The sequence below is a fragment of the Vipera ursinii genome, assembly GCF_947247035.1.
Source record: "Vipera ursinii genome assembly, chromosome: 5".
In the NCBI taxonomy this organism is placed as follows: Eukaryota; Metazoa; Chordata; class Lepidosauria; order Squamata; family Viperidae; genus Vipera; species Vipera ursinii.
Window position 1 is genome coordinate 8,674,925 of NC_139518.1, and position 72,089 is coordinate 8,747,013.

The following is a 72,089-nucleotide window of genomic DNA, read 5'->3' on the forward strand; positions in this document are numbered from 1 at the left end:
AGGAGACAAGCAACCGAGAACTAAGGGAGACAACTTGCCTCCAGAAGTTGTGGGTGTTCCAACACTGGAGGTTTTTAAGAAGAGATTGAACAATGATTTGTCTGAAATGTTATAGAGTCTCCTGCTTGAGCAGGGGGCTGGATTAGAAGACCTCCAAGGTCCCCTCCATCTCTGTTATTCTGTTATTTTCTTTATTAATCCAGGAGAGTATTCATCTCTTGTTTCTATTTTTTTTACAAATTTTATTGATTTTCTAATATTACATTTACATATTTGAAAAGCAACATGGTGGCTGGGTAGTAGTAATTCAATTACATACAGATATCATTAGTACATATTTCAAATTGCTACCATAAACATTTCCTCTTTTTCCCTTCATATATACTGGCTGTTTGTAAATTTAAAGACAAGTATTATCTTATCAATCACATAGAAAATAACTTTCTTGCATATCTCCATAGTTTTTAGTTTACACATATTCTTATTGTTTAAACATACAATCTTTTAGACAATCAGTGACCTAATAGATTTTTCAATTTTAATTTTCACTAACATTTAGATTTAACATTTGATATTTATCATTCCCAAGATTTTTAGTTTACTCCCAATTCATCTATCACCATTCCTCAGAAAATCTAGTATTCAAAATACACATCCTGTTTACTTAACTTCTCACCCTCTATGTTAACAAATTAAGGATACAACATGATAGCCTTCCTTTTTGCTAATTTTCAGGGTTTTTTTAAGTAATCAAAATTTCTTTTTGTTTCAATATTTAATGCTTCCTCTCTTTCTCTTTGTATCTGCTATCTCTTGCTTAAACTGATCATTTTCATTTTTAATATTCCATTTAGACCTATTTATTACTTTCAACAATAAGTTTTTAGCTTATCTACATTATTCATCTTTACATGACCTTTATGCACAAATCAATATTCAAATTAACGCTCTCTACATGGGGCTTCCCTTGAAGACCACTCAGAGGCTCCAGCTGGTACAGAATGCAGCTGCGAGAGTTGTCTTGGGAGTTTCCTGGTACTCCCATGTTACACCTTTGCTCCGCGAGCTGCATTAGCTACCAGTTGTCTTCCGGGTGAGGTTCAAGGTTTTGGTAATGGTTTTCAAGGCCCTACATGGCATGGGTCCGGAGTACCTCGGGGATCACCTGCTGACGGCGTCAACTTCCCTCCACCCTGTGCGTTCCCACAGAGAGGGCCTCCTCAGGGTGCCACCGGTCAGAGAATGTCAGCTGGTGGCCCCCAGGGGGAGGTCCTTCTCTGTGGGCACCCCGGATTTATGGAATCAGCTGCCGGTTGAGCTCCGGATGGCACGTGACCTTCACTCCTTCCAACGCGGTCTGAAGACCTACCTATTTGAACAAGCTGGCCTGGCCTGATGGGGGATGTGCTGGGGTTTTTATTGTGGATTTTTATATTATTCTACTGTTTTAGCTCGGGCTCTTATTTAATTCTATTTTAATTTTTGTATTCTGTATTTTTATATGTGCCCTGTTCACTGCCCTGAGTCCTTCGGGAGAAGGGCGGTATACAAATATAATAAATGAAATGAAATGAAATGAAATTAGCTATTAGTATTTATACTGCTAAATTTTAATGGCAAAATGTTTTCTTTATCTCAGTTCATAACAATGTCTTGTGTTCAACATGCACATCTTATCTATTTAAGTACATTCTGTTTCAGATTTCAATAAGATGGTCAAAACTCCATTCTTCTTGATTCTTATTCTGTTCATCTCTGGTTTCTAATTTCACCTAGAATTCCTTGGCCTGGATTATTAGCAAAACCTCTTGATACAAATTCTTGTGGATGACATATAACCATGGATAGGAACATCCATGAGAATGGCAAAGAGGACAAAAGAAGAAATATTGTCGTGTCGCAACACAAAGCCCATCAATTTTGTTACATGTGTTTTGATATATGACAATCAATGTATAAATGGCGACGATCGTTTTCTGATGTCACCACGTGTATTCAATCTGACAAAACCTCCAGATTCTAGGCCCCTTGGGACTGCATATAGCAGTATTATCTGGTGTGCCTGTTTACATTTCCCAAGTTCACACAAGATATTACATAATAAATTAACTATATGGATCAGATTAGCTATAAAACCAACATTCAGCTTGGCTAGAGGGGTCTCCAAACTTGGCAACTTTAAGACTTGTGGACTTCAACCCCCCAAATTCCTCAGCCAGTGATGCTGGATGGGGAATTCTGGGAGTTGAAGTCCACAAGCCTTAAAATTGCTAAATTTGAGACTCCTGGCTTAGCTTGCTAGGACAACTATGAGTGTTGTAGTTTGAGCTTTCTTTCTTGTGCTGCACATTTTTGCAGAATAAGCACAAGCTCATCACACAATGGTGACCTAAGCCTCTCCCACTTGCATGTCTGGAATCTACAATACAACCTCTTGGGCACTAATTTTAAATTTGCTTTGTATATATTAATTGGGGTTATTTCTACAGTCTCCCAACTTTCAACTTCACATGATAGAAAGAATACTGGTGCATTTAAACTCTGGAGTTGGAGAAGACTAAGACTTGTGGACTTCAACTCCCAGAATTTCTCAGTCAGTCATGCTGGCTGAGGAATTCTGGGAATTGAAGTCCACAAGTCTTAAAGTTGCCAAAGTTGGACATCCCTGCTCTAGAGAATACTATGGGTAGCCAAGGAAACAAACAAATGGATCCATAATGCTAAAAAAGGTGGAAGGAATAAAGAGGATGGCCAGCAGCAAAATGAATGGACTTGATTTTAACTGCAATGGTTGCCATGTTGGATGGCCTACAGGACAAGACTGGGGACAGATCATCCTAGAAAAGATCTAAGTGATTGCTAAGAGTCAATGTCAATTGGATGGCACTTAATTTTTTTTATTTTTATTTTTTTTAATTCCATTTATATCCCGCCCTTCTCCGAAGACTCAGGGCGGCTTACAAGCTTAGCAGTAGCCTTCATTCTATTTATATGCCTGCTTATTAGGGCTTTCCCTAATCCTTATTAGTTAGGTCAAGAATGGAGCTGAGATTTGACAGAAAGCCTTCTATCTTTGTGCATAGTTGCTATATAATTTTGTATTCTTAAAATACCCTTTACTCCAGCGGTATCCTGGGATTAATATGACTGAGTGACTTGGAGAGTTGGTTTTCTCTTTTCGCACAATCTGCATTTTTCCCCTTATTTAGTCAAATTTTGACTAGATGTCCCCATATTTATTTTCCCTTTCATCTTGTTTGCAGGACTTTCTGCAAATATTGCATCTTCTGCAAATATTGCATCTTCCCAGGTAAGCAAAGGCAAGTGGCAGGTGGTGGGGGACAGTGACCAGAAACACTCCATAAAAAGGAGCACCTGAAGTTAGGTTCTCTGGAGTATTCCTTCCTTCCAACTAGTGCCTGGTACATTAACTCTGAACCCAGCCATGAATTCCCTGATAGCTCTCCTGCTCCTGGGTCAGATTATAGGATGTACGTTTAGCCATCACCTGCCATCGCATGGAGATTGCAATGGCGAAGATGCTAAAAAATGGGCACATTTGGCTGTGCACTACATCAACGAGCATACTCTACATGGATACAAACAAGACCTCAATATAATCAAGGATATCCATGTCCTTCCCAGGGTAAGTACAATGGGAGGAACATTTTCCTAGTTTCATTTACTAAGTAAATAACAGCCGTGTGATCTTTACTGATGTTATGCCAGACAATTTCTGTAGCCTTCCTGCTGAAATTGGGACAATCCATGGCCTCTTTCTAGTCAATGTTCTGTAATCTCATAGCTTCCATTTCATTGGAAGGCTTGTAAGGCTTTTAGTCTCCACCAAACCATTTATTTGCAGTTTTATGCACCACTGCCTTCTTCTTCAGTTCTCAACACCCTTTCTCTCCCCATCAACATTCATCCTGCATCTTCATAGTTTCTTTTTTTTAATCTATCCACAATACAGTTGTGGACTCTTAAAGTACCAAGGGACACAAAGCTAGAAGAAAGGAAAACTCACACAAAAGCTCTTTGGTTTGGACATAAATTCTTAAGTGTATGCAGGAACTGGGTTTTGGGAACCTGAGGTTAGGATTCTGAAGGAGGCAGATGCTAAAATTAGTGATAATACAGATAATCCTTGACTTATGACCACAATTGACCACAAAATTTACTCAACTGCTAAGCAAGACAATTGTTGGGTGAGTTTTGACGAATAGAAGATGAATAGAATATTTTTAATGTTTTGTAGCTATGTTTCTATTCTATTCTAAGTTGCCAGAGTCATCAGGATGGAATAGAATAGAATAGAATAGAATAGAATAGAATAGAATAGAATAGAATAGAATAGAATAGAATAGAATAGAATAGAATAGAATAGAATAGAATAGAATAGAATAAACTGGAAGGGACTTTGTAGGTCTTCTACTCCAGCCCTCTGCTCAAGCAGGAGAACCTATATAATCTCGGACAAATGACTGTCTAGCCTCTTCTTAAAAATCTCCAGTGATGGAGCGCCCACAGTTTCTGGGGGCAAGCTGTTCCACTGGTTAATTGTCCTCACTATCAGGAAGTTTCTCCTTAATTCCAGGTTGCTTCTCTCTTTGATGAGCTTCCAACCATTGTTTCTGGTGCTTTGGAGAAAGAGGAAGCTCTGTCATCTCCACTGTCCCAGTGTGAAGGAGTCCTCCTTGAACTAGAGATGTATTTTGCTTTGCAAGGATGGCAATTTGCATAGAAAACAAGACAGCAGAGGCTTTTACCTATGCTAATATTATTTGCAGTTATTTACAGCAGGTATTTACAACTGGAGTGATGTCTATGGAGATTCTCAATTATCCAGGTCATGTGTTTCAAAAGAGGTCCATTTTCAAAAAGCAACTGAACTTTCTTGAGTTTTTCCCCCCATTGAAAACATTTCATTTTTCATCCAAGAAGCTTCTTCAGCTTCCTGGATGAGAAGTGAAATGTTTTCAAGGGAAAAAAAAACAAGACAGTGCTGATGCCTTCTGGGAAAGAACCTTTGGGATTACAACTGGAGCATACAATGCAATCCCAGTGTTCACCTGGTGGCAGCTTTTCCTCTTCCCCTTTAGTTCTCCTGCTTCCTCTTCCTTTCACTCTATCTCCTTCCCTCACTTCTGAGCTTGTCCAGAGAGAGTGAAAAGAAAGGAATGGGCTGGATTTTAACAGTAGTGCACTCAGCACACTTTGACTTTCTCCTGGATCCGCTCAGCTGAACATCTACTGCTTCTCTACTGGGGGAGAACCTTTCTCAGGGGCCTTCTGCCCCATCCTTCCCCAAAGACTAAGGCTTTTCCAATGAACAACGATCCCCTCCATACCCTCTTGAGCAGACATGTCAAACACAAGGCCCGGGAGCCAGATCCGGCCCGCGAAGTGGTTTCTTGTGGCCCGCGAAGCCATCCTGGAAACAGGGAGGGAATGGCCCCCACTGCCTTGGCCCTGGCCCAGAGACCCTCCTCCTGCCAGAGACCCTCAGATCTGTCCCACTCCTGCCCAGGCCCCCATAGGCACCCTTGATGCGAACAATGTAGAGCTGGCCATGCCCACCTAGCAGACCATACGCACTGTAGCCACACCCACCCATCAGGCCATGCCCACCCTGGCCACACCCACCCGGCCCCTTGAGGGCAACCACAATGCTTATGCAGCTCTCAATGAAATTGAGTTTGACACCCCTGCTCTTGAGTATTGCATGACGATACTGTCTGCAGCCAGCTGGTCTCCTTCAATCTTGGGTGAAGATGTTCCTTCTCTAGGTCTTCACTTCCCTTCTTTCAGGAAAATTATCTCTGGCCTTTTTTTCTAGCAGAAGAGAATACAGGTAGATCAGCATTCAACTCTGAAATCCTTGGTGCACTGATGACCTTACCTAGGTCATTATCTTCATTCAGGTAATGAAACGTCTGCAAGGAAACCACCAAGCTCAAAGGATTCCACAACTTTTTTCTTCTCCTTCCCCTACCAGGAACTGACAACTGTTCTGTACACTGAACTTCTCTGTCCAACTTTCTTCTCCAGCCATTCTGTTTTGTACAGTCTCCTTTTTTCTTATCCTTCCCTCTCCAATTTCTAGTGAGACCAGCAGCAGCTGAGGGCTCCAATTTTCTATTTTGGTTATTTAAAAGGAAATATTTTTAGATTTCCATTTAAAAAACAAGTCTTAGGCCAGAGCTGGTACAGACATGACATAGCCATCCAGTTGTTTCTTCACCAGAGTCATCCACTGATTATAGTTTCTACTGTTCTTTCAGCAGCTCAGAATGGGGTGCCTGGTCAAGGATTGGCAGGGAACTGGATCCTTATGTTAAGCTAGGACCAAAAATTCCTTTTTGACAGTACTACAAGTTCCAACGTCTTTATAATAAACAGTTCTGACACTATTCAGATGCTGGATGGAGAGTCACAATGTAAGCCACATCCTTTTCTTGGTCACACAATGCATCACAAAAGAGGCAGGGTTTGCCTTCTGTTGCTCCTTCCACCACTTTGCTGATAGTGACACACAATGCCCCCATCCCAATGAATGCTTATACTTCTGACTGCTGCTTCTTCAGCTCTCAGGTCCTTAGAAAGAGAGGATGGTCAGCTTGGGATCTGCACCATACAGACAACCTGGTTAACCAGTTCAGAGAAGGTTTTTGTGATTGTATTTCATTATGCAGAATGTGGTGTGAGCACTGGTTAAATTTGGTGTGTCAGCCCAGCCCCTTGGGTTATTTTTTTTTAATCCCATTTATATCCCGCCCTTCTCCGAAGACTCAGGGCAGCTTACGATCTAAAGCACAAATCAATGTGCTTAACAATAGCCTTCATTCTATGTATATGCCTGCTTATTAGGGCTTTTGCCCCCGCCCCGCCCCAAGCGGCATTATTACAAAGTCAGCTTATTGCCCCCAACAATCTGGGTCCTCATTTTACCTACCTCGGAAGGATGGAAGGCTGAGTCAGCCTTGAGCCTGGTGGGACGCGAACCTGCACTAATTGCAGGCAGCTGGTGTTACTTAAGGAGGCATTAGCCCACTGCGCCACCAATGGTTCAGTGTGTAATGGAAATCCAGGAAATGGTTAATTCTGCAACTGGGTTAAGCGTTGTGTGAACATTCCGACTGAGAAAAATGTTAGCTCTCTTCCAACCATCCACTCCTCATTATACCCCTGTCACAAACGTTTGTCCTACGTATCTCTAGGTAGACAGGCCAGGACTAACTGATGCCATTTTTTGGAGCCAAAATACTGCTGGTTGAAGGGACAATATGCACATACGTGAACCATGCAATGTCAGAAAGAGGCAATTTCTTCCACCCTGACCTGGCCAAAACCAACAATAGGGAAATTAACTCAGGTCTGCAAGGAAACCTCATATCACAGGCAGAGCAGATCAGATGTTCATGTTAGGAAATGTCAGTCTTGTCTGCTTTGCAACATCCAAAGGAACTGTGTCTAACTTAAGGCAGCACTGAAATTTCTTGTTGGGTGTATTTTCTTTGAAGCAGCTGATAACTGAGTAGCACACCAGGATGAGGTCGTTAACATAGGTGTCGATTCAAACATTTCCAAGGACAGCTGATGCAACAGAGACAGAAAAATGCAGTGAAAAAAGTCATTCTCATCCTATTTTTTATTTATTTTAGAGACCCCGTGGGAAAATAATCTTCCTTGAATTAGAACTTCTGGAGACAGTCTGTCACGTGTTAGATCCAACTCCTCTCGAGAATTGTACCGTAAGGCCACAACATTACCATGTAAGTGTCTGAGGGTTGTTGAAAATGTAAAATTTCAGGGGAGGACAGATGGCTTCTTACCAGTGTAAATTGAATTTCTGATATATTGGTGTAGAAAGGATTAATGAAACCTCAGGGGTTGCTAACGTTCCTTGGGCATTCATTTTGAGTTCACATTTCATAGCCAGATTTCATTTCAACTTTGAGCAAAGAATTAGTCAGGAATTAAGAAGTCAATTCTTCTCTCACGTTCATCCCCTGATGTCCAAAGCTGAGTTGTTCCCATCCCGGAATCCATGAAAAGTGCCTTATTGCTCCTCTGTTTAAAAGAGGAGGGATCCAACCTTAGCAACCTCAAGACCTGTGGACTTCATCTCCCAGAATTCCCCAGCCAGCTATGTCCAATATTCTTCATCCCAGGTTTATAGGTTACTGCCCAATTTTTGTCAATATTGAACTGGCCAAGTAGAAGTTCTCATATTACAACATGTGGAAATGTTTCTCCAAAGACACCAATTAGATGGTTTTGAAGGAAGTATGCATGTCAGGCTGAAAACCAAGAAAGGTCTGCTAAGTTACAGTAAAGCAATTTTCCCTTATTGTTCCTTACCTATAGACAGAAATCATGCCAAACTAAAGCAAACTGCGTCTGTCCTTAAATTTATACTCAGAACCTCTAGGGAGGAGCTGTCTTGATCTTGCTCCTCTGGAATGCAACCCCTCCCTCCTGGGAATCCAGACAGCATTCCACCACAGTGCATTAGCTACCCTAATGATAGCTGCCTCACAATTTAGTCTACCCAAGTCTACCCAAATGGATAGTGCTCATTTTAATAATCTCCTATCTGTTAAGAACATGAAATATATTGTAATGGACCATAATTAAACTTAGTGATGCTAAAAATTCCCCAGAAACACTAATTTTAAAACACCAATCTGAAATGTTTAGGTAAATTATTTTAAGTTAAAGTTTAACTTGATAAATTTGGTGCTTTTGTATCTCCAGGCTGTTGAAGGAGATTGTGATGTCAAAATAATCCATGATGAGGATGTTGACAAAGTGGTTTCTGCGAAATGCCACTCCAGTCCAGGTAATTCAACTTCGTGCCTCTTGGACTCTTAATGGGGCTGGGCTAAGAAACTAAGATGTCACTGAGCTAACCATTGGCTTATTCTCTTTTCCTATCCTTTTTTATTAACTTTTAATGACAGTGAGTTACCCACACAGCCTTTCTTCAAAATTCAGCAGCATCCTGAGATGTTTCATCTGAAGTATGCACTGCTTTAATTCACTTGTAAGGCAATTCAAGTCAGTCTAATGAGATGGAGTGGATTACTGAATTGGATGCTTCCAAACCATTTATTTTGCATCTACAAAACTGTTTTTTCTCAATCAGATTAGTAATACAAATTAAAATGCTGTTTTGCATCCATTGAAATGAGGGATTTGAATTGAATTGACAGTTCAAATCAGTTAGATGCTTGTGTATGGACTGGAGCCAGTTACACAACCTTAATAAAGCATTTGACATTCCTTCCTTCCTTCCTTCCTTCCTTCCTTCCTTCCTTCCTTCCTTCCTTCCTTCTTTCTTTCTTTCCTTCCTTCCTTCCTTCCTTCCTTCCTTCCTTCCTTCCTTCCTTCCTTCCTTCCTTCCTTCCTTCCTTGCTATAGAAAATTTTCAATTTATCTAAAACAAGGACAATCATTATTCAAATCAACCAGCAGAAACTACGGCTCAAAGTCTATTGAACATTAGAAAACATCAAAACATTTAAGTGCAAAATGAGTGGAAAGACAGGCAAAGCAAGGGGAAGAAACAAAGAGAGAAAGAGTTTGATCAACACCCATCCATCATCCATTATTTATGTATCTCTATATTTATATTTATATAAAGGGACGCGGTGGCTCAGTGGGTTAGGACGCTGAACTTGTCGATCAGAAGGTCGGCAGTTTGGCGGGTCGAATCCCGAGTGCCACATAACAGAGTGAGCGGCTGTTACTCGTCACAGCTTCTGCCAACCTAGCAGTTTGAATGCACGTAAAAATGCAAGTAGAAAAATAGGGACCACTACGGTGGGAAGGGAACAGCGTTCCATGCGCCTTTGGCGTCTAGTCATGCCGGCCACTTGACCACGGAGACGTCCTCGGACAAGCGCTGGCTCTTTGGCTTTGAAACGGAGATGAGCACCGCCCCCTAGAGTCGGAAACGACTAGCACGCATGTGCGGGGGAACCTTTACCTTTTTTATATTTATATATCAAAAGGGATTGACCTTCATAGAACCTCTGGAAATGATATTGTGGGTATTTAACACTGACATTTCAAAAGGGAGTGGCCTTTGATTATTCCACCTTGAGCCCTTTCAGGTACATAGCAGTAGCAGAATAGGGACAGAAAGTAGGACAATAGGTGATCCCTCTTCCTTTCTGTCCCATTAAAGAAACTATTTGATGGATCAGGACAATCTATCTGACAATAGTTTGGAATGCCTACCTAGACATAGCTAGCATCCTCAACTTAATGACCAGAATTGAGCCCAAACAATCTGTTCCTAAGCAGGACAGTTGCAAAGTAAATTTTGTTCCATTTTACAACCTTTCTCTTAACCTGCTGTCTGAAATTTCCTGACAGGATAATTAATCAGAAGTTGTGGGTGCTCCAACACTAGAAATGATCTGAAATGGTGTACGGTCTCCTACTTTTTTGCAGCATTTCTCAGCTAAGACTGCCATCTGTTTTAAACGCCCTTCTTGACATTTCTTTTTCTTTCCAGATTCTGTGGAAGATGTGCGGCAAAATTGTCCTAAATGTCCAATTCTGTTGCGTCTGAATGACCCTCACGTGGTAGACGCTATTGAATATGTGCTTAATAAACACAATGAAAAACTTTCCGGCCATGTTTATGAAGTTCTTGAGATTTCAAGAGGGCAGTACACAGTAAGTGTGCAGATGTTAAAAAGGAATTCTGATTATCTCTCCCAGTTTAATGTTTTGATACTTCATGTAACTGAGAGAAAAGAGGAGGAGAGAGGAGGAATTATGCTCTGGAAAAAGTCTAGGAAAAGAATCAGATACCTACAAAGGAGAATATTTGTTGCTCAGGATTGAAATGAAATGCTCTCTGAGCTTCATTGCTTTCTTGCAGACATTTTAGTAACCAAACTAGGTAACAACATCAATGTCTGCAGGAAAACAACCAAGCTCAGTGAGCACCAAGATCCCACAAAAAACCTGCAACCTTTTGAGAACCAGGGGCTGTAGCCGATTTTTTAAAATTTACGTTCCAAGCCTCTGACTATAATGAACAAATATTCACTGAAGTTTTATTTATAAAATATAATTACAGCCAAAACTCAGGAAAGTGAAACATAGAACAGCCACCAAGTAAAACAAAAGCAATGAAACAGTCACATAAAAACTAGGAAACCCTTATTTCTTAGGGGCTCTGGGGCTCACAAATTACCTCTCTTTCTGCCAAAGGAAGGTGGGAAATTTGAGTAGGAACAGGTGACCACAGGTGACCGTGGGATATGCAGCAGACAGAACTAAAATTCATTCTCCCAGCTCTTCAGTTTTACCATTTCTACCCACTACCCAGCTAAGACGTCTCTTGCTTTGCTTTCAGTTTGAGCCTGAAGGTTTCTATGTGGAGTTTGCTATTGTGGAGAGTAACTGCACTGCTCAGGAAGCCCAGGATGACCATCATCACTGCCATCCTAATACAGAAGGAGAAGATGTAAGTGCAAGGGTCAACTCCAATCCTCTCTGGGCAATTGCCATTTTTCTCTCTCTCTTTGCTATCCTTGCAAACCCCGACCACATTCCAATTGTGCAAGGCCAAATATTCCACAGAGAGAAATTGAGACTTACTTTAAAATTGATGTTTACTTTAAGAAATTGAGTTGTAACCTGACTGGATTCTTTCATTCAGTAGTAGCTTTATCTTCTCCCCTGCATAGCAGTCCTTTGACCATTTCAGGTTTGCTGATATGTGGGGGATTTATTTGGGTTCACGTGGAAATATCTTAGTTCTTTCTTCTCTCCCTCCTTCTCTCCAGCATATTGGATTCTGCAGAGCAAATGTTGTCAGGTCGCATGCTAGCCTGGAAAAACTTAAAGATGAACAGTTTGAGTCTGATTGTGTCATCTTTGATGTCAAGGTATGTACGTTAAATGCAATTTTGTTCATCCTTTCCCCATTCTCCACAACAGTGTTTGTCAACCTCATCAACTTTGAGATGTGTAGACTTCATCTCCCAGGGAGTTGAAGTCCACCTATCTCTTGGAGTTTTTTATCCATTCTGTCCATCCAAGCAGCTCAACATTAACTTCCTGTTCCATCTATCGATTCCCCTGCATCCCTTCACATGAATAGATGCTCTGATGTATAATAAAGTCTGATATGTAAACACTAGATTATTTCATTTATATACTTTCTTTTCTCTGAGATTATTATTTTACCCTCACCACTTTGGATTGTAGGTTGGGCTGAGAAAAAATAATTGGCTCAGAGCTACCCAGAAATTTATCTAGCCAGGAAGAGTATGAACCTAGATCACCCCAGTCCAACTCTGACCTCTTAATTGCCATGCTACTCATTCAACAAACTGTGGTTTTAAGACATTATGCCTCAGTGACGTGCCTTACAGTAACATAAAGAAGATGGCTTCCAAAGTCCCTTCCATTTGATTTCTATTCCAACATTCACCAACTGCCAAATTACAGCAAGTCCTCAATTTAAGACTACAACTCCATTTTTTATTGCTAAGTGAGACTGTTGTTCAGTGTGTTTTGTCCCATTTTAAACCCTTTTTTGCCACAGTTGTCAAGTGAATCATTGCAGTAGTTCAAATAGCAACAGGGCTGTTAAGTAAATCTGGCTTCCCCATTGACTTTGCTTGTCAGAAGGCTGCAAAAGAGGATCACAAGATCACACCAGGACATGGCAACCCTCATAAATAGATGCTGACTGCAAAGCACTTGAATTTTGATCATGTGACTATGGGGATGCTACAATGCTCATAAGTGTGAAAAATGGTCATAGGTTGCTTTTTTCAGGGCTGTTGTAATTTCTAAGGGTCACCAAACGAATGATTGTAAGTCAAGGACTACCTGTATTGAAAATATATAACAGCAGTTGGTTTTCTTGATTCACTTTTGTCAAGCTTGATTTTAATTTGTTGGAAAATTTAAAGCAGGATAAGCTTCAGGTTCAATGGCCAAGGAAGATTCATCAGTGCTTGCATGTTTTGTGTGTTTTTTTCCCCAGGAGGGACATTCCTACTCCCATTTGATTGAACATCATATTGGAAAATATAGTACTTCCCCAGGACACAACAATACTGTCCTCAACCTCGCCCATTCACACAATCATACAAGCGCCTCACACGAGTCTCATTCTCATGAACATGTGGTGGAAGTCCCAGTTGCTGTGGCCAAAAGAGAAATCCCAACAAATATACCACCTCATCACATTCACCCTGTGAATCTTTGTCCAGGAAAAGTACATCACTTCAAAGTGTAGGCCAGCCATGCTAGAGAACATAGAGAAACCACCCAGTTAGTGCAAAAACATTTTCCAAATCTGAACTCAAACTTGAAGCCAAAAAGGGTTTACCCTGACACATTACAGTCTTTTCCAAGTGGTGTGATCACCCATTGTTATTATAAGAAAGAGGCTTTGTATTTGTGCCTTTCTGCTTATAGAAATGTGGATTCTGATGATCACTGTTAACATCTTCCAATCCCTCTTTCTCTTCAACCAAGGAACGAGAAGAAAATTGAATAGAAGTTATATTAGTCCCAAAGTCAAAATTCTTCCTTTTTTTGTTTTAAAGAGAAAACAACATAGCATTTGACAACAATATCTCCAAAGTCCCATCACCTCTATTCTTTATGAAATTTGTTTTCCCCAGAATGTTTCACCAGGCTACATTATTTGACAGGGGCAATGTTGAACAAAGGCCAATAGAATGACAGAAAAAAACAGAGGGTACTTTCTAAATAAATTGTTCAGTTCTAAAAATGTCTTGTCCTTTGTTTTGATTTACGTTTGTGGCCAGATGGCCTTGATCACTCTGAATGGGAATCCTGGGAATTATAGTTCAGCACCTGTAGGAAAGGACATGGGGTCAACCTATTCTCCCAAGCACCTGAAGGCAGAACAAGAAGCAACTGTTGGAAACTAATCAAGGAGAGGACCAACCTAGAACTTAGGAGAAATTTCCTGACAGAACTGTTAGGCAATTGTTTGTGCAGAGGTCTCCTTGTGCTAGCAAGACGTTGCACAGACAGGAAAGAGTACTGAGAGCAGTAAGAGTCACACAGTAACCACAAGAGTACACTGAGTTGTGAAAACAAAAAGTATTTTACTTTGAGGTGGTGTAAAAACAAAAATGCACAGTCAAAAATAAACAGTCCAGGTCATACACAATAGCAACACTCCAAGGAGTATTCCAAATACAAAGTCTTCTTACCGGTCCAGAGGTTAATACACAGTTGTTCAGGTTTATCACAGTAGTAAACCAACAGTACAGCAAAACAGTAATAGTAGAGAGAGAAGTGAATTTAGAGAGAGAGAAGCTACATTCCTAGCTCCCTCTTATGGCCATGAGAACACTTACACACCCATTGGCCAATTAACATCTTAAAGACACAACATCATAGTTTATATATTTTCAACCCAACTATGTAGGCTATCACCATATGCCTAACAAGAACAATTAATCAATGGAATGGCTTGGCTGAGAAGTTGTGGGTGCTTCATCACTGGAGGTGTTAAGAAGAGGTTGGACAGTCATTTGTCCAGAATGGTATACAGTCTCCTGACTGAGCAGGGGGTTGAACTAGAAGACCTTCAAGGTCCCTTCCAAGTCTTTTATTCTGTTATTCTTCAGTCCAATCACAAAACCTAAAGGCTTAAACAACTGATGACCCCTCCCTAACACATTGAGTATATTTTGACTTATTTTGCCCATGTTATATATAGGGGTAAACTGATCTGTTCTTTGAACAAGATTCATTCCATTTTCTACTTCTCAGCTCCTCTAAGTAGACCAGATCAGCAAATCAACTCCACAGGAAGAATAGAGCTATACTTTATTGAGATAGGCTAGTGTTTCTCAACCTTGACTATTTTAAGAGTTGTGGACTCTTAACTTCCAGAATTCCACAGGAATAGGGATAGGCTATAATAACAGAAGTTTGCTGATCATATTATATATTCTCCCTTCCTTCTTTTTTTTATACAAGTTTTATTGATTTTTTGGTTTTACATCCAGATATTTATGAAGCAATATGGTGGTTGGGTAGTTAAAAGTAAACAATAGTAAATAACAAAGTCATTTGTACAGTAGATAGATCAAGTTACATCAACAAGAATTCCCTCTCCAGTTCCCTTAGTTATGATAGCACAGTCAAATTAATCAAATTCCCCATTTCATTACATAGTAATTAACCTGTCTAAAATACATATATTGTTCATTTCAGTGCATTCTTATGTTATACAGATTTATTCTATTTAACATCTTAATAGTTCACTAATTATTGAGAAAATATCTTTTGTTGTATCCTTCCAAATTCTGTAATATAAGTCAATTCTAATAACTAAGTTTTCTGTCCTTTAAAGGTCTAAAAGTTAAGTATAAAATCAATGTGCATCTTTTAAAGATTCACCTTAGTTCTATCATTACAACAAATATATTCTCTTTAACATCATAGTACTTCATCCATTTTTAATATCTTTTATTATATCATTGCAAATTCTATAATATAATTCAAAGTTATGTTCTGACAGCTAATCTATTTCATTATATAGTGATTATCATATCTGAAATACATGCATAGGCTATTTGTCATCCTTGCAATTTATCTATAGTTAAGAAAGTGTGTTTTGTTATTTGTAGCTAATTTTCATTCCCTTAAAAATCTCGATCCTAAATATAGACTCAGTTTATATCTTTTAACACTTGAGAGAAAAAATTAAGCTTTATTATTGCAAGTCCTAACACAACAGAAAAAGAAGAAAAATTCATTTAAATCTAATTCTACCTTTCTTTTTGTGCCAGGCAGGCTTCCATATTATTTATTGCCTTTAGCTTCTCAAATGTGTCTCCTTTTCTTCCTATGCACGTTGTTTGAATCCCGGGAGACCATCCAGTCATCAATTTTACATAGAGAGTTTACCCCTTTATAGTCATTAAATTTTCATTCCAGTAAATCCAATCTCCATGTTTGGTGTAGTGCAGTTGTTCTTAGTTCACTCTGATCTTCTTCTTCTTTCAAATCCGTCTGGCTTAGGTAAGAGCATGTCTGGTGTTGTAATTATTGTTCGGTTGGTTGAAGTCTTGGTGTACTGTATTTGAAGGCCTTTGGCATCCTCCATCTTAGTATTGCTTTCTTCAGCTTCTGTTGCTTGTTGGATTGTAGGTTTTATAGTTGAAATCCAAGTTTGGGCTTCAAGGCTCTCAGTAGATTGTACTTGTTGTACTTTAAGGTCCCCTGTTTTGTTGTTGAATTCCTCATCCTCTGTTCGTTTTTGTCAGTTCATCAATTGAAGTAAGAGTCTCGTTTAGTAAGTTTGTGACATCAGATTTGTCTTTAAGTCTGGCTTTTATTTCTGCAGTCATTGCCAAAATTGTATTAAGTATGAGTTTATAGTCAAGTGGTAGGATATATTCTTCCATTTCTTTAATATTTTACAGATAGGCCTTTAGTGGAGGCTATTTTAATAAAAGTCAATAAATATCCACCTCCACTATTCCTAAAGGTTGTTTTCAGTGCCAGGTGTTCCCAATTGTTATCTTTAAAGATAATGTCAAGGACAAATCTGTTAGAGCCAGGTCTCAGAGTAAAAAACAACAAAGGTTTACTTGCTATACCAGGTTTCACCACAAGATGTCCTCAATAGCATATACAATCCTTTTGCAGAGTAATAAAATATAAGTCTTTTATCTAATTAATTCATTTTTAGTAGTAAATAGGGTAGTAGGTCACTGTAAAAATAGACAATAAAAACTTTTTAGTGTCCCAAAAATTTCAGAGGTACAGATAGAGTAGCTTAGTTATTTAGCTTAGTCATTTATTTCTTTTGAGGCTTTAAGGTTGTAAATCCCCAAGTAAGCAGTCGCCGAATTTTCAAGAAGGGGAGAAAAGACATTCAAGAAAGTCCCACAGGAAAGTAATTAGGGAAGTAAGAAGGGTAAGGTCTCACCCAAATCCTCCAGATTGCTTTGTTGTGCTTGATAGTAATTTTGGCTTTCGGCAGGGAATGGCTTAGTGATCGGCTATGTTAATGGTTGATCTCTTCTTCTTAGGGCCAGAGGAGTAACTCCAGATCAAACGGAGGGCTGCCACCCTTCTGCAATCACAGAGAGATAGCCTCCTCATGGTGGTCGCCCCTCCAGGGTGACTTTTAACCCTTTACAGGGTCCTCAGAGGAAGAAAGACCGGACAGCAGGGGGAAAGCTTCTCCCTGCACGTCCGCCGGCACCATATGCGCAAACCGGAAGCCTCCCTTCCTTCCTATACCTCAGTGAATGAGGTACTTGTTTGCCTCAGCTGTTTCTGAATATTATCTAGCTTCCCAGAATTTAAAGAACATTTCAGCCCTCTTTGGCTTGTTAATGGTTGTTACATATTTCTGTCAAGGTCAACCTCCATTACTCTCTACATTGTCCTGCCACATTAAGGCTCATTATTCAGAAAACTCACACCTTTGAATTTATCTGTTTCATATGTTGTCACAACTTTGTTCTGGCCGGGAATGATTTCTTGATGCAATAAAATACCAAAGATGAGCATAACTTAAATAATGTTTCCTTACAATGTAGAACAATATAATTTCAATATAATAGAGATAAAAAGCCGCAATAAATTTCCATCGCAAATTAATGGATCAGCTTCTTAGAATTCCTCTCTGGACAAAGGTAGGAGATCATAAAACAGGCCGGGAATGATTTCTTGATGCAATAAAATACCAAAGATGAGCATAACTTAAATAATGTTTCCTTACAATGTAGAACAATATAATTTCAATATAATAGAGATAAAAAGCCGCAATAAATTTCCATCGCAAATTAATGGATCAGCTTCTTAGAATTCCTCTCTGGACAAAGGTAGGAGATCATAAAACAGCAGAAATCAAGGAATAGTCTTGGCTTCTATGCCCAAACTGTAATTGACACATTTATGGAAACAGCATTTGCATATTTCCTTTGCTAATCACGTCTGGAAATTGCTTAATGATTTTATGAATATTAAAAACATTCAGAATGGCAAATTTCAGTTCACCAAGTGAATTTTCTTCAATCTTTGAGAAATATGTTTTGTGCAAGTTTAAGTTGTCAAGGTTCTGACTGATGAACCCAATCAAACAAACACCTTTGAGGCATTCTGATCTCTTATTGTAAAACTTTATTGAGTACATCACTTCGATATTAATGAAAGCAAAACCATTTCTGGCAAGACCCCTCCCAAACCCAAAGCACTGAATTCTCCCTCCTCCCTCTTGGTCAGGGCACATTGCCCAATGTAGTAGAAGAATTTTGTTATGAGAAAGCATCTCTAGGTCTGGCCAGACATCTGGTGTAATGTCCTTGAGTCTCATGGTGTGGCTTCTTAATTTTTGAAGCCTGTATTCCAAACCTTTCCCCTCCCTCCAAGTTTGTTGGCAAACCGAAAAGCAATATTTGTCACACCAGCAAAACTGTTCTTCGAAACTTGACACTTGTTGTTAGTTGCGAAGTCATGTCCAACCCATCACGATCCCATTCTTCCAGGCTTTCCTGTCCTCTACCATCTGCTGGAGTCCATTTAAGCTCATGCCAACTGCTTCAGTGACTCCATCCAGCCACTTCATTCTCTGTCGTCCCCTTCTTCTATTGCCCTCAATCTTTCCCAGCATTAGGTTCTTCTCCAGTGAGTACTTCCTTCTCATTAAGTGGCCAAAGTATTTGAGTTTCAACTTCAGGACCTGGCCTTCTAAAGAGCAGTCAGGGTTGATCTCCTCTAGGACTGACCGATTTGATACCTTGCAGTCCTAGGGACTCGCAGGAATCTTCTCCAGCATCATAGTTCAAAGGCCTCAATTCTTTGGTGCTCGGCCTTTCTTATGGTCCAACTTTCACTGCCATACATTGCAACTGGGAAAACCATGGCCTTCACTATACACACTTTTGTTGGCAGGGTGATGTCTCTGCTTTTTAGTATGCTGTCTAGATTTGCCATAGCTTTCCTCCCCAGGAGCAAGCGTCTTTTAATTTCTTGGCTACAGTCCCCATCTGCAGTGATCTTGGAGCCCAGGAAAATAAAATCTGCCACTACCTCCATTTCTTCCCCATCTATTTGCCAGGAATTGAGAGTGCTGGATGCCATGATCTTCGTTTTCTTAACTTTGAGTTTCAAGCCCACTTTTGCACTCTTCTCCTTCACCTGCATCAAGAGGCTCTTTAGTTCCACTTCACGTTCTGCCATTAGAGTGGTATCATCTGCATATCTTAGGTTGTTGATATTTCTCCCGGCAATCTTAATTCCAACTTTTGATTCATCTAGCCCTGCCTTTCTCATGATGTGCTCTGCATATAAGTTAAATAGGGAGGGCGACAGTATACAGCCTTGCCAGACTCCTTTCCCAATTTTGAACCAATCAGTGGTTCAGTGTCCAGTTCTCACTGTTGCTTCTTGGCCCACATATAGGTTTCTCAAGAGACAAATAAGATGGTCTGTGGTCGATACGTGGGTCAAGGATCACGCGGAGACAGCAGGCTCGGCTACTTAGATTTATTGAGGTACACCAAGGCAAGGCAGTGGGGTTACAACTCCCTTTTATAGCCCGCAGTCCGTTGGTTCCGCCAATCCTGGACCCGCTGCTTTCCCGCTCGCCGGATGGGCCAATCGTCTGCGTCGGTTTCTGACAGCTCGGATCCGCGTGTGGAGCTGTCAAACGTGGCGCCTGCGTAGTCGCTCCCGGCAATTTGACAGCTGTCAAATTGCCGCGTGCTTAACTGTCAATGGTGATTTACCTCACGTAGCGTTTAAACCATTTCATAACTTGATGTAACATAACTAACAGTTAATAACAGTTAACAGATGAATACATATCACTCCTTACCCCTCCCCCGAACTGGTGCAATTCCTCTCCCTTGGTTGTTGTGTGTTACCCCGCCATTCGTAGTCTCGCAAATATGTTGGTGGTTGTCTCCTTCGGCAGGAGCGTCTTGGGGTTCTGTCGTTCACTTGTTCCCCTTCCCCCGGTGTTGGTTGGTGGAATGTGGGGAGTTGACGGGTTTCGGTTGCCATCTGTGGGGGTGATGTACGGGGCGGGGTTGGAGGAATGTTTTGGGGTTGACAGTTTCTTAATTGGTCTATGTGTCTGCGGATCTGTCCATTGAGTTGTGTGTGTACAATGTATGAGAGTGGTCCTGTTTGGTCGATTATGGTGCCCTGCAGCCATTTTGGTCCAGATGCATAGTTACGGGCCCATACGGTTTGGCCTATGGAAAATGTTCTCGAGGGCAGGGGTTGTTCACTTTCGACGTTGCCCCTGTCCGGGTGCATTCTATCCAGGCGAGTGATCAGCCTTCGTCCCCATCGTAGTTCTGCCGGTGATTTTCCAGTGGTAGTGCATGGAGTGGTGTGCTGGGCGAGAAGGTATTGGGAGAGTCTGTGATGCCAGTTGCCCTGCACTATTTTTCTGAGGGCGTCTTTGGTGGACCTTACCATGACTTCAGCCATCCCGTTGGAGGAGGGGTGGAAGGGAGCCGATGTAACATGTTTAATAGAGTTGCCCCTCGTGAATATCTGAAATTCGCGAGATGTAAATTGGGGTCCATTGTCAGTAACAAGGGTGTCAGGGAGGCCGTGTGTAGCGAAAACCCCCCGTAAAGCCTGGATTATATTGGTAGTGGTGATGCTGTGGACTGGGGCGACTTCTAGCCATTTTGAAAAACTATCTACTGCAATTAGGAATGTTTGCCCCTGGAATGGTCCTGCGAAATCCAGATGGACCCTGGACCACGGGTTTTTTGTTGCCTCCCATCTGTGTGGTGTGTTTTGAGGTGGGGCTGATCTTGTTAATTGGCATGGGTAACAGCCGGCGACATAATTTTCAATGTTGCTGTCTATGTCCGGCCACCACACATAGCTTCTTGCTAGGGCTTTCATTTTTACGATCCCGGGGTGGCCCTCGTGAAGTGTTAGTAGGGTTTTTTCTCTGTGTTTTGGGGGAACTACAACCCTATTTCCCCACAGAAGGCACCCTAGGTGGGCTGATAGCTCGTGTCGTCTAGTAAAAAATGGCTTAAATTCCTCCCCCGGGCAAGTGGTTGGCCATCCTGTGGAGACCCATTGGCATACTCGGCTGCAAATTCTGTCAGTGGCTGTAGCAGAGGAGATGTCCTTAGCTGTCAAGGGGGTATCTGGAAGTTCTGTGATTGCCAGAATACGCCCAGCTGGAGCTGGGTCCGGATCTGAATCAGGCAGGGGCAGCCTGCTGAGGCCGTCTGCATGTCCTAATTCTTTCCCTGGCTTGTGGATTAATTGGAACGAATAGGCAGACAAGAAGGTTGACCATCGCAGTATTCTAGGTGACAGTATTTGCGGGGTTAGTTTGTTCCATGTGAATATGCCCAGAAGGGGCTTGTGGTCGGTGTATATGGTAAACGTTCTACCGTATAGGTAGTCGTGGAACTTTTTGACTCCCGCAACGATGGCTAGAGCTTCCCTGTCAATTTGGGCGTAATTTCTTTCTGCCTTTGTAAGGGTCCTAGAATAGAACGCTATAGGTTTTTGTTCCCCTGAGTCTAAGAGATGACTTAATACTGCTCCTATCCCGTATGGGGATGCATCGCAGGCGATGCAGAGGGGAAGGTCTTCCCTGAATAATGTTACAGTGGAACTGTGGCAGAGGGTGTTTTTGAGTATGTTAAAACTGGCATCGTGTTCGGATGTCCAGAGCCAGGGGCGTCCCTTGTCTAAGAGGCGGTGCAACGGTTCGGCTAGGGTAGCCTTGTGGGGTAAGAATGCATGATAAAAATTCAAGAGTCCTAAGAACGGTTGTAACTCTTGCTTATTTTTAGGTGTTGGGGCAGCTTTGATAGCTTTGATTTTAGCATCAGTGGGGTGAACTCCGTGGGCATCTATTTTATAGCCCAAAAATTCTGTTGAGGGAACCCCTATTTGGCATTTCTGTTTGTGAAGTTTAAGACCTGCTGTTCTGAATCTGGTCAGAACAGCTGACAGGCGCTCAGCCAAATTTTCTTTATTTTCTCCGGCGATGAGGACATCGTCGAAATAGGGGCATACCCCAGGAATCCCTTTTAATGTTTTTTCCATTACTTCTTGGAAGATTCCTGGGGCTGCTGAGATGCCAAACTGTAGGCGTTTGACTTTAAAAGCCCCGCGGTGAGTTACAATCATTTGTGCATCTGCGGTTTCAGGAGTTACTGGAAGCTGCAAATACGCTTGCGCCAAATCAAGTTTGGCAAAGATGGCGCCGGACCTGATAGAAGAGAGGACGTCTTTCACCGTGGGGACCGGGTAAGCATGTGCGTTGAGTGCCCGGTTTAGAGTAGCTTTATAATCGGCACATAATCTAATTTGGCCGTTAGGTTTTATAGGTGTCACTATAGGGGTTTCCCAGGTCCCTCCGTCGGTGGGTTCTAGGACTCCTATTTTGACGAGGCGGTCCAGCTCGTCCTCAATTTTTTGTTTGAGGGCGAACGGGACCCTTCGTGCCCGAATCCTTATGGGTGGCACCTCTGGTTTTAGCTTAAGGGTGATCGGGGGCCCTGTGTAAGTCCCCAGGGAACCGTCAAAGACGTCTGCAAATTGTTTGCAGACGTCTTCGAGGCTTGCGGCCTGTACTTTGTTGATGCCAGTTAGTTTTATGCCTAGTGCCCTGAACCAGTCCAGTCCGATTAGGTTGGATCTGTTCTCTTGGGTCACTAGGACGTTAAGGGGTCCTCTGAATTTTTTAAATTCCACAAGAATTTTTGCTTGACCCTTCAGGGGTATTTGGGACTTCTGGTAGTCCGCCAAGATCACCTGGGGAGGTTTTAAAGGGATTTGTCTCCTGTTTTTGCGGCAAATTTCTCTGAAGGTGTCCCCTGAAATGAGGGTGACTGCTGAGCCGGAGTCTACCTCCAGTTCGCAAGGTACCCCTTGTAACCTGGCTTTAATTTTTACTTTAGGGGTTAGACTGTGGCTACCCCCCCTCCTACTTTTTTGTTAATAGCCTGTACTAGATGTCTGGGGGGCCTGTTTTTTTGTCTGGGCCGGGGTGTCATACCTGGGGACGTTGCCTCGACTTCGTGGAGCTCTCCGCGGTTGCGGCTTCTGCATGCCGTTTTGATGTGACCCGATTTACCACAGTTGTGGCACCGGGCGTTCCTGAATCTGCAGGAGGATCTGATGTGGTTTCCTCCGCAGCTGGCACAAGCGACTCGAGGCTCTCGGTTGTTGTTCTTGGGTCTCGCCCCTTCCCTGTTGTCGGCCTTCCGGGTTTGGAGCTTTTCGAATCGACGGTGGATGGCGTCCACGTCGGTGAGGTCTTCTAGTTCCCCCTGGTCTCTAGGAACTGTTTCCCCTTGATTCATGGCCCCGGTTTGGTTATTTTCGGCCTTGGCAAAGTCTTCGGAGTGGGTGTTTTCGTACGCCTGAATCTCCCTAGTGACTTCAGCTAGATTCAGGGACGGTTTCGCCATTATTTTTCTCTGGAGGTGCTCGTCTCGGAGACTGATGACCAGCTGGTCCCTTATCTGGTCCTCCAGGTCCGGGAAGTGACACCATCTGGCAGCTTGTCTTACTCCCGCTACGAAGTCGGCTGCCGTTTCCCCTGGTCTTTGGCGACGCTTTGCGAACTGGACCCTCCAGTAGATCTCGGAATGGGTCGGCATATAGTGCTTGCTGAGCCTTTCTGTGAGCTCAGCATAGGTTACCTGCGCGACCGGCTCCGGGCTGCACAGACCGACGGCCACGTCGTACACCGCGGTCCCGCTGAGGTATAAGAGAGCTGCTGCCTTAGCCCGGTCCTCGGTTATTTTACTAACCAGAAGGAACCCCTAAACTTGGCCAAGGTGTGATTCCCAACGCTCGGGAAATCGTGTGTCGAATTCGCGTATCTGGCCGAAAGCTGCCATGCTGTCTCGGTTCTCCCTCGGCTTGCTTGAGGTGGAAGTTACAACTTCCCAGTGACTAGCTCTGAGCCTCCAGAAGGGAACCTTCCTATGCTCAGTGACTTCAGCTTAGCAAGCCGATCCCACCTTTGTCGCCAGTGGTCGATACGTGGGTCAAGGATCACGCGGAGACAGCAGGCTCGGCTACTTAGATTTATTGAGGTACACCAAGGCAAGGCAGTGGGGTTACAGCTCCCTTTTATAGCCCACAGTCCGTTGGTTCCGCCAATCCTGGACCCGCTGCTTTCCCGCTCGCCGGATGGGCCAATCGTCTGCGTCGGTTTCTGACAGCTCGGATCCGCGTGTGGAGCTGTCAAACGTGGCACCTGCGTAGTCGCTCCCGGCAATTTGACAGCTGTCAAATTGCCGCGTGCTTAACTGTCAATGGTGATTTACCTCACGTAGCGTTTAAACCATTTCATAACTTGATGTAACATAACTAACAGTTAATAACAGTTAACAGATGAATACATATCAGTCTGGTACTCCCATCTGTTTAAGAACTTGGCACAATTTGTTGTGATCCACACAATCAAAGGCTTTAGCATAGTCAATGAAACAGAAGTAGATGTTTTTCTGGAACTCTCTAGCTTTCTGCATGATCCACTGTATGTTGGCAATATGATCTCTAGTTCCTCTGCCTTTCAAAATCCTCCCTGTACTTCTGGTAGTTCTTGATCCACATACTGCTGGAGTCTAGATTGTAGGATTTTAAGCATAACTTTACTAGCATGTGAAATTAGTGCAATGGTGTGATAGTTTGAACATTCTTTGGTGTTGCCTTTCTTTGGAATTGGAATGTAAACTGACATTTTCCAATCCTGTGGCCACTGTTGAGTTTTCCAAATTTGCTGGCAAATTGAGTGTAGGACTTTTACTGCATTGTCTTTTAAGATTTTGAACAGCTCAGCTGGAATACTGTCACCTCCACTAGCTTTGTTGTTGCTCAGATTTCTTAAGGCCCATTTCATTTCACATAATTCTTCAGGCACTCTGTCTATCAGTTCTAATTTCTTAAATCTATTTGTTACCTCTGCTGTGTATTCATCAAGGATATGATTTAGTTCATATCTGAGTGGCCAAGTGCTTTCCCCAATTTCTTCAATTTAAGCCTACATTTTGCAAGGAGGAGCTCATGATCTAACCCACAGTCAGTTCCTGTTCTGGTTTTTACTGACTGTATAGGACTGTAGAGCCATCTCTTGGGTTGCTGGAAAAGAGTATTTTTTATGACCATTGTATTTTCTTGAGATAATTCTATTAGCCTGTGCCCTGCTTCAGTTTGTACTCCAAGGCCAAACTTGCCTGTTATTCTGGTTATCTTTTGGCTTCCTGCTTTAGCATTCCAATCCCCCATGATGATAAGGACATCATTTGGGGGTGTTAATTCTATAAAGTGCTGTAGGGATTCATAGAACCAGTCAATTTCATTCTCTTCATCACCAGTGGTTGGGTATAGACTTGGACTACTGTGATATTGAATGATTTGCCTTGGATTCGCACTGAGATCATTCTGTCATTTGGGGGATTGTATCCCAGTATTGCTTTTCTTATTCTTTTATTGACTATGAAGTTTACTCCATTTCTTCTGAGGGATTCTTGCCCACAGTAGTATACCTGATGGTCATCTGAATTAAATTCACCCATTCCTATCCATTTTAGTTCACTGATTCCTAAGATGTTGATGTTCAGTCTTGTCATCTTTTGTTTGACCACGTTTAGCTTGCCTTGATTCATGGATCTTACATTCCAGGTTCTTAGCCCCCAGCCTTGGTGGAGCAGTGGGCTGATGCCTCCTTAAGTAACACCAGCTGCCTGCAATTAGTGCAGGTTCGCATCCCACCAGGCTCAAGGTTGACTCAGCCTTCCATCCTTCCGAGGTAGGTAAAATGAGGACCCAGATTGTTGGGGGCAATAAGCTGACTTTGTAATAATGCCGCTTGGGGTGTGTGTGAAAGCCCTAACAAGCAGGCATATACATAGAATGAAGGCTACTGCTAAGCTTGTAAGCCGCCCTGAGTCTTCGGAGAAGGGCGGGATATAAATGTAATAAAAATAAAATAAAAAATAAAATTATGGAGAAAAAAACTTTACAGCATCGGACTTTTCTTTCACCACCAGATGCATCCACAGTGAATGTCCTTTTGGCTTTGGCCCAGTTGCTTCATTCTTTCTGGTGCTACTAGTACTAGCCGAGAAGCAATATTTGTCACATTTCTTATTTTAACTGAAAGAGTTTACTTATTTATTGATGTATATATTTAATATTTATTAAATTTATATATTGCCCACCTCGCTATCAAGCAACTCTAGGCAGCCTACAATATAAATAATGATATAAAGAAATTGAAAAGTTTAAAAACATGAAAGTGTTAGGCATTAAAAATTAACACATTAATATTATATTTATTATTTATTAAATTTATATACCAACTCTATACCAACTCTAGGCAGCTTACAATATAAATAATGATATAAAGCAGGCTTCCAGTTTTGTGCAGTTACCTCAAGAGCTAAGGGATCACGGGGCTCCGCACCCTACGGCTGATTTCTTTCTGTTTGGGTATCTTAAATGGGCCAAAAGCCACCATGAAGAGGTGGCAAAGAAGGAGAGAAGCCCCGCCTATCCTGGGGAGATGGCAGTCGATCCGGACGTCTGGGGAAAGCTCTCCCGAAACCAGCAGAAGAAAAGCTAGTGTCATTCCTGAGTCTAACCCAAGCTACATAACAGCCAAAGCCAAAATATTACTAAGTTAAGCGTGATTGTAAACAGCATGATTGAACTGGGTAAGAATACTGATTCTCTCTCTTCTACCTGATTGATTTCATGAAAAAAGAAACAACCCCCAGAAGTAAAAATCCTCTGTGAGATGGGGGGGGGGAATTTTCCTGCACCCTCCTCGAAACAGAAGCAGCTAATTAAATTTATGGGGAATTAGAAATATACAGAAATGAAATTAATATAAGAATTAAACCTAGCAAGTGTGAAATTGATGGAATTTGTTAAGAGTCTCCTGGTAATGAATTATTGATGGTAATAAATGGCAATTATTGGTCTTATAAACCAAAAGATGAACTAGTGCTGACATCTAGTTCTGGATGAAAATATCTCCTAAATATACAGCCTAGAAAAAAGACAACTTATTATTTTGACCTTCAATGCTTCAATGTTTTGACTAAACAAAGAACAGCTGTACTAAAAGAAAAGAAAACATTGTGAGCTATGTACAAAGTGAGAACTTTAAAACTGTGTGGGGGGGAAATTGACCTTCCTGGATTGTAACTACTTTTTAAACTGTGACTTTAAAGCAGTTGGGAGAGAAAGGTAAACTTTGATTTTTGGTTATTATGGAGCACCAGAGGCCTGCAGAAAGAACATATCAAGAAAAAACAAAGACTTTCCATGAGGAAATGTATGTTATGTTACAACAAATACAAATGACATTAACTTCAAACCATGACAAAATTAAAAATAAGTTTGAAAACTTAAATGAACACATTCTCAACTTAACATCACAAAAAATAAATGATCAGAAAAGAGAGAGAGAGAGAGAGAGAGAGAGAGAGAGAGATCAAATAAAACAGTTAAATTAGTGGAAAGAAACTTAGAGATGCAATTTAATAACAGAAGGAGTTGTGATCTAATTCAGATGGAGAAAAGCTAATGGGAGAAACCAAGAGAGAAAGAAAGAAGATCTCTGAGGAATATTCCCACAAAAACACTTTACTTGACTCATCTTTTGTACCTGCAACAATATTTATAAAATTAGTGGAAGATTTTTGGGTTCAATGGAACATACTGTTTAGGAAAAATGTTTGGCAAAAAAAAGGGCTAAAGCCAATATTAAGAAATCAGATGATGGAACTCATCTGTTGGAATACTTAAAAGATTAAGCACTTGTTTGAATACAGTTAAAGAAATAAAATTTTGAATATAAATGAATCTTAGCTTAGAGGGATAGGCTCCTTAAGCAATACAGTATTTTTTGTCTATGATATGAGAAACATAAAAAAAAGTTTGGGATGATTTATTTGAGGGAAATGTATTAAATACTTAAATATAATGGATTCTGAAGACTTGCTTAATAAGAATGAAATATTGATTATAAATGTATTTTAGCTTATAAGCGGGATATGTTTTTTATTTTTATTTTTTTAAACAGTATATTATTTCTTTCATTTGTTCTTTCTACTTTAAGATTTGAAAAATGTAAGTGTTGGGATGGTTTATATGAGGAAAAAGATTTCAATATCTAAGTTTAATTAACTTTAAGAAAATTTCAACAGGTAAAATGTTTTCTTTTGAATACTGCGGGGAAAATAAATTTAAATGAGAACTCTAAAAACAGAATCTATGTTAAGGGGATCTAGATGATTAATTAGAAAAAAGCTTAATGAGGTGGAGGTTATTTGTAGCTATTTAATTGTTATCTTCTAAAATTATTATTAATTTAAGATTGATAAAAGGGAATATTATTAGAAGAAAATCAAGGAAAGCTAGGTATTATGTGGAATATGGAACTATACTGTTAATGATTATTCGTAAATACAAACCCAGACAACACAGTTTACCAAATATTGATGGTGCTATTTAAGGAAAACCAATAGAACATCTTTTAAAAAATAAAGATATAAAGCGGTAGAAAAGTTTAAAAACATTAAAATGTTAGGCATTAAAAATTAACATATTAATATTAACAATCAAGCAAATGAAAGAACCAAGGCATAGAAGAGGAGGAGGTGGAAACTTTAGGAAAAATAGCTTTTTAAAACAAATCCCTGCATCAGAAAAAAATATTAAAAAAGAAGAACGCTAACTTAACTGGATGGTGCCCTCACTATTAGTAGCAGAAATACAGGGTTTTTCACAGGAAAAATGAGTTTACTTAGCTTTCCTATCATGACTTTGCTGGAGATAATATCAGGAAGCTGGGGTATTGCAGAGGAATTACAGTGCCCAGAACTATATTCGGCAAATGTCCCGGGGTATCCTATAATAAGTCTAGAGGAAAATCAAGTCTATCGAGTACTTAAAATACTTATGCTCCAAACTATTGAAGCCAAGGGGGGGTCTTTTGTTCTGAATTTTTTTCTTAATTTAGAAAGCAAAACCAGCCATTGTGAGGAAAAATGTATATGACCTTAAGCATTAGCTTTTAGAACCAAATTATAACCTAGTTTATAGTTCAAATACCCATCACCTTGTATGGAACTGAAGCCCTTTTTACACACCAACCTAAACTGCAACAAACTGGACTCTCTCTCTCTCTCTCTCTCTCTCTCTCTCTCTCTCTCTCTCTCTCTCTCTCTCTCTCTCTCTCTCTCTCTCTCTCTCTCTCTTCTTCTCTCTCTCTCTCTCTCTCTCTCTCTCTCTCTTTAAAAGATAAATTCAGAAATTCTAGTCCAGTTTGCTGCAGGTTAGCTGACAGACTGTTCTCTAGCAACAAATCTTATGCAATTCTCTTATTTCTCCCTTTCTTTCTTTCTTTCTTTCTTTCTTTCTTTCTTTCTTTCTTCTTCTTTCTTTCTTTCTTTCTTTCTTTCTTTCTTCCTTCTTCCTTCCTTCCTTCCTTCCTCCTTCCTTCCTTCCTTCCTTCCTTCCTTCTTTCTTTCTTTTCTTTCTTTCTTTCTTTTCTTTCTTTCTTTCTTTCTTTCTTTCCCTATTATTGTTAAATCCTAATGATGTTGCTCTGCACTGAGGCTATGTACCAATCCATTGTCTTTTCAACTGTAAATATTTAATATAGGTAGCGCTACCCCCGAAAGGGCCTCTGGAGTCTGGGTTCTCCTGGCCCTCTTGGTATGGCTGCTGGTCCACAGTGGTCCCTCACTTGGGTACCTCTGCTTGGCTGGAACACGTGATGAGGTGGTGGTCGGTCAGGTCGCTCTCAGCAGGCATGTCATGTGATGGGAAAGTGCTCAAGTGGGTGGTCAGCTCTTCTTCTCATTCTCTCTCTCTCTCTCTCTGGCTTGCCTCACAAAACTCCTATCTCATTATCTCCCTCAGGCTTCCTCATAGAAGCCTCTCCCATTCCTCCCTATTGTCTCCTGTTTCCAGCTTATCCTCCCCAACCTAGGCCTCAACAGACTCAACTCCTCCCTACCCTTTCCCGAATCCTCCTCCAGGCATCCCCCTATGCTGTGTCTTCAGCTCACCAAAAATCGGGATGTATTGCACATTTGGTCTTTGTAACTTTGGTTCAGCTATATCAAATGAGTCATCCACTTGAGACTTCTCACACCCGAAAATCTCTGGGGCTGGAAGCCCATTCCCCGGTTCTAGCTGTTGTGAGGCATGTGGAAGAATTGAGACTTTCTCCACAGGCTCCTCCAGCCCAGGAGCCTCTGGAGCTGGTGGCACTTTCTCCAGTTCTGGCAGCTGCTCAGACTGCTCGTCAGCCTTCCACTCGGGTTCTCTAAGAACTTCTTCCCATTCCCAAGTTCTAGTACAAACTCAGGGCATCTGGCCTGAGTTGCTCAGGCCCCATCTCAGTGCCTGATGTGGAGGGAGCTGTTGCAATGCTTTCCAATGACCACAACCAGTTCATACAGCCCTCTTCCTCTTCACTGTCCTCCTCTTCTCCTTCCATGGATGAATCAGTTTCTGCTTGAGTCACTGGTCTCCTCCTTGTTGGGCAGGGTTCAGATGGCTGAGAGACTTGTATTATCTCAATTGGAGGTAATAGATCAGACATGTCAAACTCGCGATGTCACGTGAGGTCACGCAACGTATCGGGACAGTTTTGCCATTGCCAGCAATGGGGTGGGCGTGGCTTCCATATGATGCATCCAGCCCATGGGCCGGCAGTTTGACACCCCTGCAATAGATGATTTTGGGCCAAGCTTTCAGAGGCCCTGAACTCCCAGTCGAATCCGGTACACTGGCAATCTATGTAGCTATTCACTGAGGATGTATGGCTGAGAACACCATCGGTCCACCAGTTTATGCTTCCCAGGAATGCCCAGATTTCTCAATAATACCCTGCCAAACATCAGTCTATATGGAGAATACCCCGTAGCATCATTTTTTGTGCTATTAGAAGCGTGCACAATGGAAGAAATGTGTTGTGTGCAATGTTGCTTCTTCTCTGTGGTCAACGTCCCTAACATGGCAAGAAGAATACGATTGAAGCTCCCAGACTGTGTGTCTCCTTGTGGGTGGAAGGGAGTGGTGCATGACTTCCAAATGCCCAGCATGTCCAGCAGTTGTTTGACAAGCTTGCTTTCAAAATCTCTGCCTTGATCCCTTACTAACTTGAAGGTCTCCTCTAGCCCCAGATGTCCATGCTAATCATGCAGTGCAATCAGAACTCCTTCTGGGAGCAACAGTTGCCACTTTTCCTTGGGCTCATTGAAGGGCCCTTCATATAAACCACACTGCCCCGGAGTTGTAATGGGTCCCACTCTTTATACATGAACCGAGCTCCTCTCGGTGAGTCAGTTAGCAGGGCCTCTCGCTGACCAATTTTCAAGCCCTTTGCAGACAGGCCACAAAGGGGGACTTCCTCCTGATCCCTTTTCAAGTCTTTCTTAGTCAATACAGGCATACCTTCCCCTCCAACTAGAATGGGGTTGCAGTACAGCTTAAAAACACCTGCAGTAGTGACTCCTACTGCTTCTGCCCCAATTCCTCCTTCAACTCGGTGTTCAAACCCCTGATACAGAGCTTGAATACAATCGGGGCTCAATTGGATCCATTCTCCAACATGTGCCTTAGGACCATGAGGTCTTTTTGACAGGCCATCTCTATCCCTGTTCCTCACACCCAGCCGGTACCTCAGACTGAACCTAAACTTGGAGAGGGCAGCTAACCACCGATGCCCCATGGCATCAAATTTGGCTGTTGTGAGCAGGTACGTGAGTGGTTATTCTCTGTCAACCTCAAACTCCACTCTATATAGGTAATCCTTTAATTTATCTACTACTGCCCACTTAAGTCCATTTAAACTCCCGCTTGTGGGTGGGATAGTTCTTTTCAGCTGAAGTGAGGTCCCTGCTGATGTATGCTTTAGGTGTTTATCACGTTCCTGATACAGTAACCCCACAACACCATCCTGACTAGCATCAACATGTAGTTCACATGGCTGGTTAGGGTCTGCGTAGGCCAAGATGGGGGCATTCATTAGTCTCCTCTTCAGTTGGTCAAAGGCCTGCTCACACTGCTCAGTCCACTCTGCCTCAGTGGATTGTCAAGACTTCCTGGGTCCCTTATTTTGATGGACCTGGTTTGAACAACCAGAAACATCTTCTACCTCTTCATTCTTCAAGAGATCATTGAGAGGACGGGCTATCTTTGCAAACCCTTCAACAAACCTCTAATAATATGAGCAGAATCCTAGAAAAGATCACAGTTCAGCCACATTTTGGGGTCTGGGCCAAGAAGTGACAGCCTCAGGCTTTGTGGGATCAGTTGATATCCCTTCTGCAAAGACAACATGATCCAGATATGTGACAGATTTTTGGTAAAATTGGAATTTCTCTAATGACAGTTTCAATCCTTCTTCATGGAGCCTGGTCAAAATGTTCTCCAAGCTCTCCTTATGTTGTTCAAAAGTCTCACCAAAGACAAGGATATCATCTAGATAGACTAGCTCCTCTACCAAGTTCATGTCTCCCACATGTTTCTTTTCAGCATCTGATACATCCCATTGTTCAACAGCCTGTACTGCCTGCTCCATCCAGGTTTCGTATTCTCCCCTGCCCCGCCCCGTGGAACTGGCTGTATTCCTGAAAAGATACATAGTTTCTTCTACCCAACCCCAGCACTGAGGTTGCCAGTCAGGGTTTGGATGGGTGTCAGGCTCCCCATGGTCTGGGCAGATCCTGCCTCTGTTGCCCCTACGGTAATCATAGTACGTTTCTCCTCTTTGGGGCCCAATGTCTTCACTATTGCTTGGTTTCTAGACATCATGTGCAAATGGGTTGACCTCCTAAATTTTCCTGAATGTTGATTTGAAGTTTAATTAAAGTCCACAAGTCTTAAAGTTGCCAAAGCTGGACATCTTGCTCTAGAGAATACTATGAGTAGCCAAGGAAACAAACAAATGGATCCATAATGCTGAAAAAGATGGAAAGAGAGTGGCCAGAAGCAAAATGAATGGACTTGATTATAACTGCAATGGTTGCTGTGTTGGATGGCCTACTGGACCAGGCTGGGGACAGACAGATCATCCTAGAAGAGTCAACATCAATAGGACGGCACTTAATCTCTATTAGTTAGGTCAATAATGGAGCTGAGATTTGACAGAAAGTCTTCCATATGTATAACTCACACTGTGCGTAGCTGCTATATAATTTTGTATTCTTAAAATACCCTTTACTGCAGCAGTATCCTCGGATTAATATGACTGATTGACTCAGAGTTGTTTTTCTCTTTTTGCACAATCTGCATTTTCCCCCTTATCTAATCAAACTGTGACTAGATGTCCCTACATATTTATTTATCCTTTCCTCTTGTTTGCAGGACCTTCTGCAAATATTGCATCTTCCCAGGTAAACTAAGGCAAGTGGCAGGTGGTGGGGGACAGTGAACAGAAACACTCCATAAAAAGGAGCACCTGAAGTTAGGTTCTCTGGAGTATTCCTTCCTTCCAACTAGTGCCTGGTACATTATCTCTGAACCCAGCCATGAATTTCGTGGTAGCTCTCCTGCTCCTGAGTCAGATTATAGGATCTACACTTAGCTCTCAAGTGAGAGGGTATATAGATTGCAATGACAAAGACGCTAAAGACTGGGCAGGTAAAGCTGTGCGCTACATCAATGAGCATAAACTACATGGATACAAACAAGACCTCAATGTAATCAAGAATATCCATATCCTTCCCGGGGTAAGTACAATGGGAGGAAAATTTTCCTAGTTTCATTTACTAAGTAAATAACATCTAAGTGGTCTTCTTGATGTTATGCCAGACAATTTCTGTAGTCTTCCTGCTGAAATTTGGGCAATCCACAGGCTCTTTCTCGTCAATATTTTGTAATCTCATAGCTTCCATTTCAGTTGAATTGCTAGACGGGTGTGGATAATAGGATTGGTAGTCCAACACATCTGGATGGCACCAGATTGGAAAAGCTATCATGAAAGAGGAAGCTCTGTCATCTCCACTGTCCCAGGGTGAAGGAGTCCTCCTTGAACTAGAGATGTATTTTGCTTTGCAAGGATGGCGATTGACATAGAAAACAAGACAGCAGATCCTTTTACTTATGCTAATAATATTTCCAATGAAATATTATTACAAATTTACAACAGGTATTTACAACTGGAATGATATCTATGGAAATTCTCAATCATCCATTGCTTTTCCCAAAAGTGCTTTTCAAAAAGCATCAGGAATTTCTTTCTTGGAGAGTTTTTTCCCATTGAAAACATTTCACTTTTCATCCAAAAAGCTTCTTCAGCTTCCTGGATGAGAAGTGAAATGTTTTGAAGGAAAAAAAAAGAAGACAGTCCAGATGCCTTTTGGGAAAGAACCTTTGGGATTACAACTGGAGCATAGAGTGCAATCCCAGAGTTTACCTGGTGGCAGCTTTTCCTCTTCCCCTTTAGTTCTCCTGCTTCCTCCTTCTTTCACTCTGTCTCCTTCCCTCACTTCTTTGCTCGTCGAGAGAGAGTGAAAAGAAAGGAATGGGCTGGATTTTAACAGTAGTGCGCTCAGCACACTTTGACTTTCTCCTGGATCCGCTCAGCTGAACATCTACTGCTTCTCTACTGGGGGAGAACCTTTCTCGGGGTTTTCTGCCCCGTCCTTCCCCAAAGACTAAGGCTTTTCCAATGACCAACGATTTCCTCCATACCCTCTTGAGTATTGCATGACGATACTGTCTGCAGCCAGCTGGTCTCCTCCATCTTGGGTGACGATGTTCCTTCTCTGGGTCTTCCCTTCCCTTCTTTCAGGAAAATTATCTCTGGCCTTTTTTTCTAGCAGAAGAGAATACAGGTAGATCAGCATTCAACTCTGAAATCCTTAGTGCACTGATGACCTTACCTAGGTCATTATCTTCATTCAGGTAATGAAACGTCTGCAAGGAAACCACCAAGCTCAAAGGATTCCACAACTTTTTTCTTCTCCTTCCCCTACCAGGAACTGACAACTGTTCTTTTTTTTATTAAAAAGTTTTAAAATACATTTTATCTTTAACAATCCCCTCTCCCCCTCCCCTACCTATCCCTCCCTACCCCTCCCCCCCTTTCCCCCCCCCCAACTTCCCAGAGCTAAGTACAGGGTATAAAAACAAAGAACAATCATAAACATCCATATGCTACCAACAATAAATTCTTAAATCTATCACTCTCTAGCTCATTTAAGACAACTACAAACAATACTAATATTTCATATAGAAAAAAAAAATAGAAAGGAAGACTTATTCAAATGCTAAATGAAACTTTTTAGTCCCATATTTCTTCTGGATATATTCAATCCATTTTTTCCACTCCATAATATAGCGTTCTTGCGAATGATCTTTCAAATAAGCCGAGATCTTTGCCATCTCTGCCAGGTCAGAAACCTTTAAAGTCCATTCCTCTATAGTCGGCAGTTCCTCCTTCTTCAATACTGACCTATTAAAAGTCTTGCTGCTGTAATTAAATTCAACATCAACTTAGTGTCCACAACAGTAGCTTCTGTAATTATACCCAACAAAAAGAATTGCGGACAAAACTTTATCTTTTGCTTGAAGATCTTCTGCATATTCCACCAATTTTTTTATCCAAAAAGCCTTAACCTTTTTACAAGTCCACCATATGTGAAAATATGTTGCATCTTCGTCACCACACCCCCAGCATTTGGGCTGATAATTCGGATGCATACTTGCAAGCTTTTTAGGATCTAAATGCCATCTATAAAACATTTTATAAAAGTTCTCTCTTAAATTATGAGCTTGTGTAAATTTTACGTTCCTCACCCAGATCTTTTCCCACGTGTCCATTGTAATAACTTCTTGGATATTTTGGGCCCATTTTATCATACAATCTTTAAAAAGTTCTGTTTCTGAGTCAATTTCTATCAATGCAAGATATATCCATTTGATATGTGCTGGACCCTGATTTCTAATTTGCTTTATCAGATTTTCATCAGTCATTGTAAAACCAGTTTTCTGATCTTCTTTCCACCTGGCCCGTAGCTGAATATATTGAAACCAAGTTTGAATAATCTTCTCATCTCGCAAGAGGCTGTACGGTTTCAGACACCAGACATTTCTTTCCAGAGTTAGAATCTCCTTATACGTAGTCACATCATGTTTAAAACCAAAATTTATATTTTCTATTGCGTGTTTTGGGATTGCCCACAATGGTATCTTACAATCTAACTTATGTCTATACTTCTTCCAAACTCTCAAAAATGCCAGTCTTAAAATATGCACTTTAAACACATTATCTACCTTCTTATCATACAACAAATATGCATGCCAGCCAAATAACAAGTCGTGGCCCTCAAGATTTAATAATCTCTCTTGTGTCAAATTAATCCAATCACTTATTCCTGCTAACGCAGCAGCTTCATAATATAATTTAAGATTGGGCATTTTAAGGCCACCTCTTTCACGAGTATCCTGCATAATCTTAAGTTTAACTCGTGGCCTTTTCCCTGCCCAAACAAATTTATTGATACCTCGCTGCCATTCCTCCAGATTAGAATCTTTCTTAAGAACCGGTATCATTTGAAATAAGAATAAAAATTTAGGCAGGACATTCATTTTCACTGCTGCTATTTGCCCCAACAAAGACAATTGCAATTTTTCCCAGCTCTCCATTTCTTTTTGAATTTTTCCCCATAATCTTTCATAGTTATTTTTATATAACTTTGTATTAGAGGGTGACAAAAACACCCCCAAGTACTTGACCCTCTTGACAATCTCAAATCCAGTTAGTCCTTCTAAAAGAGCCCTTTGCGATACTGTCATATTTTTGGCCAAAATTTTAGTCTTTTGTGCATTAACTTTAAATCCAGAAACCTTCCCATATTGCATTATTATCTCCATCAGGTCCACAACAGAGTTCTCCGGCTGGGTCACCATAACAACCAGATCATCTGGGAACGCTCTCAATCTATAATCCTGATCTCTAATTTGTATACCCTTAATTCTTTCCGAATTCCGTATTTTTACCAATAATATCTCCAATGTTTACACAAATAACAAAGGCGATAACGGACACCCTTGCCTTGTGCCCTTCTCAATATTACAAGCTTCAGTCAAACTATTGTTAACTATTATTCGGGCAGTTTGTTTTTGATATAATGCCCTAATTGGTTGCAAAAATTTATCCCCAAAATTCATTTTATCTAAAACTTTCATCAAAAATTGCCAATTCAATTGATCAAAAGCTTTTTCAGCATCTAAAAAAATTAGCGCCGCAGGGATCTGGTTATTCCTTTCCAAAAACTCTAACACATCAACTATATGCCTCACATTATTTTTCATTTGCCTACCACTAATAAACCCAGTTTGATCCCCATGAATCACCTGTTGCAGAACCCTCATCAGTCTATTAGCCAACACCTTAGCAAATATCTTGTAATCTGTATTTAAAAGTGATATCGGTCTGTAATTTTTTACTTGAGTAGCATCTTGATCTTCCTTCGGAATCAAAGAGATAAAAGCAGTTCTCCAAGACGGAGGCACCTTTCCCCCTCTCTGAATTATCTGAAACAGTTCCTTTAACGGCTTTATCAACTCCATTTGTAAATTTTTGTAATAAACCGCAGTCAAACCATCCGTACCTGGCGCTTTATCCAACTTCAATTCCTTAATTGCTGTAAGAATTTCTTCTTCTGTTATCAATTGGTTAATCTCCTCTTTTTGTGCCTGTGTAAGAACCGAGATGCTAGCATTCTCCAAATATACATCAATATCTTTTTCATTAATCTTCTCCTTAGCATATAATTTAGAATAAAAGTCCAGAAAGGCTTCCTTAATAAGATCCTGTTGAAACACAACCTTTCCCTTATGTTCAATTTTATCTATATTAGAAGCCCTTTGCTTTTTCCTTAGTCTATAAGCTAGCCATCTACCTGGCTTATTAGCATTGCAAAAAGTATTATGCCTAGCAAACCGCAAATTGGCTGCCACTTGATCAGCCATTAATTTGTCAAATTGTCCTCTTAATAGCTTAATAACCTCCTTAGTCTTCACATCCAATGGGTTCAAAATCAAGGCCTTTTCTTTTTCCCTAATTTCATTCTCCAATTCTTTCCTTCTGGCTTCCAAAGTACGTCTGTGTTTATTATTCATATATATCAACACCCCTCTCATATAGGCCTTGCTAGCATCCCAAACCATGTCCATAGAAGTATCCTTATTCATATTAATTTCAAAAAAATCCTTCATCTGCTGTTTGCATTCTTCCACATTTCTCTGATTTCTAAACAAATTCTCATTTATGCGCCACAAGCACCTATCTCTATTGTCCTTATTGATCTCTAACCAAACTGGACTATGGTCAGAGATAGCTCTTGCACAGATCTTTACCTTCTTAATCCTAGAAAAAAAGTCATTAGTCAGCAAAATAAAATCAATCCTAGAAAAAGATTGATGTCTATCAGAGAAAAAAGTATAATCCTTTTCATGCGGGTGTGTGTCACGCCAAATATCTCTCAATTCCAAATCATCCTTCATTTCAAAAAAAGATTTAGGCAATCTGGCATGACTCGGAGCACGCTTAAAAGAACCAACCTTATCCATCTGTACATCCAAAACACCATTCCAGTCCCCCATAAAAATAAACGATTTGTAATCCAATTGAGTAAGCTTTGTATGAAGTGAACTAAAAAAATCAGCTTGTTGTTGATTAGGAGCATACAGTCCAACTAAAAGCGTTTTTTTGCCTTCAAGCAACAAATCTATCGTAACATATCTTCCATGCTTATCTGCTTCAATTAATTCCGCTGTTAAAGTACTTTTAACATAAACAACCACTCCATTCTTCTTATTCATCGCAGAGGCAACAAATTGTGTGCCCAACCTTGAATTCGATAAATACTTTTGGTCCATAGCCCTAATATGCGTTTCTTGCAAACATATAACATCAATCTTGAATTGTTTTAAATATTGAAAGACTTTCTTTCTCTTCTGTGGTGAATTTAGTCCATTAACATTCCAGGTTAGAAATTTAGTCGCCATGCATGGCATCCCGAAGCTGTTGGAGCACATCTTTAATAGCCCCTCTGTCTCCTTTGGGCCGCGCTCCTCCCACTGCTTCACTGTAAGTACGCTTTGAAAGTTCCATAACCTTCTGCTGGTCTTGCTCTTTTATTTGTTTTGCTCGTTTTAAAGCGGCACGCGTCACCCTCTGCTCTCCAGCCACAGCTGATAAGGCTATAATTTGATCTCCTCCAGCACCATTCTCCTCTGTCTGTCCATCTTCAGCCTCTTGAGGTTTCCCTTCTCCAAATCCCTTTACAGCTTCCAGAAGTGGTAGAGGGGTTGCTTTTAAAACATTATTGTAGAAATCACGCGCCTGTGTCACAGTAACCAGACGATAACTTTTACCTTCATGCATCACCACCAATCCGACAGGAATCTCCCATCTAAACTTTATATCACGTTGCTTAAGTTCCTGCACGAGAAATGCAAAATCCTTCCTTCTCCTTAAGATCTTTGGGGGAATTTCTTTTAAAACCAAAACTTCTTGGTCAGAAACCACAACTTCCCCTACCAGGAACTGACAACTATTCTGTACACTGAACTTCTCTCTCCAACATTTTTCTCCAGCCATTCCGTTTTCTACAGTCTCCTTCTTTCTTATCCTTCCCTCTCCAATTTTTAGTGAGACCAGCAACATGTTCTTCTCAGCAACTGTGGAGATAGATGTCTTGCTAGAGCTCCAATTTTCCATTTTGGTTATTTAAAAGGAAATATTTTTAGATTTCCATTTAAAAGAAATTTTTTAGGCCAGAACTGGTACAGACATGACATGGCCATCCAGTTGTTTCTTCACCAGAGTCACCCACTGATGATAGTTTCTACTGTTCTTTTAGCAGCTCAGAATGGGGTGCCTGGTCCAGGATTGGCAGAGAACTGGACCCTTATGTTAAGCTAGGACCAACAAATTCCTTTTTGACAATCCTACATGTTCCCATGTCTTTATAATAAATAGGTTTGGCACTATTCAGATGCTGGATGGAGAGTCACAATGTAAGCCACATCCTTTTCCTGGTCACGCAACACATCACAAAAGAGGCAGGTTTTGTGTTTTGTTGCTCCTTCCACCATTTTGCTGATAGTAACACACAATGCCCCCATCCCAATGAATGCTTATACTTCTGACTGCTGCTTCTTCAGCTCTCAGGTCCTTAGAAAGAGAGCACTGTCAGATTGTGATCTGCACTATACAGACCACCTGGTTAACCAGCTCAGAGAAGGTTTTTGTGATTTCATTTGGTTATGCAGAACGTGGTGTGAACACTGGTTAAATTTGGTGTGTCCACCCAGCCCCTTGGGTTATTTAATGGTTTGGTGTGTAATGGAAATCCAAGAAATGGTTAATTCTGCAACTGGGTTAAGTGTTGTGTGAACTCTCCAATTAAGAAAAATGTTAGCTCTGTCCCAAACATCCACTTTTCATTAGACCCCTGTCACAAACAGTTGTCCTACGTATCTGTAGGTAGACCGGCCAGGACTACCTGATGCCATTTTTTGGAGCCAAAATGCTGGTGGTTGAATACGTGAACCATGCAATGTCAGAAAGAGGCAATTTCTTCCAGCCAGACTTGGCCAAAACCAATCACTAGGAAATTAACTGAGATCTGCAAGAAAATCTAATATCACAGGCAAAGCAGATCAGATGTTCATGTCAGGAAATGTCAGTTTTGTCAGCCTTTCAACATCCAAAGGAACTGTGTCTAACTTAAGGCAGCATTGAAATTTCCTGTTCATTGAATTTTCTTTGAAGCTGTTGATAACTGAGAAGCACACCAGGACAAGGTCATTAACTTAGGTGTCGATTCAAACATTTCCAAGAACAGCTGATGCAACAAAGACAGAAAATTGTAGTGAGAAAAGTCATTCTCATCCTTATTTTTTGTTTTAGGATGGCGATTTGGTGCCAATCTACCTTAAATTAAATTTTCTGGAGACAGAATGTCACGTGTTGGATCCAACTCCTCTCGAGAATTGCACTGTGAGGCCACAGCATAATCATGTAAGTGTCTGAGGGTTGTTGAAAATGCAAAATTTCATGGGAGGACAGGTGGCTGCTTACCAGTGTAAATTGAATTTCTGATATATTAGTGTACAAAGTATTAATGAAACCTCAGGGGTTGCTAATGTTCTTTGGGCATTCATTTTGAGTTCACATTTCATAGCCGGATTTCATTTCAACTCTGAGTAAAGAATTAGTCAGGAATTAAGAAGTCAATTCTTCTTTCATGTTCATCCTGTGATGTCCAAAGGAATCCATGAAAAGTGCCTTACTGCTCCCCTGTTTTTAAAAGAGGAGGGATCCAATCTTAGCAACTTTAAGACCTGTGGACTTCAACTCCCAGAATTCCCAGCCAGCTATGTCCAAGGTTCGTCAACCCAGGTTTATAGGTTACTCCCAATTTTTGTCAATATTGAACTGGACAAATAGAAGTTCTCATATTACAACATGTGGAAATGTTTCTCCAAAGACACCAATAAGACGGTTTTGAAGGAAGTATGCATGTCAGGCTGAAAACCAAGAAAGGCCTGCTAAGTTACAGCAAAGCAATTTTCCCTTATTGCTCCTTACCTATAGACAGAAATCATGCCAAACTAAAGCAAACTGCATGTGTCGTTAAATTTATACTCAGAGCGTCTAGGGAGGAGCTGTCTTGATCCTCTTCTTCCCAACCAAACTATGTAAACTTTGCTGTCTCTTGCTCCTCTGGAATGCAACCCCTCCCTGCTGGGAATCCAGACAGCATTCCGCCACAGTGCATTATCTACCATAATGTTGGCTGTCTCACAAATTAGTCCACCCAAGTTACTAGTGTACAGTGCTTATTTGAATAATCTCCTATCTGTTAAAAACATGAGATATGTTGTAATGGACATAAATAAATCCTACTGATGCTAAAATTCCCCAGAAGTACCAGTTTTAAAACACCAACCTGAAATGGTTAGCTAAATTATGTTAAGTTAAAGTTCAACATGTTTAATTTGGTGCTTTTGTATTTCCAGGCTGTTAAAATGGACTGTGATGTCAAGATGATCTATGATGTTGAGACTCATAAAAACGATGTTTTTGTGAAATGCAACTCCACCCCAGGTAATTTAAGTTCGTGCCTCTTGGACTCTTAGTTGGGCCGGGTTCAACAAACTAAGGTGTCACTGAGCTAACCATTGGGTTATTCTCTTTTCCTGTCCTTTTTTATTAACTTTTTATGACAGCGGGTTTCCCACACAGCTTTCTTCAAAATTCAGCAACATCTTAGCAGTATCCTGAGATGTTTCATCCAAAGCATGCATTGCTTTAATTCAGTTGTAAGGCGATTAAAGTCAATCTAATGAGACGGAGTGGATTACTGAATTGGGTGCTTCCAAACCGTTTATTTTGCTTCTACAAAACTGTTTTTTCTCGATCTGATTAGCAATACAAATTAAAATGCTGCTTTCAATCCATTGAAATGATGGATTTGAATCAAACTGACAGTTACAATCAACCAGCAAAAACTACGGTTCAAAGTCTATTGAACTTTACAAAACATCAAAACATTTAGGTGCAAAGTGAGAGAAAAAAGACAGCCAAAGCAAGGGGAAGAAATAGAGAGAGAAAGGGAGAAAGAGTTTGATCCACACCCATCCATCCATCCATCCATCCATCCTTTATGTATCTCTATATTTATATAACAAAAGAGATTGACCTTCATAGAACTGCTGGAAATGATATTGTGGGTATTTAACACTGACATTTCTAAAGGGAGTGGCCTTTGATTATTCCAGCTTGAACCCTTTCAGGTGCATAGCAGTAGCAGAATAGGGACAGAAAGTAGGACAACGATCCCTCTTCTCTTCTGTCCCATTAAAGAAACTATTTGATGGATCGGGACGATGTATCTGACAACAGTTTGGAATGCCTACCTGGAGATAGTTAGAATCTTGAACTTAACAACCAGAAATGAGCCCAAACAATCTGTTGCTAAGCAGGACAGTTGCTAAGTGAATTTTGTCCCATTTTACCACCTTTCCTGACAGTTGTTTAGTGAATCACTGCAGTTGTTAAGCTAGTAACATGCTTCCTGCGTGAATCTGGCTTCCCCATGGACTCCGCTCGTCAGAAGGTCGCAAAAAGTGATCACCTGATCCAAGGACACTGCAGTCATCCTATATACGAGTCGGTTGTCAAGTGTCTGAAGTTCAGTCATGTGACCATGGGGATGCTGCAATGGCCATAATTATGAAAAACAGTCATTAAGTCCCTTTTCCAGTGTTGCTGTACCTACTGTAAATGACACTGAATGAATGGCTGTAATTCAGACCCTTGGCAATTGACTCAGAATTAATGGGGAAGCCAGATTCACTTAACAACAGTGGGACTAATTTAAGAACGGTAGTGATTCACTTAACAACTTTGGCAAGAAAGGTCATAAAGTGGGGATACTCGCTTAACAAATGTTTTGCTTAGCAACAGAAATTTTAGGCTCAACTGAGTTCTCCCATTGCAAAAGCCGTAACTTCAACCAACTTTTTTTTAACCTGCTATCTGAAATTTCCTGACAGTTAGGATGATGAATCAGAGGTTGTGGGTGCTCCAACACCGGAGGTTTTTAAGAAGAGATGGGACAGCCATTTGTCTGAAATGGTGTACGGTCTCCTGCTTTTTTGCAGCAGTTCTCAGCCAAGACTGCCATCTGCTTTCAACGGACTTCTTGACATTTCTTTTTCTTTCCAGATTCTGTGGAAAATGTGCAGCGAAATTGTCCTAAATGTCCAATTCTCTTGCCTCAGAATGACCCGCACGTGGTAGACGCTGTTGAATATGTGCTTAATAAACACAATGAAAAACTTTCCGGCCATGTTTATGAAGTTCTTGAGATTTCAAGAGGGCAGCACACAGTAAGTGTGCAGATGTTAAAAAGGAATTCTGATTATCTTTTCCAGTTTAATGTTTTGATACTTCATGTAACTGAGAGAAAGGAGGAGGAGACAGGAGGAATTATGCTCTGCAAAAACTCTAGGAAAAGAATCAGATACCTACAAAGGAGAACATTTGTTGCTCGGGATTGAAATGAAATGCTCTCTGAGCTTCGTGGCTTTCTTGCAGACATTTTGGTAACCAAACTAGGTAATACCATCAGTGCTAAACCAATGATCGCCTAGAACTGATGACGTTACCTAACCAGCTGCTAAGAAAAAAAGGGATAGGTACCATAATTTTTCAAGAACCAGGGGCTGTAGCCGATTTTTTAAAAATTACATTTAAAGCCTCTGACTGTAGTGAACAAGGATTCACTGATGTTTTATACTATATAACTACGGCCAATACCCAGCAAAGTGAAACATAGAACAGCCACCAAGTAAAATAGAAGCAATGAAACAGTCATATAAAAAGCCAGGAAACCCCTATTTTTAGGGGCTCTGGGGCTCACAAATTACCTCCCCCTGTGCCAAAGGAAAATGGGAAATTTCAGTAGGAACAAATTACCTCTCTCTCTGCCAAAGGAAGGTAGGAACTTTCAGTAGGAACAGGTGACTACAGGTGACCGTGGGATATGCAGCAGACAGGAGTAAAATTTGTTCTCCCAGCTCTTCAATTTTGCCATTTCTACCCACAACCCAGATAAAACATCTTTTGCTTTGATTTCAGTTTGAGCCTGAAGGTTTCTATGTGGAGTTTGCTATCGTGGAGAGTAACTGCACTGCTCAGGAAGCCCAGGATGACCATCATCACTGCCATCCTAATACAGAAGGAGAAGACGTAAGTGCAAGGGTCAACTCCAATCCTCTCTGGGCACTTGCCATTTTTCTCTCTCTCTTTGCTATCCTTGCAAACCCCGACCACATTCCAAATAAGTGTGCAAGGCCAAATATTTCACAGAGAGAAATTGAGACTTGAATCTGGCTCTCAAGAGCCCAAATCCTACACTTCAACCTCTGCACAACCTTAATTTCTTCACAATTCATCCAGAAATAAAGCCTCCCCAAAACCTCCTGCCAACGTCTGAAGAAGAATATTATGCCAAGAAATTGGGTTGTAACCTGACTGGATTCTTTCATTCAGTAGTAGCTTTATCTTCTCCCCTGCATAGCAGTCCTTTGACCATTTCAGGTTTGCTGATATGTGGGGGATTTATTTGGGTTCACGTGGAAATATCTTAGTTCTTTCTTCTCTCCCTCCTTCTCTCCAGCATATTGGATTCTGCAGAGCAACTGTTATCAGGTCGCATGCTAGCCTGGAAAAACTTAAAGATGAACAGTTTGAGTCGGACTGTGTCATCTTTGACGTCAAGGTATGTACATTAAATGCAATTTTGTTCATCCACTTTCCCCATTCTCCACAACAGTGTTTGTCAACCGCATCAACTTTGAGATGTGTATACTTCATCTCCCAGGGAGTTGAAGTCCACCTATCTCTTGGAGTTTTTTATCCATTCTGTCCATCCAAGCAGCTCAACATTAACTTCCTGGTCCAACTATCGATTCCCCTGCATCCCTTCACATGAATAGATGCTCTGATATATAATAAAGTCTGATTTGTAAACACTAGATTATTTTATTTATATACTATCTTTTCTCTGAGATTATTATTTTACCCTCACCACTTTGGATTGTAGGTTGGGCTGAGAAAAAATAATTAGCTCAGAGCTACCCAGAAACGTATCTAGCCAGGAAGAGTATGAACCTAGATCACCCCAGTCCAACTCTGGCCTCTTAATTGCCATGCTATTCATTCAACAAACTGTGGTTTTAACACATTATGCCTCAGTGATGTGCCTTACAATAACATAAAGAAGATGGCTTCCAAGGTCCCTTCCATCCCTGTTATACTGTGTCCTGTTAACTGAAAGACTAATTGCTGTTTTTCAGTTTTATTCATTTGATTTCTATTCCAACATTCACCAACTGCCAAATTACAGCAAGTCTTCAATTTAAGAGTATAACCCCATTTCTTATTGCTAAGTGAGACAGTTGTTCAGTGTGTTTTTCCTCATTTTAAGCCCTTCCTTGCCACAGTTGTTAAGTGAATCACTGCAATTGTTAAATTAGTAACAGGGCTGTTAAGTGAACCTGGCGTCCCCATTGATTTTGCTTGTCAGAAGGATGCAAAATGGGATCACAAGATCACACCAGGACATGGCAACCCTCATAAATAAATGCTGACTGCAAAGCACTTGAATTTTGATCATGTGACTATGGGGATGCTAGAATGGTCGTAAGTGTGAAAAACGGTCATAGATTGCTTTTTTCAGGGCTGTTGTAATTTCAAAGAGTCACTAAACGAATGATTGTAAGTTGAGGACTACCTGTATTGCAAATATTAACAGCAGTTGGCTTTCTTGATTCACTTTAGTCAAGCTGGATTTTAATTTGTTGGAAAGTTCAAAGCAGGATAAGCTTTGTGTTCGTTGGCCGAAAAAGACTCATCAGTGCTTGCATGTTTTGTGTTTTTTCCCCCCAGAAGGGACATGCTCACTGCTATTTGATTGAGCAGCACGTTGGAAAAGATAGTACTTCCCCAGGAGACAACACTTCTGTCCTCAACCTTGCCCATTCACACAATCATACAAGGGCCTCACATGAGTCTCACTCTGATGAATGTGTGGTGGGATGCCCAGTTGCTTTTGTCAAAAAAGAAGTACCAACAGATATATCAGATCATGACACACCATCTGTGAAAGGTTGTCCAGGAAGAGTACTTCACTTCAACCTGTAGACCAGCCGTACAAGAGAAGTTCGAGAAAACACCCAGTTAGTGCAAAAATGTTTTCCAAATCTGAACTTAAACCTTGAATCCCAAAATGGTTTACCCTGACACATTACCGTCTTTGCCAATGTTGTCATCACCCATGGTTATTATAAGAAAGAGGCTTTGCATTTTTGCCTTTCTGCTTGTAGAAATGCACATTCTGATGTTCACTTGACATCTTTCAGTCCCTCTCTCTGTTCAGCCATGGAACGAGAAGAAAGTTGAAGAAAAGTTATATTAGTCCCAAAGTCAAAATTCTTCCTTTTTATTCTTTTAAAGAGAAAATCTCCTTATCAGATTTGTTTTCCCCAGAATGTTTCACTGTGCTACATTATTTGAAAGGGGCAATGTTGAACAAAGTCCAATATACTGACAGAAAAATATCAGTGTACTTTCTAAATAAATTGTTCAGTTCTAAAATTGCCTTGTCCTTTTTTGTTTTTTTTTGTTTTACGTTTGTGGCCAGATGGCCTTGATCACTCTGAATGAGAATTCTGGGAATTATAGTTCAGCACCTTTAGGAAAGGACATTTCTCTTTCTTCTAACTCTAGGAATGTCTTTCTCATGGAATACAAATGTGTAGACATTCTCTCTCCTGGCTTCAGCTGTATTTTGTATAGCTTTCTTGTCAGCATTACTTTCCTCCTTTCGTCTCTCTTACATACACAGTGTGCAAAGCTTCCCAGCACTCTTTAGCAAACTGGAGATCCCTCACGTGTATCAGCTGGCTATCCTCTAAACTTGGATTATACTGGCCAGTGCTTTCCCATTCTTTCTCTGGTCCCCATCATCCAGGACTGCAGGTGGATCAGTAACTCCTCCCTTCTCAGGTACATCCCCATTTTCAGAATCCAGGAGAGGTAGTTTGTCTCATTTAGCAGAGATACTGCTAAACCTCCCATTATGCTGATGGAAGCCATGTTTCCTACGTCTTTAAAGAACCACAAATCACCAGAAGGCACAAGTCTTAATCCTCTGGCTCTGGGTCAAATTCTCACTAGGTTTCTCCTCACTCTGGGCCCATAGCCTATCCATGCACAGTCTTATTACTGTGAGGTAACCCAAGAGTAAATACAGTAAAGAGTGCTTTGTCTTCAGTGGTGACTTATATTACTCTCTATCTACAAATATACACTAGAAATAAAATACATACACATGATGATTCAGAAAACTCCAATAAACAGCTATTACAGCAGTCAAACAGAGGAGACAAGAAGACTCCAGCAAAAAAACTTCCCTTTTATACTCAGACTCTTAAAGGGATACACACATTCCACTTATTGCATCATTCACATTACATTACATCTTTACATAAGCTGTTTAGGTATTAAATTATTATCCTGACATATTTACTTACAATATATAACAATATATTTTCAATATAATAGAGATAAAAAGCCACAATAAATTGCAAATTTATAGATCAGCTTCTTTGAATTCCACTCCAGACAGGAGGAGGTCTTCAGATCACTCACACATGCTCCAGACAGAGGATCCCCACAAGGAGATCATAAAAAAGCAGAGGCCAAGGAATTCCTTGACTTCTATGCCCAGACTCTAATTAATGCATTTATGGAAATGGGATTTGCATATTTCCTTTGATAATCACTCCTGGAAAATTTTTAATTATTTTATGGATTCTAAAAGCCTTCAGAATGGCAAATTTCAATTCACCAAGTGAATTTCCTCCAATCAAGTAGAAAAATATTGTTATGAGAAAGCTTCTCTAGGTCTGACCAGAAATCTGGTGTGATGTCCTTGAGTCTCATGGTGTGGCTTCTTAATCTTTGAAGCCTGCATTCTAAACCTCTCCCCTCCCTCCAACTTCGTTGGCAAACCAAGATGCAATATTTGTCACACCAGCAAAACCGTGCTTGGAAACCTGACATAAGGACTTTAAATATATATATTGGAATAAACACCAAAAAGGTAATTAGAATGTTGATTCTGGAAAGTTATAAATGGATTAAGAGCCCTGGTGGCCCAGTGGTTAGAATGCAGTCCTGCAGGCAACTTCTGCTGACTGCCAGCTGCCAGCAGTTTTGCAGTTCGATTCTCACTGGCTCAAGGTTGACTCAACCTTCCATCCTTCCGAGATCGGTAAAACACAGACCCAGCTTGTTGGGGGCAAAATGCAGACTGTGTAAACAGAGAGGGCTGTAAAGCACTGTGAAGTGGTATGTAAGTCTAAGTGCTATTGCTATTGCTATTGCTATTGCTATTAAGGACACAGATGAATTTGACATAATATTTTGAAATTCATTTCAAATAGCCCTTGACTTATAACAATTCATTTAGTGACTGTTTGAAGTTACTACAGTACTGAAAAATTGACTTATAACTGCTTTTCACACTTATGACCATTGCGGCATTCCCATGGTCATATGATCAAAATTCAGACACTTGGCCACTGACTCATATTGATGACAATTGCAATGTCCTGGAATCACATAAAGTTCATAAAATGGGACAAAATTCATTTAACAAATGTTTCATTTAGCAACAGAAATTTTGGGCTCAATTGTGGCCACAAGTCAAGAACTTCCTGCACAAGAATTCTTCCTGTTGGTTGTTTAGAATTATAGAAATAAATATATTTTGAAATAAAGCATAAGAAATCTTCCTATTGGAAAATGCTGTTGATTAGGAAAAAAGTGATAAAATGGAACTTTGAAGGTTGATATTAAAGGGAACAAAAAACAGCTGAAAATTATAATTAAAGAAGAGAGTCATTAATACAGAATAAAGCAAAATAACTTTGGCAGATTGTGAGAACATTTGTATATTACTCTTAAGGTTATCTGTAATTATTTTAAAAAAATAGATTTAAATGGGGGAAAAGGAATAGTAGTAATTTATTTCTTAATTTAACCCAAAGACTTTACTTAATTACTTTATTTATGTATATATTTATCATTTATTAAATTTATATACCGCCCATCTCACTATCAAGCACCTCTAGGCTGCCTACAATATAAATAAAGCAATAGAAAAGTTTAAAAACATTAAAATGTTAGGCATTAAAAATTAACACATTAATATCAAAAGCCAAGCAAATGAAAGAACCAAGGCGTAGAAGAGGAGTAGGTGGGAACTTTAGGGAAAATAACTTTTTAAAACAAAACCTGCATCAGAAAAATTATTAAAAAGCAAGAACGCTTACTTAACTGGATGGTACCCTCATTATTAGTTGCAAAAAGACAGGGTTTGTCACAGGAAAAATGAAGGACTCAGGGCGGTGTACAGGGCAATTAAAATACAACATACAAAAGTTAAAAGTAAAATTAAATTGTTTTAGCCCTAACAATAAATAGTTAAAAATAAACCTCTTCTTCTTCTTCTTCTTCTTCTTCTTCTTCTTCTTCTTCTTCTTCTTCTTCTTCTTCTTCTTCTTCTTCTTCTTCTTCTTCTTCTTCTTCTTCTTCTTCTTCTTTTCTCTCTCTCTCTCTCTCTCTCTCTCTCTCCCCCTCCCTCCCTCCCTCCCCATAGAAGCCTCTCCTCTCCTATCCCCTTCTCTCCCGGGCTTATCTTCCCCAACCTAGGCCTCCACATACACAACTTTTCCTCCCTAACCTAGGCCTCCGCAGACTCAACGCCTCCCTGCCCTCTCCTGACTCCTCCCCCAGGCATCTCTCCGTACTGTCTCTTCAGCTCACCCTGCCCCCGCTACCCCAGCTACATATACTTGGCATAAATGCCTTGGCATACAGATCATCTTCGATTTATAACCACAATTCAGCCCATCTCTGTTCCTAAGCGAGACATTTGGTAAGTGGGTTTTGCCTCATTTTTATGATCTTTCTTGCCACATTTGGTAAGTGAATCACTACAGTTGTTAAATTACCAACATGATTGTCACGTGATTCTGGCTCCCCCGTTGACTTTGCTTGTCGGAAGATTGCATATATATAATTCAGTTTAGTTTTAGTTTAGTTTTATTAAATTTTTATACTGCCCTTCTCCCGAAGGACTCAGGGCGGTGAACAGGGCATATAATAAAAATACAAAAATACAAAAGTTAAAATAGAATTAAATTAATGCCCAAAATAAAACAATAAAATATACAAATATTTAAAACCCTAAATTAACTCCCCATCAGGCCAGGCCAGCTTGTTCAAATAAGTGGGTCTTTAACCCGCGCCGGAAGGAGCGGAGATCCGGTGCCATCCGGAGCTCAACCGGCAGTTGATTCCACAGAGCCGGGGCGCCCACAGAGAAGGCCCTCCCCCTGGGGGCCACCAGCCGGCATTCTCTGACCGGAGGCACCCTGAGGAGGCCCTCTCTGTGGGAACGCACAGGGCGGAGGGGAGTTGACGCCGGCAGCAGGTGGTCCCCGAGGTATAATTCACGCTACCTTTGTCCGTAGTTGCTCTATAATTTTGTTTTCTTTTTTTGTACAAGTTTTACTATTTTTTGTACAAGTTTTACTATTTTTTAAATTTTACATTTAAATTTTACATTCAGGTATTTATGAAGCAATACGGTGGTTGGGTAGTCAAAAATAAACAATAGCAAATAACAAATTATTTGTAAATAGTTCAAGTTATGTCAACAAAGATTCCCTCTCCAATTCCCTTAGTTATAACATAATCAAACTAATTGAATTAATACATTTCTAATTGTGACATAAACAATTAGAATAATTTTCAATATATTTTCACTTATACATATCCATGTCCTGTTAATTATTTTATGGATTCTAAAAGCCTTCAGAATGGCAAATTTCAATTCACCAAGTGAATTTCCTCCAATCTTTGAGAATTAAGTTTTGTGCAAGTTTAAGTTGTCAAGGTTCTGACTGATGAACCCAATCATGGAAACACCTTTCAGACATTCTGATCTCATATTGTAATAATAATAATAATAATAATAATAATAATAATAATAATAATAATAATAATAATAATAATAATAATAATAATAAAGTTGGAAGGGACCTTGGAAATCATCTAGTCCAACCCCCTGTTCAGGCAGGAAACCTTATACCATTTCAGGCAAATGGCTGTCCAGTCTCTTCTTAAAAACCTCCAGTGTTGGAGCATTCACCACCTCTGGAGGCAGGTTGTTCCACTGGTTAATTGTTCTAACTGTCAGGAAGTTTCTCCTTAGTTCTAGGTTGCTTCTCTCCTTGACTATTTTCCATCCGTTGCTTCTTGTCCTGCTTTCAGGTGCTTTGGAGAATAGCTTGACTCCCTCTTCTTTGTGGTAGCCCCTGAGATATTGGAACACTGCTATCATGTCACCCCTCACCCTTCTCTTCGTTAAACTACACATACCCAATTCCAGCAACCGTTCCCTATATGTTTTAGCCTCCAGTCCCCCAATCATCTTTGTTGCCCTTCTCTGTACTCTTTCTAGAGTCTCAACATCTTTTTTACATCGTGGTGACCAAAACTGGATGCAGTATTCCAGGTGTGGCCTTACCAAAGCATTGTAAAGTGGTATTAGTACTTCACTTGATCTTGATTCTATCCTTCTGTTAATGCAGCCTAGCACTGTGTTGGCTTTTTTGGCAGCTGCAGCACACTGCTGGCTCATATTGAAGTGATTGTCTACTAAGACTCCGAGATCCTTCTCACAGTTACTACTACTGAGCAAGGTACCACCTATACTGTGCTGCCACCACGTGGCTGTTCTTGGGAAATTACCAATATGCTAATTGGGTCTGCCAGTACCTTCCCCTTTGTGATGTATTTCCTATCCTGCTCATGATGCTGTACTAGGATCCACCCCTTCTGGGTTGGACTTCCTCCTTCTCCTTGCTCCCTTGTGTTCCATCCTCCATTGTAACATCTGAACACAAGCCATGCGGACAGTAATCCTGTTACTGTCTTTTGACCTTAAAGTTCCGACCACGTTCAACTGACCACACGTTCTCTGCTGTAACCACCTTCTACATGCAGGTATTTCAGATGAACCAGGTGCTTTATGAGTTCACTGTCTGCAAAGGGCCATTAAACGTGACTAAATTCGCTTAAACAGACCAATAAGTGTCTTAACAAGGAATTAATTTCGCAACACAACGTGTCTGTAGCAGAACAGTCAAAAGACAGTAACAGGATTACTGTCTGCATGGCTTGTGTTCAGATGTTCCAATGGAGGATGGAACACAAGGGAGCAAGCAGAAGGAGGAAGTCCAACCCAGAAGGACCATTTAAAGATTCTCAAAGATTCTCAAAGAAACAGAGGATTGGTGTTCTAAATTCAGAGAGGGAAATTTAAACAAAGAAGAAATAAGTGGGGGGGAAGCGATTAGAGACCAGAGTGACGGTATTATACTCTGTAGTATACTCCCCAAAGTAATAGTTTCCACTGATGCATAGAAGGACTCTATCCATTGCAGCATTAAAATATCGGGAGATTCATCCACTGGTCTCCAGATATTCTCTCTCTTCATCAGTGAGTAACCAGCATCACAATATTCCACCAGAGCTCCCAATCTTTGTGGCTTTTGCGCAGTGCAGTTAGTCCTTGACTTTCAGGAATTTGCTTAGCAATCATTCAAAGTTGTTACCACGCTGGAAAAAAAGTGACTCAAGGCATCCCCACCGTCAAGTGATCAGAGTTCAAGAGCTTGGCAACTGGCATGTATTTTTCGATAGTTACAGTGTGGGGTCCTTGGTGCTCTCCGAGCTGGCTTGTTTTCTTGCAGACATTTTGGTACCCTAACTAGGTAAGATCCTCACAGACTAGCACTGAGGATGTTCCCTACTTAGGGTAATGAAAGGCCTGCAAGAATACAAGCCAGCTCGGAAAGCACCCATATTCTCCTTCGTGAGTTACGGTGTCCCCTGCCCACAGGATCGCCATTTGCAGCCTTCCCAGATGGCCACAATTGGGACCGGAATTTCCACTGCTGAGCAAGGTGGCTATTGAGTGAGCCTTGCTCAGTTTTATGATGTTTTTTCACCACAGTTGTCAAGCAAGTCGCTGCAGTTGTTAAGGGAATCATGCAGTCAATCAGTGAATCTGTCTTCACTGGGGGAAAGTCAATGGGGGACTTATTGACCATGTGATTAACTTAACAACTGCAGTGATTCATTTAACAACCAAGGCAAAAAAGGCCATAAAGCTGAGCACAGCTCAATTAATAACCACATTGCTTAGCAATGGAAATTCCGGTCCTAATTGTGGTGGTAAATCGAGGACTAACAATATAGAAAAGACATCAGTCTTGCATCACAAAGGCCACCACAACTGTGCTTCCGTTACTTGGTTTCTTGACATCATGTGCAAATGGGTTGGACTCCTATTTTTTTCTGAATGTTGATTTGAAGTTTAATTGAAGTCCACAAGTCTTCTAGTTGCCAAAGTTGGAAACCCCTGCTCTAGAGAATACTATGAGTAGCCAAGGAAACAAACCAATGGATCCATAATGCTGAAAAAGGTGGAAGGAATACAGAGGGTGGCCAGCAGCAAAATGGATGCCCTTCATTAAAACTGCAACGGTTGCTGTGTTGGATGGAATACGGGACCAGGCTGGGGACAGATAGATCATCCTAGAAGAGTCATTGTCAATAGGATGGAACTTAATCTCTATTACTTAGGTCAGTAATGGAGCTGAGATTTGACAGAAAGTCTTCCATATCTATAATTCATGCTATCTTTGTGCATAATTGCTATATAATTTTGTATTCTTAAAATACCCTTTCCTGCAGCAGTATCCTGGGATTAATATTACTGATTGACTCAGAGTTGTTTTTCTCTTTTTGCACAATCTGCTTTTTCCCCCTTATCTAATCAAACTGTGACTAGATGTCCCTACATATTTATTTATCCTTTCCTCTTGTTTGCAGGACCTTCTGCAAATATTGCATCTTCCCAGGTAAACTAAGGCAAGTGGCATGTGGTGGGGGACAGTGAACAGAAACATTCCATAAAAAGGAGCACCTGAAGTTAGGTTCTCTGGAGTATTCCTTCCTTCCAACTAGTGCCTGGTACATTATCTATGAACCCAGCCATGAATTTCGTGGTAGCTCTCCTGCTCCTGAGTCAGATTATAGGATCTACGCTTAGCTCTCAAGTGAGAGGGGATATAGATTGCAATGACAAAGACGCTAAAGACTGGGCAGGTAAAGCTGTGCGCTACATCAATGAGCATAAACTACATGGATACAAACAAGACCTCAATGTAATCAAGAATATCCATATCCTTCCCTGGGTAAGTACAATGGGAGGAAAATTTTCCTAGTTTCATTTACTAAGTAAATAACATCTAAGTGGTCTTCTCTGATGTTATGCCAGACAATTTCTGTAGTCTTCCTGCTGAAATTTGGGCAATCCACAGCCTCTTTCTCATCAATATTTTGTAATCTCATAGTTTCCATTTCAGTTGAATTGCTAGACGGGTGTGGATAATACGATTGGTAGTCCAACACATCTGGATGGCACCAGATTGGAAAAGCTATCATGAAAGAGGAATCTCTATCTTCTCCACTGTCCCAGGGTGAAGGAGTCCTCCTTGAACTAGAGATGTATTTTGCTTTGCAAGGATGGCGATTGACATAGAAAACAAGACAGCAGATCCTTTTACTTATGCTAATAATATTTCCAATGAAATATTATTACAAATTTACAACAGGTATTTACAACTGGAATGATATCTATGGAAATTCTCAATCATCCATTGCTTTTCCCAAAAGTGCTTTTCAAAAAGCAACAGGACTTTCTTTCTTGGGGAGTTTTTTTCCCATTGAAAACATTTCACTTTTCATCCAAGAAGCTTCTTCAGCTTCCTGGATGAGAAGTGAAATGTTTTGAAGGAAAAAAAAAGAAGACAGTCCAGATGCCTTTTGGGAAAGAACCTTTGGGATTACAACTGGAGCATAGAGTGCAATCCCAGAGTTTACCTGGTGGCAGGTTTTCCTCTCCCTCTTTAGTTCTCCTGCTTCCTCTTCCTTTCACTCTGTCTCCTTCCCTCACTTCTGAGCTTGTCCAGAGAGAGTGAAAAGAAAGGAATGGGCTGGATTTTAACAGTAGTGCGCTCAGCACACTTTGACTTTCTCCTGGATCCGCTCAGCTGAACATCTACTGCTTCTCTACTGGGGGAGAACCTTTCTCGGGGTTTTCTGCCCCGTCCTTCCCCAAAGACTAAGGCTTTTCCAATGAACAACGATCCCCTCCATACCCTCTTGAGTATTGCATGACGATACTGTCTGCAGCCAGCTGGTCTCCTCCATCTTGGGTGACGATGTTCCTTCTCTGGGTCTTCCCTTCCCTTCTTTCAGGAAAATTATCTCTGGCCTTTTTTTCTAGCAGAAGAGAATACAGGTAGATCAGCATTCAACTCTGAAATCCTTAGTGCACTGATGACCTTACCTAGGTCATTATCTTCATTCAGGTAATGAAACGTCTGCAAGGAAACCACCAAGCTGAAAGGATTCCACAACTTTTTTCTTCTCCTTCCCCTACCAGGAACTGACAACTGTTCTGTACACTGAACTTCTCTCTCCAACGTTTTTCTCCAGCCATTCCGTTTTCTGCAGTCTCCTTCTTTCTTATCCTTCCCTCTCCAATTTTTAGTGACACCAGCAACATGTTCTTCTCAGCAACTGTGGAGATAGATGTCTTGCTAGAGCTCCAATTTTCTATTTTGGTTATTTAAAAGGAAATATTTTTAGATTTCCATTTAAAAGAAATGTTTTAGGCCAGAGCTGGTACAGACATGACATGGCCATCCAGTTGTTTCTTCAGCAGAGTCACCCACTGATTATATTTTGTTGATTCTATTGTTCTTTCAGCAGCTCAGAATGGGGTGCCTGGTCCAGGATTGGCAGGGAACTGGATCATGTTAAGCTAGGACCAAAAATTCCTTTTTGAGGGTCCAGAGGTTCCCCCGACTTTATAATAAATAGGTTTGGCACTATTCAGATGCTGAATGGAGAGTCACAATGTAAGCCACATCCTTTCCCTGGTCACGCAACACATCACCAAAGAGGCAGGTTCTGCGTTTTGTTGCTCCTTCCACCATTTTGCTGATAGTAACACACAATGCTCCCATCCCAATGAATGCTTATACTTCTGACTGCTGCTTCTTCAGCTCTCAGGTCCTTAGAAAGAGAGCATGGTCAGCTTGTGATCTGCACCATACAGACAACCTGGTTAACCAGCTCAGAGAAGGTTTTTGTGATTTCATTTGGTTATGCAGAACGTGGTGTGAGCACTGGTTAAATTTGTTGTGTCCGCCCAGTCCCTTGGGTTATTTAATGGTTTGGTGTGTAATGGAAATGGTTAATTCTGCAACTGGGTTAAGTGTTGTGTGAACTCTCCAATTAAGAAAAATGTTAGCTCTGTCCCAAACTTCCACTCTTCATTAGACCCCTGTCACAAACAGTTGTCCTACGTATCTGTAGGTGGACCAGCCAGGACTACCTGATGCCATTTTTTGGAGCCAAAATGCTGGTGGCTGAATACGTGAACCATGCAATGTCAGAAGGAGGCAATTTATTCCAGCCAGACATGGCCAAAACCAAAACTAGGAAATTAACTGAGATCTGCAAGAAAACCTCATATCACAGGCAAAGCAGATCAGATGTTCATGTCAGGAAATGTCAGTTTTGTCAGCCTTTCAACATCCAAAGGAACTGTGTCTAACTTAAGGCAGCATTGAAATTTCCTGTTCATTGAATTTTCTTTGAAGCAGTTGATAACTGAGAAGCACACCAGGACGAGGTCATTAACTTAGGTGTCAATTCAAACATTTCCAAGAACAGCTGATGCAACAAAGACAGAAAATTGTAGTGAGAAAAGTCATTCTCATCCTTATTTTTTGTTTTAGAATGGCGATTTGGTGGCAATCTACCTTAAATTAAATTTTCTGGAGACAGAATGTCACGTGTTGGATCCAACTCCTCTCGAGAATTGCACTGTGAGGCCAAGGGATAATCATGTAAGTGTCTGAGGGTTGTTGAAAATGCAAAATTTCATCAGAGAACAAGTGGCTTCTTACCAGTGTAAATTGAATTTCTGATATATTAGTGTACAAAGTATTAATGAAACCTCAGGGGTCGCTAACGTTCCTTGGGCATTCATTTTGAGTTCACATTTCATAGCCGGATTTCATTTCAACTCTGAGTAAAGAATTAGTCAGGAATTAAGAAGTCAATTCTTCTTTCATGTTCATCCTGTGATGTCCAAAGGAATCCATGAAAAGTGCCTTACTGCTCCCCTGTTTTTAAAAGAGGAGGGATCCAATCTTAGCAACTTTAAGACCTGTGGACTTCAACTCCCAGAATTCCCAGCCAGCTATGTCCAAGGTTTGTCAACCCAGGTTTATAGGTTACTCCCAATTTTTGTCAATATTGAACTGGCCAAGTAGAAGTTCTCTTATTACAACATGTGGAAATGTTTCTCCAAAGACACCAATAAGACGGTTTTGAAGGAAGTATGCATGTCAGGCTGAAAACCAAGAAAGGCCTGCTAAGTTACAGCAAAGCAATTTTCCCTTATTGCTCCTTACCTATAGACAGAAATCATGACAAACTAAAGCAAACTGCGTGTGTCGTTAAATTTATACTCAGAGCGTCTAGGGAGGAGCTGTCTTGATCCTCTTCTTCCCAACCAAACTTTGCTGTCTCTTGCTCCTCTGGAATGCAACCCCTCCCTGCTGGGAATCCAGACAGCATTCCGCCACAGTGCATTATCTACCATAATGATGGCTGCCTCACAAATTAGTCTACCCAAATTACTAGTGTACAGTGCTTATTTGAATAATCTCCTATCTGTTAAAAACATGAGATATGTTGTAATGGACATAAATAAATCCTACTGATGCTAAAATTCCCCAGAAGTACCAGTTTTAAAACACCAACCTGAAATGGTTAGCTAAATTATGTTAAGTTAAAGTTCAACATGTTTAATTTGGTGCTTTTGTATTTCCAGGCTGTTAAAATAGACTGTGATGTCAAGATAATCTATGATATTGAGACTCATAAAGACGATGTTTTTGTGAAATGCAACTCCACCCCAGGTAATTTAAGTTCGTGCCTCTTGGAATCTTAGTTGGGCCGGGTTCAAGAAACTAAGGTGTCACTGAGCTAACCATTGGGTTATTCTCTTTTCCTGTCCTTTTTTATTAACTTTTTATGACAGCGGGTTTCCCACACAGCTTTCTTCAAAATTCAGCAACATCTTAGCAGTATCCTGAGATGTTTCATCCAAAGCATGCATTGCTTTAATTCAGTTGTAAGGCGATTCAAGTCAATCTAATGAGACGGAGTGGATTACTGAATTGGGTGCTTCCAAACCGTTTATTTTGCTTCTACAAAACTGTTTTTTCTCGATCTGATTAGCAATACAAATTAAAATGCTGCTTTCAAGCCATTGAAATGATGGATTTGAATCAAACTGACAGTTACAATCAACCAGCAAAAACTACGGTTCAAAGTCTATTGAACTTTACAAAACATCAAAACATTTAGGTGCAAAGTGAGAGAAAAAAGACAGCCAAAGCAAGGGGAAGAAATAAAGAGAGAGAAAGGGAGAAAGAGTTTGATCCTCACCCATCCATCCATCCATCCATCCGTCCATTCTTTATGTATCTCTATATTTATATATCAAAAGGGATTGACCTTCATAGAACTGCTGGAAATGATATTGTGGGTATTTAACACTGACATTTCTAAAGGGAGTGGCCTTTGATTATTCCACCTTGAGCCCTTTCAGGTACATAGCAGTAGCAGAATAGGGACAGAAAGTAGGACAACAGGTGATCCCTCTTCTCTTCTGTCCCATTAAAGAAACTATTTGATGGATCGGGACGATGTATCTGACAACAGTTTGGAATGCCTACCTGGAGATAGCTAGAATCTTGAACTTAACAACCAGAAATGAGCCCAAACAATCTGTTGCTAAGCAGGACAGTTGCTAAGTGAATTTTGTCCCATTTTACCACCTTTCCTGACAGTTGTTTAGTGAATCACTGCAGTTGTTAAGCTAGCAACATGCTTCCTGCGTGAATCTGGCTTCCCCATGGACTCCGCTCGTCAGAAGGTCGCAAAAAGTGATCACCTGATCCAAGGACACTGCAGTCATCCTATATACGAGTCGGTTGTCAAGTGTCTGAAGTTCGGTCATGTGACCATGGGGATGCTGCAATGGCCATAAGTGTGAAAAACAGTCATTAAGTCCCTTTTTCAGTGTTGCTGTACCTAAATGACACTGAATGAATGGCTGTAATTCAGACCCTTGGCAATTGACTCAGAATTAATGGGGAAGCCAGATTCACTTAACAACAGTGGGACTAATTTAAGAACGGTAGTGATTCACTTAACAACTTTGGCAAGAAAGGTCATAAAGTGGGGATACTCGCTTAACAAATGTTTTGCTTAGCAACAGAAATTTTAGGCTCAACTGAGTTCTCCCATTGCAAAAGCCGTAACTTCAACCAACTTTTTTATAACCTGCTATCTGAAATTTCCTGACAGTTAGAATGATGAATCAGAGGTTGTGGGTGCTCCAACACCGGAGGTTTTTAAGAAGAGATGGGACAGCCATTTGTCTGAAATGGTGTACGGTCTCCTGCTTTTTTGCAGCAGTTCTCAGCCAAGACTGCCATCTGCTTTCAACGCACTTCTTGACATTTCTTTTTCTTTCCAGATTCTGTGGAAAATGTGCAGCGAAATTGTCCTAAATGTCCAATTCTCTTGCCTCGGAATGACCCGCACGTGGTAGATGCTGTTGAATATGTGCTTAATAAACACAATGAAAAACTTTCCGGCCATGTTTATGAAGTTCTTGAGATTTCAAGAGGGCAGCACACAGTAAGTGTGCAGATGTTAAAAAGGAATTCTGATTATCTTTTCCAGTTTAATGTTTTGATACTTCATGTAACTGAGAGAAAGGAGGAGGAGACAGGAGGAATTATGCTCTGCAAAAACTCTAGGAAAAGAATCAGATACCTACAAAGGAGAACATTTGTTGCTCAGGATTGAAATGAAATGCTCTCTGAGCTTCGTGGCTTTCTTGCAGACATTTTGGTAACCAAACTAGGTAATACCATCAGTGCTAAACCAATGATCGCCTAGAACTGATGACGTTACCTAACCAGCTGCTAAGAAAAAAAGGGATAGGTACCATAATTTTTCAAGAACCAGGGGCTGTAGCCGATTTTTTAAAAATTACATTTAAAGCCTCTGACTGTAGTGAACAAGGATTCACTGATGTTTTATACTATATAACTACGGCCAATACCCAGCAAAGTGAAACATAGAACAGCCACCAAGTAAAATAGAAGCAATGAAACAGTCATATAAAAAGCCAGGAAACCCCTATTTTTAGGGGCTCTGGGGCTCACAAATTACCTCCCCCTGTGCCAAAGGAAAATGGGAAATTTCAGTAGGAACAAATTACCTCTCTCTCTGCCAAAGGAAGGTAGGAACTTTCAGTAGGAACAGGTGACTACAGGTGACCGTGGGATATGCAGCAGACAGGAGTAAAATTTGTTCTCCCAGCTCTTCAATTTTGCCATTTCTACCCACAACCCAGATAAAACATCTTTTGCTTTGATTTCAGTTTGAGCCTGAAGGTTTCTATGTGGAGTTTGCTATCGTGGAGAGTAACTGCACTGCTCAGGAAGCCCAGGATGACCATCATCACTGCCATCCTAATACAGAAGGAGAAGACGTAAGTGCAAGGGTCAACTCCAATCCTCTCTGGGCACTTGCCATTTTTCTCTCTCTCTTTGCTATCCTTGCAAACCCCGACCACATTCCAAATAAGTGTGCAAGGCCAAATATTTCACAGAGAGAAATTGAGACTTGAATCTGGCTCTCAAGAGCCCAAATCCTACACTTCAACCTCTGCACAACCTTAATTTCTTCACAATTCATCCAGAAATAAAGCCTCCCCAAAACCTCCTGCCAACGTCTGAAGAAGAATATTATGCCAAGAAATTGGGTTGTAACCTGACTGGATTCTTTCATTCAGTAGTAGCTTTATCTTCTCCCCTGCATAGCAGTCCTTTGACCATTTCAGGTTTGCTGATATGTGGGGGATTTATTTGGGTTCACGTGGAAATATCTTAGTTCTTTCTTCTCTCCCTCCTTCTCTCCAGCATATTGGATTCTGCAGAGCAACTGTTATCAGGTCGCATGCTAGCCTGGAAAAACCTAAAGATGAACAGTTTGAGTCGGACTGTGTCATCTTTGACGTCAAGGTATGTACATTAAATGCAATTTTGTTCATCCTCTTTCCCCATTCTCCACAACAGTGTTTGTCAACCGCATCAACTTTGAGATGTGTATACTTCATCTCCCAGGGAGTTGAAGTCCACCTATCTCTTGGAGTTTTTTATCCATTCTGTCCATCCAAGCAGCTCAACATTAACTTCCTGGTCCAACTATCGATTCCCCTGCATCCCTTCACATGAATAGATGCTCTGATATATAATAAAGTCTGATTTGTAAACACTAGATTATTTTATTTATATACTATCTTTTCTCTGAGATTATTATTTTACCCTCACCACTTTGGATTGTAGGTTGGGCTGAGAAAAAATAATTAGCTCAGAGCTACCCAGAAACGTATCTAGCCAGGAAGAGTATGAACCTAGATCACCCCAGTCCAACTCTGACCTCTTAATTGCCATGCTATTCATTCAACAAACTGTGGTTTTAACACATTATGCCTCAGTGATGTGCCTTACAATAACATAAAGAAGATGGCTTCCAAGGTCCCTTCCATCCCTGTTATACTGTGTCCTGTTAACTGAAAGACTAATTGCTGTTTTTCAGTTTTATTCATTTGATTTCTATTCCAACATTCACCAACTGCCAAATTACAGCAAGTCTTTAATTTAAGAGTATAACCCCATTTCTTATTGCTAAGTGAGACAGTTGTTCAGTGCGTTTTTCCTCATTTTAAGCCCTTCCTTGCCACAGTTGTTAAGTGAATCACTGCAGTTGTTAAATTAGTAACAGGGCTGTTAAGTGAACCTGGCGTCCCCATTGATTTTGCTTGTCAGAAGGATGCAAAATGGGATCACAAGATCACACCAGGACATGGCAACCCTCATAAATAAATGCTGACTGCAAAGCACTTGAATTTTGATCATGTGACTATGGGGATGCTAGAATGGTCGTAAGTGTGAAAAACGGTCATAGATTGCTTTTTTCAGGGCTGTTGTAATTTCAAAGAGTCACTAAACGAATGATTGTAAGTTGAGGACTACCTGTATTGCAAATATTAACAGCAGTTGGCTTTCTTGATTCACTTTAGTCAAGCTGGATTTTAATTTGTTGGAAAGTTCAAAGCAGGATAAGCTTTGTGTTCGTTGGCCGAAAAAGACTCATCAGTGCTTGCATGTTTTGTGTTTTTTCCCCCCAGAAGGGACATGCTCACTGCTATTTGATTGAGCAGCACGTTGGAAAAGATAGTACTTCCCCAGGAGACAACACTTCTGTCCTCAACCTTGCCCATTCACACAATCATACAAGGGCCTCACATGAGTCTCACTCTGATGAATGTGTGGTGGGATGCCCAGTTGCTTTTGTCAAAAAAGAAGTACCAACAGATATATCAGATCATGACACACCATCTGTGAAAGGTTGTCCAGGAAGAGTACTTCACTTCAACCTGTAGACCAGCCGTACAAGAGAAGTTCGAGAAAACACCCAGTTAGTGCAAAAATGTTTTCCAAATCTGAACTTAAACCTTGAATCCCAAAATGGTTTACCCTGACACATTACCGTCTTTGCCAATGTTGTCATCACCCATGGTTATTATAAGAAAGAGGCTTTGCATTTTTGCCTTTCTGCTTGTAGAAATGCACATTCTGATGTTCACTTGACATCTTTCAGTCCCTCTCTCTGTTCAGCCATGGAACGAGAAGAAAGTTGAAGAAAAGTTATATTAGTCCCAAAGTCAAAATTCTTCCTTTTTATTCTTTTAAAGAGAAAATCTCCTTATCAGATTTGTTTTCCCCAGAATGTTTCACTGTGCTACATTATTTGAAAGGGGCAATGTTGAACAAAGTCCAATATACTGACAGAAAAATATCAGTGTACTTTCTAAATAAATTGTTCAGTTCTAAAATTGCCTTGTCCTTTTTTTTTGTTTTTGTTTTTGTTTTACGTTTGTGGCCAGATGGCCTTGATCACTCTGAATGAGAATTCTGGGAATTATAGTTCAGCACCTTTAGGAAAGGACATTTCTCTTTCTTCTAACTCTAGGAATGTCTTTCTCATGGAATACAAATGTGTAGACATTCTCTCTCCTGGCTTCAGCTGTATTTTGTATAGCTTTCTTGTCAGCATTACTTTCCTCCTTTCGTCTCTCTTACATACACAGTGTGCAAAGCTTCCCAGCACTCTTTAGCAAACTGGAGATCCCTCACGTGTATCAGCTGGCTATCCTCTAAACTTGGATTATACTGGCCAGTGCTTTCCCATTCTTTCTCTGGTCCCCATCATCCAGGACTGCAGGTGGATCAGTAACTCCTCCCTTCTCAGGTACATCCCCATTTTCAGAATCCAGGAGAGGTAGTTTGTCTCATTTAGCAGAGATACTGCTAAACCTCCCATTATGCTGATGGAAGCCATGTTTCCTACGTCTTTAAAGAACCACAAATCACCAGAAGGCACAAGTCTTAATCCTCTGGCTCTGGGTCAAATTCTCACTAGGTTTCTCCTCACTCTGGGCCCATAGCCTATCAGAGCATGCACAGTCTTATTGCTGTGAGGTAACCCAGGAGTAAATACAGTAAAGAGTGCTTTGTCTTCAGTGGTGACTTATATTACTCTCTATCTACAAATATACACTAGAAATAAAATACATACACATGATGATTCAGAAAACTCCAATAAACAGCTATTACAGCAGTCAAACAGAGGAGACAAGAAGACTCCAGCAAAAAAAACTTCCCTTTTATACTCAGACTCTTAAAGGGATACACACATTCCACTTATTGCATCATTCACATTACATTACATCTTTACATAAGCTGTTTAGGTATTAAATTATTATCCTGACATATTTACTTACAATATCTAACAATATATTTTCAATATAATAGAGATAAAAAGCCACAATAAATTGCAAATTTATAGATCAGCTTCTTTGAATTCCACTCCAGACAGGAGGAGCTCTTCAGATCACTCACACATGCTCCAGACAGAGGATCCCCACAAGGAGATCATAAAAAAGCAGAGGCCAAGGAATTCCTTGACTTCTATGCCCAGACTCTAATTAATGCATTTATGGAAATGGGATTTGCATATTTCCTTTGATAATCACTCCTGGAAATTTTTTAATTATTTTATGGATTCTAAAAGCCTTCAGAATGGCAAATTTCAATTCACCAAGTGAATTTCCTCCAATCTTTGAGAATTAAGTTTTGTGCAAGTTTAAGTTGTCAAGGTTCTGACTAATGAACACAATCATGAAAACACCTTTCAGACATTCTGATCTCTTATTGTAAAACTTGATTGGGTACATCACTTCGACACTAATGAAAACAAAACCAGCTCTGGGAAGACCCCCTCCAAAACCCATATCGAAAAAGCACTGAATTTTCCCTCCTCCCTCTGGGTCAGGTCACATTGCCCAATCAAGTAGGAAAATATTGTTATGAGAAAGCTTCTCTAGGTCTGACCAGACATCTGGTGTGATGTCCTTGAGTCTCATGGTGTGGCTTCTTAATCTTTGAAGCCTGCATTCTAAACCTCTCCCCTCCCTCCAACTTCGTTGGCAAACCAAGATGCAATATTTGTCACACCAGCAAAACCGTGCTTGGAAACCTGACATAAGGACTTTAAATATATATATTGGAATAAACACCAAAAAGGTAATTAGAATGTTGATTCTGGAAAGTTATAAATGGATTAAGAGCCCTGGTGGCCCAGTGGTTAGAATGCAGTCCTGCAGGCAACTTCTGCTGACTGCCAGCTGCCAGCAGTTTTGCAGTTCGATTCTCACTGGCTCAAGGTTGACTCAACCTTCCATCCTTCCGAGATCGGTAAAACAAGGACCCAGCTTGTTGGGGGCAAAATGCAGACTGTGTAAACAGAGAGGGCTGTAAAGCACTGTGAAGTGGTATGTAAGTCTAAGTGCTATTGCTATTGCTATTGCTATTGCTATTAAGGACACAGATGAATTTGACATAATATTTTGAAATTCATTTCAAATAGCCCTTGACTTATAACAATTCATTTAGTGACTGTTTGAAGTTACTACAGTACTGAAAAATTGACTTATAACTGCTTTTCACACTTATGACCATTGCGGCATTCCCATGGTCATATGATCAAAATCCAGACACTTGGCCACTGACTCATATTGATGACAATTGCAATGTCCTGGAATCACATAAAGTTCATAAAGTGGGACAAAATTCATTTAACAAATGTTTCATTTAGCAACAGAAATTTTGGGCTCAATTGTGGCCACAAGTCAAGAACTTCCTGCACAAGAATTCTTCCTGTTGGTTGTTTAGAATTATAGAAATAAATATATTTTGAAATAAAGCATAAGAAATCTTCCTATTGGAAAATGCTGTTGATTAGGAAAAAAGTGATAAAATGGAACTTTGAAGGTTGATATTAAAGGGAACAAAAAACAGCTGAAAATTATAATTAAAGAAGAGAGTTATTAATACAGAATAAAGCAAAATAACTTTGGCAGATTGTGAGAACATTTGTATATTACTCTTAAGGTTATCTGTAATTATTTTAAAAAAATAGATTTAAATGGGGGAAAAGGAATAGTAGTAATTTATTTCTTACTTTAACCCAAAGACTTTACTTAATTTATTTATGTATATATTTATCATTTATTAAATTTATATACCGCCCATCTCACTATCAAGCACCTCTAGGCTGCCTACAATATAAATAAAGCAATAGAAAAGTTTAAAAACATTAAAATGTTAGGCATTAAAAATTAACACATTAATATCAAAAGCCAAGCAAATGAAAGAACCAAGGCATAGAAGAGGAGTAGGTGGGAACTTTAGGGAAAATAACTTTTTAAAACAAAACCTGCATCAGAAAAATTATTAAAAAGCAAGAACGCTTACTTAACTGGATGGTACCCTCATTATTAGTTGCAAAAAGACAGGGTTTGTCACAGGAAAAATGAAGGACTCAGGGCGGTGTACAGGGCAATTAAAATACAACATACAAAAGTTAAAAGTAAAATTAAATTGTTTTAGCCCTAACAATAAATAGTTAAAAATAAACCTCCTCCTCCTCCTCCTCCTCCTCCTCCTCCTCTTCTTCTTCTTCTTCTTCTTCTTCTTCTTCTTCTTCTTCTTTTTTTTTTCTTCTTCTTCTTCTTCTTCTTCTTCTTCTTCTTCTTCTTCTTCTTCCTCTCTCTCTCTCTCTCTCTCTCTCTCTCTTTCTCTCTCTCTCTCTCTCTCTCTCCCCTCCCTCCCTCCCTCCTCCTCCTCCTCCTCCTCCTCCTCCTCCTCCTCCTCCTCCTCCTCCTCCTCTTCTTCTTCTTCTTCTTCTTCTTCTTCTTCTTCTTCTTCTTCTTCTTCTTCTTCTTCTTCTTCTTCTTCTCTCTCTCTCTCTCTCTCTCTCTCTCTCTCTCTCTCTCTCTCTCTCTCTCTCTCTCTCTCTCTCTCTCTCTCCCCCTCCCTCCCTCCCTCCCTCCCTCCCCATAGAAGCCTCTCCTCTCCTATCCCCTTCTCTCCCCGGCTTATCTTCCCCAACCTAGGCCTCCACATACACAGCTTTTCCTCCCTAACCTAGGCCTCCACAGACTCAACGCCTCCCTGCCCTCTCCTGACTCCTCCCCCAGGCATCTCTCCATACTGTCTCTTCAGCTCACCCTGCCCCCGCTACCCCAGCTACATATACTTGGCATAAATGCCTTGGCATACAGATCATCTTCGATTTATAACCACAATTCAGCCCATCTCTGTTCCTAAGCGAGACATTTGGTAAGTGGGTTTTGCCCCATTTTTATGATCTTTCTTGCCACATTTGGTAAGTGAATCACTACAGTTGTTAAATTACCAACATGATTGCCACGTGATTCTGGCTCCCCCGTTGACTTTGCTTGTCGGAAGATTGCATATATATAATTCATGCTACCTTTGTCCGTAGTTGCTCTATAATTTTGTATTCTTTTTTTGTACAAGTTTTACTATTTTTTGTACAAGTTTTACTATTTTTTAAATTTTACATTTAAATTTTACATTCAGGTATTTATGAAGCAATACGGTGGTTGGGTAGTCAAAAATAAACAATAGCAAATAACAAATTATTTGTAAATAGTTCAAGTTATGTCAACAAAGATTCCCTCTCCAATTCCCTTAGTTATAACATAATCAAACTAATTGAATTAATACATTTCTAATTGTGACATAAACAATTAGAATAATTTTCAATATATTTTCACTTATACATATCCATGTCCTGTTTTTAAGTTTTACCTAATTGCAATAGAATATTCCACAATAGCCTATAATATATAAAAGAAAACTTGATTTTCAGGTAACCCACATTTCCCTATTTCATTAAAAAGTAATTATCCGGTCTACAGTACTTACATTGTTCATTTCAATAAATTCTTATTTTTTGCAAGTAAATTCTATTTATCATCTTAATAGTTCACCAATTATTAAAAAAAAACTTTTGTTATATCCTTCCAAATTCTATAATATAAATCAATTCTAATAGCCAACTTTCCTTTCCCTTAGACACCTAAAAGTGAAATATAAAATGAATTTATATATTTATTTATTTATTTAGTTAGTTATATTTATATACCGCCCTATTCCCTGAGGACTCAGGGCGGTTTACAGGAAATTAAAAAATCCCCCATACAAAAGTTAAAAAACCAAATTAAAAATATTAAATTAAACCCTGTTATACTTAAAAAGGGACGCGGTGGCTCAGTGGGTTAGGACGCTGAGTTTGTCGATCAGAAGGTCGGCAGTTTGGCGGGTCGAATCCCGAGTGCCGCGTAACAGAGTGAGCGCCTGTTACTCGTCCCAGCTTCTGCCCACCTAGCAGTTCGAAAGCACGTAAAAATGCAAGTAGAAAAATAGGGACCACTGTGGTGGGAAGGTAACAGCGTTCCGTGCGCCTTTGGCGTCTAGTCATGCCGGCCACATGACCACGGAGATGTCCTCGGACAAACGCTGGCTCTTCGGCTATGAAACGGAGATGAGCACCGGCCCCTAGAGTCGGAAACGACTAGCACGCATGTGCGGGGGAACCTTTACCTTTACCTATACTTAAAACCCCAATTAAAAATTTCTCCTCAGCCTGGGCCTGAGAGCTCAAAGAGCCAGGTCTTCAGGCCCCGGCGGAATGATCGGAGGTCGGGGGCAGTCCTCAGCTCCACCGGCAGCTGGTTCCAGAGGGCAGGCGCTCCCACTGAGAAGGCCCTATCCCTGGGTGTCACCCGCCGGCAATCTCTCACCGGCGGCACCCTGAGCAGACACTCCCTGTGGGAGCGCACTGGGCGAAGGGCGTTTGATGCCAGCAGCAGGTGTTCCCTCAAATAGCCCGGACCCAGGCCATGTAGGGCTTTATAGGTAATAACCAGCACCTTGAATTTCACCCGGAGGGCAACCGGAAGCCAATGCAGCTCGCGGAGTAGAGGTGTTACATGGGAGTATCGGGAGACCCCCATTACAACAAATATATCATTACAACAAATATATTCTATATATCATCTTAATACTTCATCAATTATTAAAATAATTTCTTTTATTATATCATTCCAGATTCTATAACATAGTTCAGAGTTTGGTTCTAATAGCCTAATTTTATTTTCCTTTAAAAATCTAAAACCTAAGTATAAAATCAGTTTATACTTTTTTAAAGATTCCCCTTAGCCCATTAAAAGAAATTTTAAGCTGTATCATTACAAATCCCAACAAAAAGACAAATCCAATTTTTAAAATCTAACTCTCGCCTTCTTTTTATGCCAATCAGGCTTCCATATCAGATTCTTAGATGTGTCTCCCTTTTTTCCTACACACATTGTTTGTATCAAGGGAGACCATCCAAATGTCAGTTTTGCAAAGAAGGTTTCCCCTTTATAATCATTGAAGTGTTGCTTTAATAGCTCAATTCTCAATGTTTGGTGTAATATAGTTGTCATTAGTTCAGTCTGGTCTTTTTCTTCTTCCGATTCCCTCTGGCTTAGGTAGTAGCTGGTGTTATAATTATATGATTGGCTGGGTTTTCAATGTACTGTATTTGAAGGCCTTTAATATCTTCCATCTTAGTGTTGCTTTCTTCAGTTACTATTGTTTTTTGAGTTGTAGGTTTTATAGTTAAAGTCAAGATTTGGGCTTCAAGGTTCTCAATAAATTGTGTTTGTTGTTCTTTAGAGTTTCCACTTCTGTTTGGTTTTGGATTGTCAATTCATCATTTAAGGTCAAAGTTCCGGTTTGTGCATGCGGCATTTATGGATGCGCAGGAAGAGCCCTCTCCCTGCCGTCCTATCTTTCTTCCTTGGAGGACCCTGAAAAGGGTTGAAAGTCACCCTGGAGGGGCAACTACCATAAGAAGGCCCTCCCTGTGATTGCGGAAGGGTGGCAGCCCTCCTCTCAATCCGGAGCAGCTCTTTTGGCCTGAAGAAAAGAGATCGGCCATTAAGATGGCCGATCATTAAGCCATTCCCTGCCAAAAGCCAAAAGCACTATCAAGCACAATGAGGCAATCTGGAGGATCTGGGTGAGACCTTACCTTTTTTATTCCCCTAACTACTTTCCTGTGGGACCTTTCTGAAAATTTCCTCCCCCTCTTTTGAAAGACCAGCGACTGCATACTTGGGGAATAAACTTTTAAACCTTAAACCCTTAAAAGAAATCAAATGGCTAAGCTAAAAAATTAAGCAACCTTATTTGTACTTTTATTTTGTGGGGATCTACTACCCTATTTTCTGCTTAAGCTATGAAATAAGGGAAAAAGAAAAAAATGGACTAATTGGATAAAAGCCTCATATTAGTCTGGAAAAAGATTTTACATCTTATTCTATATGCTACTGATGACATCTTGTGGCACAACTTGGTATAAGCAAGTAAACCTTTATTGTGAGAGCTGACTGAATAACAGAGCTGTCCTTGACATTATCTTCAAAGATAAGAATTGGGAACACCGGGCACTGAAAACAATCTTTAGGAATACTGGAGGTGGACAATCATTGACTTATTAAAACAGCCTCCACGAAAGACCTATCTGTAAACATTAATGAAATGGAGGATTATATTCCAACACTTAACTACAAACTGATACTTGAAACAATCTTGGCAATGACTGACCAAATCAAAGCCAGACTGCAAGATAAATCTGACAGCTTAAAGCTATAATTTTGTATTCTTAAAATACCCTTTACTGCAGCAGTATTCTGGGATTAATATGACTAACTGGTTTGGAGAGTTGCTTTCATCTTTTTGCACAATCTGCATTTTTCCCCTTATCTAATCAAACTATGACTAGATGTCCCCACATATTTATTTTTCCTTTCCTCTTGTTTGCAGGACAAATATTGCATCTTCTCAAGTAAGCAAATGCAGGACCTTCTGCAAATATTGCATCTTCCAAGGTAAACAAAGGCAAGTGGCATGTGGTGGGGGACAGTGAACAGAAACATTCCATAAAAAGGAGCACCTGAAGTTAGGTTCTCTGGAGTATTCCTTCCTTCCAACTAGTGCCTGGTACATTATCTCTGAATCCAGCCATGAATTCCCTAGTGGCTCTCCTGCTCCTGGGTCAGATTATAGGATCTACGCTTAGCTCTCAAGTGAGAGGGGATATAGATTGCAATGACAAAGACGCTAAACATTGGGCAGATATAGCTGTGCGCTACATCAATGAGCATAAACTACATGGATACAAACAAGACCTCAATGTAATCAACAATATCCATATCCTTACCTGGGTAAGTACAATGGGAGGAATATTTTCCTAGTTTCATTAACTAAGTAAATAACATCTAAGTGGTCTTTTCTGATGTTATGCCAGACAATTTCTGTAGTCTTCCTGCTGAAATTTGGGCAATCCACAGCCTCTTTCTTGTCAATATTTTGTAATCTCATAACTTCCATTTCAGTTGAACTGCTAGACAGGTGTGGATAATACAATTGGTAGTCCAACACATCTGGATGGCACCAGACTGGAAAAGCTATCATGAAAGAGGAAACTCTATCTTCTCCACTGTACCAGTGTGAAAGAGACCTCCTTGAACTGGAGGTGTATGTTGCTTTGCAATGATGGCAATTAACAAGACAGCAGGGACTTTTACCTATGCTAATACTATTTTCAATGAAGTTATTTACAACAGGTATTTACAACTGGCATGATGTCTATGGAGATTCTCAGTCATCCAGTCATTCCCCAA

The 72,089-nt window shown here is 40.5% G+C and overlaps 2 protein-coding genes across 2 annotated transcripts; both read left to right on the forward strand.

Moving 5' to 3' along the window:
- Window positions 1-3,445: 3,445 nt before the first annotated feature.
- Window positions 3,446-13,279, forward strand: AHSG (alpha 2-HS glycoprotein; the record flags this gene model as incomplete). The annotated part of the gene is made up of 7 exons (XM_083364867.1): window positions 3,446-3,646; window positions 7,665-7,775; window positions 8,761-8,845; window positions 10,529-10,692; window positions 11,381-11,491; window positions 11,814-11,915; window positions 13,025-13,279. The coding sequence occupies 7 exons, from the start codon at window positions 3,446-3,448 to the stop codon at window positions 13,277-13,279; spliced, it is 1,029 nt and encodes a 342-aa protein (XP_083220993.1).
- Window positions 13,280-29,824: 16,545 nt separating this feature from the next.
- On the forward strand, window positions 29,825-53,666 carry LOC310641631 (antihemorrhagic factor jMSF-like; the record flags this gene model as incomplete). The annotated part of the gene is made up of 10 exons (XM_083364868.1): window positions 29,825-29,850; window positions 31,697-31,780; window positions 33,391-33,419; window positions 33,526-33,755; window positions 40,952-41,062; window positions 42,064-42,151; window positions 43,775-43,938; window positions 44,690-44,800; window positions 45,231-45,332; window positions 53,592-53,666. The coding sequence occupies 10 exons, from the start codon at window positions 29,825-29,827 to the stop codon at window positions 53,664-53,666; spliced, it is 1,020 nt and encodes a 339-aa protein (XP_083220994.1).
- Between the last annotated feature and the right edge of the window lie 18,423 nt (window positions 53,667-72,089).